We start from the raw sequence: 72,089 nt of genomic DNA, 5'->3' as shown, positions 1-72,089 counted from the left end.
AGTCCTCTTGAAGAATACAAAACTGACGGAGACGGGCAGGTGTAGGGGATATACAGGGCAGTCTGATGAGTGTTGCATCGAACAAAAAATTTTAACTGTGAATATAATAAACACTGTGAGCACGACGAAACTGACAAGGCAGGTACAAGTACAGGCGACCCAAGTCCTCAGGACTAGACTGTCACACTCAGGCGAAAGTTCCGAAACTACAGGGAATACATCACTTGCAGATAAATGCAGGATATGTCCAGTGTGCTCACATGAGGCAAAGGTTAGCAAAGCGTAGATTGCCAGAATTACTGGCAGGAAAATGACAGCCTCCTATACTTGGTGGAGCTGCTCGATAACAGCTGTCAAACGTGGTCTTGGATTTGGGTTACAGATGGGTCCTAGGAGTTTGGCTGGCAGTCTCTTTTCCTCGAAATCGATTTCCACCTCCCCTAGGATATACATATCCTTTTCTAATTAATTAGTTCCTATCCATCCTCAAATTACTAGTCCGAAAATCCTATTTTGTGTCATCACCGTTCTGACTGGTTTGAAGCGATCCGCTACGAATTCCCCTCCTGTGCCACACTCTACATCTCAGACCAACCCTTGCAACCAATGTCCTCAGTTATTTGCTGGGTATATTCCCAACTCTGTCTTCTGCTACAGTTTTTACCTTGTACATCGCTGTCAAATACCGTTGTTTCCTCAAGTCTAAACAAATGCACAATCATCTTCTCCCTTCTTCATGTCAATGTTTTCCACATGATTCCCTCCTCGTCGATTCTTCGGAAAACTTCCTCACTTCGTATCCATCTAAGTTTCAACATCCTTCTATAGCACCACATCTCAAATCCTTAGTTTTTCTTTTTTTCCAGTTTTCCTGCATTCCACGACTCTACTTCATTCAGTGATGTGCTTCCTTCCTTAAGTTAAGGCTGGTGTTTTACCCAAGTAGACTTTTGCTATGCCATCTTTGGCTATGCTAAACTGCTTTCTTATGTCTTTCTTGCTTCGTTCTTCGTGTGTTATCTTGCTTCCAAGATAGGAGAATTATTTCACTTCATTTATTAGACTGTCCCGAATTTTGGTGTCAAGTTTATCGCAAATCTCATTTCTGCTACTGCTTATTACTTTCGTCTTTCTTCAGTTTACTCTCCGTCCATATTTCGTTCTCATTAGGCTCTTCATTACACTTAACAGTTCCTGTAACTTCTCGTCACTTGTACTGATGATACCAATATCATCAGCGTATTCTTTCGAACTGAATTTCAGTCCTACTCATGAACTTTCTTTTTATTTACATCATTGCTTCTTATGCGAATAGAATGTCAATAGGGGCGAAATATTACATCCTTCTCTTACGAGCTTTGTAATCCGAGGACTTCGTTCTTTGTCTTCCATTCTTATTTTTCCCTCTTGTTTCTTGTACTTTATCGTATATTACCCATCTTTCCCTGCAGTTTGCACCTGCTTTCCTAAGCATTTCCAAGATCTTGCACATTTTTTCAATGTAGAAATCTTTTTCTAGGTCTTTAAACCCCATGCTCTTTAAACCTCATGAATGTGTCTCGATTTTTCTTAAGTCGTGTTTCTGTTGTTAAATGCAATGTCTAAACTGTCTGATGGTTTTACCATTCTTAAAGTCGAACTGATCATCAATTAACAGCTTCTCAATTTTTTTCCATTCTTGTATTAGTCTTGTCAGAAACTTTGACGCATGAGATGTCAAGCTATTGTGCCGTATTCCTCGCGCTTTTCTGCCTTTGTCATATTCAGCATTGTGTGGATGATATATTTCTGAAAGTCTGATAGTACTGTATGTCTCCAGATTCAAAGATTCTGTGAATCAACTTGAATAGTTGTTTGGTTGCCACTTCTTTAATTATTTTAGAAAGTCCGAAGGGATGCTTTGTCTTCAGCATCATTTCATCGCAAGTTTTTTAAAGTTCTTTTAATTTTTAATTTTAATACTAGGTCTTCCATATCGCCTCCCATTTCTTGTCCCCTCATCTCATCAGAAGTTCCTTCTTTATACTTTTTACATCTATGCACTCTCTCCTCTGCATTTAGCAGTGGACTGTCTCTTGCGTTCTTCATGTTTTCATCCTTACTTTTATATTAGCGGAGATTATGATATTTTGACTTTTCTGTATACCGAATTGTCCTTCTGACCACCATTATTTTCTTTTTCGATTTCTTCCCGTTTCTCCTGCAGTCATTTCGTCTTGACTTCTTTGCAATTTCTGCCTATTTCATTGCTGTCTATTTCTGTTCGGGGATATCAGGCATCAGAAAATCTCATTGTGGCACCATTCATTACCCAACGTGGGACATTGTTGCACCTCCACCAACATGTATCTCCTTCACTTCAGCTCCACATACTCCACATCCTATCCTAAGACAACTGCAACCGACTGTGGCTTCCTAACCTTGAAATATACACAGAAATAAGCTCTTCTGACGACTAACAACAGTCATCCCTTTCCTCTGCAACTCACACTCGCAACTCTCATTCCATTCCCCAGCTTCCATCCCATACCAAACACCATTAAGACGATCATTTTGAATACTTCCATAAAGCTTTCAACTAGCTGCTGGTACCTGCAGTATTGAAGTTGTCACGTAGCCCCACTTACTTACATTTAACAGGAGCAGGTAATCGTTTACATATAGTTTTCAGTCATCATATCACGAAAATCACAGTGCTCTTGCACAATTTATATACCAATATATTTCTGACACCCTGTAGTCAACAGTGTTATATACTGTGAGTTAAAAAAGAAAATCATGCAGGTTGTTCAGCGCCATAGACGCAGCTCACGCGTCACATCGCGACATTCCCGCGATTCGTCTGGGTGTGCAGTGTGTTTCCTTAAGAGCACGCAAAAATTTAACAGGACATAGAGGATGATCCACTGAATAATTTGAGGCAGGGAACCTGTGGTCGGAGAAGCCAGCTTAAGGAGATAATAGGTATAAAATCACATTACTGTGTACTTTCTTGTTTACGTTACTTACAGTTGATTGCAAATACCATCACTGACACATGGAAGGTACCATTTGTAATGTATCTAACAATCACATTGCAGGCAGCTACAATTCTGACAACTAATTCCATTTCAGTTTCCATGGAGGCATCACAGATAAGTGCCTTTAGATATCCCCATAGGAACTAATCAAGGGGATTCAGTCCAGATGATCTCCCAGGCCATGGAACAGGACCTCTCCTTCCAATCCAGCGACCAGGAAATACGGCGTTGGGATGGTTGTGGACATCCACACTGAAGTGAAGGAGTGCACCGTCATGTTATATTCACATCCCCACGCAACAGCCAAGGGGACAACGTAAATACGATACAACAGAAGCACCTCATGAACAAGCAAAGTAAACAAAACCTGCATCATGACTTCCTAGTAACCAGGCTCGCCCTCCTTGTTTCCTTTCAGAACATGAAGAATGTTCATGTAAATAATCAGCACAGTACGTGTAAACTTCAACGCAAGTTAGTTGTAAATAAGCTGGAACACTGATGCTAGACAAAGCGGTAGACAAGTTTACTTCCATACCTCTTTAAGCTGTTTCTCCGACCCCAGGTTCCCTACCTCAAACTATTCAATGAAGCATTCTTTATGTCCTGTTACATTTTTGCACGCTTTTTCGGAAACACCATGCGCAAAGCTCACGCGGTCGGCCGTCCACAACATCGATTACTCGTGTTCGTAGAGTAGCGATGTCCACAGAATTTTATCCAAGTAAGGCAAGATTCTAAAAAATTGCCATTTCTGATATATCAGATTCGATTAGTTTGAAGACGTATCGTGCCCCAATAATTTTACCGTATCTCAAAGGACTGTTAGTTGTACAGTCAATATTTTTTTGGAGGTAGATTACATTGATACTGAAAAGGAAATTACATTTGTTATTTTATTGAAGTGATTGTAGATGTCACCTTTTTCAGTTAATGACCACAAATAACATACGTTAATGGTTAAATCACGCGTGTACAACGAGGTAAGACTCTCAAAATTTTGAAATACATATACTAATAATTTTAGTTTGACATAGAAAATTATAAACGTGAAGCTGGAAAATAAACAACTAATCCTGTTAAGCATCAACTGAAATAAGCAGCGAAAAAATAACACTGTTTTTAATACTCGTCAAAATGGATATACAGGAAATGATTTTTAAACCTTTATTCGACTTTGAAGCCATCTATAACAATTTATTTACAAAGTTGTAATCAAATAATGTTAATGCATTTTCGTACGTTATTTTTACGCCCTCTTTATTTTTAATTTCGATTGCCATAATAAAAACTTAAACAAATTGTTTTAGAGCTGTATTTTTTTACTAGTTTGTGTGGTGTTGTAACCAAAGCCCAACACTCGACAAGATAAATGGGGACACCTTCCAAGACTACCTACCATCACAGTGACATGTGGAAGCGATGTTTTACTGGTTAGGATTGAAACAGGACCGCCTTTGCCTTCCCAGCCTGGCACCTTTTTATGCAGCTCTATCGAATATTGCATGTAGCGCTGTGTTTCACTCGGTTGAAATTTATAAGGGCATCTTTTCGACCTAGAAATTTCAGTTGTTTCTTGATTCCTTGCACGGAAAATGGCATTTTATCTTTCCGAGTGTTGTATTTGGGTCAACCGATGACGCACAGAGAGTACACCTAGAGAATGAAAAAAAGCACTCCGTCTTCAGGTCACAAGTGGCCCATCGGGACATTCCGACCGCCGTGTCATCCTTAGCTGAGGATGTGGACAGGAGGGGCGTGTGGTCAGCACACCGCTCTCCCGGTCTTTATGATGGTTTTCTTTGACCGGAGCCGCCACTATTCGGTCGAGTAGCTCCTCAATTGGCATCACGAGGCTGAGTGCACCCCGGAATATGGCAACAGCGCGTGGCGGCCTGGATGGTCACCGATAGTGCCGGCCACGCCCGACAGCGCTTAACTTCGGTGATCTGACGGGAACCGGTGTATCTACTGCGACAAGGTCGTTGCCTTCCTAGAGAATGACGTGCCCTTTTATTTTTCAGAGTGTACTAAAAATTTTCTCGTATAATCCTTAATGTAGTGACAGAAAGCTATCACAGGCGTAGAATGCCCAAGGACAAATATAAAGTACTTTGGGGATCAAATTTCGATTTACGCTCAGGAATTCCAAATAAGCGGTTTTGTAGAATTTAGTCATTTACAGAATTGTGTCAGATTTCTGAAATGAATGAAAGGTCTGTAAACCAGTTTGCAAGAGGATGCAAGTAGAATACCGACGATTGTCTTGTGTTTGGTGCGCTCGCCTCCTAGGAATATCGTACACTGCTTCTGATGGCTCCCATGATTGCCGTTTTCTCTGTTGAAGAAAGTTTATGTTTCAGTTTTTCAAATTTCTATAGCTAAGTTTTAAAAAATGTCAGCGGTTAGATGTATGTCTACTTAGACTTTGACATTAAGAATAATACACAGTCAAAGAGTATTAGTTTATTATGCACTGCCCGTTGTTTAGTTGCCGACTTTCTCTTTATGAAGAGAAAGGATATTTTTTCAGTTTGGTTTGTCAGGTTGTACCGAACACCTTGAAGTCCTGATGCAATTGTTTCTTGTTCTTCTAATTATTTTAATGCTTCCTGTTCTTGTCTATCGGAGACTCTGGTTCTACATATGAGATATATGAGCACAAAAAGAAGAAGACACGGGAAAGCTGGGACTTCATTTACACTGACATGTTCTCCGTACATTTTGATTAATCCAGTAGCAAATTATGCTCGGAATGTACTTGCTATTCCATAATATCCGAAACACCTCAATTCCTTCTTGCTTCCATTGCGGTTGGCTGTGGATACAAAACAGTCATTTGCGGCAATCTCTACTCTTCTTTCCGATTTTACGTTGATGAAAATCATTCCCATCATTAGGATTGGAGCTTGCTACCCGCGGTTCAAGCAGCACGATAATAGCATGCGCGAGCTTGAACGCGTAACAGCTGAATAGCTTTTAATTTCCGAAACGGCAGTAGACAACACAACAACTCTCGCTTGCTGTATCGATTTCCGAACAGAGTGATGAGTGCAGCGGGAGATTTTTGCCATGTTCTACGATGAGGGGTGCGACGAGCGGTGGACGAAATCGTGGATCAGAAGCCAGTGGAGTGCGGTGCACGGGCTGCATGACCAATCGGCGAGCTTTACGTGAGAGGACGCACCAGGCAACACCTGCAGTTCAACAATGATTGAAATGATTCATAGTGAAGCATTACGGGCCAGATCTTATTCGATAGTCTCAGCTGACACGGCCTAGAGCAGTGTCTAATTTTCGTTGTTCAGTGTTTTTGTATATGGGCAGCGTCATAACAGTTTCTGGGCTCTCATTCCACATGTCTATGTAGTGGCATAGCATCACTATCTGTTCTTTCCATGCAGATTAACAGCGTCTGTTTTACAATACAACAGCAGTGGTATGGTAGGATCCTTCTCAACTACCACAAAGATGTTATCATAAGCGCCTATCTTCGACGACCAAAGCCAACTGCCTTGCCGCAGAGGTAACACCGGTTTCAGATCGGTCACCAAAGTTGCTACACTCAGCCCTTGCAAGACTTACTTAGGAGCTACTTGACTGAGAAGTAGCGGCTGGGATCTCCGATACCGGCCGGGAGAGCGGTGTGCTGACCACATGATCCTCCATATCTGCATCCAGTGATGCCTATGGGCTGACGATGACACGGCGATCGGTCGGTACCATCAGCCATTCAAGGCCTATTCTGACGGAGTTTATTTTTGTTTGAGGACGAAAAACAAGCGACTGTCATGATTGGTACTTTGTGCCGTTTTTGTACCGGCAGACGAACATTACAACTACCATCTAGCCCAAGGGGCATTACCCTGAGGTGACAGAGGTCATGTGATAGCGATACGTACACATATAGACGACGGCAGTATCGCGTACACAAGGTATAAAAGGGCAGTGCATTGGCAGAGCTGTCATTGGTACTCAGGTGATTCATGTGAACAGGTTTCCGACGAGATTATGGCCGCACAAAGGGAATTAACACACTTTGAACGCGGCGTGATAGTTGGAGCAAAACGCACAGGATATTCCATTTCGGAAACGTTATGGAATTCAATATCCCGAGTTCCACTGCGTCAAGAGTGTGCCGAGAATACCAAATTTCAGGCACTACCTCACACCACGGATAAGGCAGGGGCTTACGGCCTTCACTTAACGACCGAGAGCAGCGACGTTTGCGTAGAGCTTCAGTGCTAACAGACAACCAACATTGAGTGAAATAACAGCAGAAATCAATGTGGGACGTACGACGAACGTATCCGTTAGAACGGTGCGGCGAAATCTGGCTTTAAGGGTGCCTTTACTAACAGCACGACATAGCCTGCAGAGCCTCTTTTGGACTCGTGACCATATCGGTTGGACCCTACACTACAGGAAAACGGCGGCCTGGTCAGATGAGTTCCGATTTCAGCTGGTAAGAGCCTATGGTAGGGTTCGAGTGAGGCGCAGATCCCACGAAGCCTTGCACTCAAGTTGTCAACAAGGCACTGTGCAAGCTGGTGGAGGCTCCATAATGGTGTGAGCTGTGTTTACATGGAATGGACTTCAACAAGGCACTGTGCAAGCTGGTGGAGGCTCCATAATGGTGTGAGCTGTGTTTACATGGAATGGACTAAGTCCTCTGGTCCAACAAGCGATCCTTTAGTGGGAATGGTTATGTTCGGCTAGTTGGAGACCATTTGCAGCCATTCAACGATGGAATATTTATGGATGACAATCCGTCATGTAACCGGAGTACAACTGTTAGCGTTTCGTTTGAACAACATTGTGGACAATTAGAGCGAATGATTTGGCCAACCAGATCACTCGTCATGGGTCCCATCCAACATTCATCGAACATAATCGAGAAGTCAGTTCGTTCACAAAATCCTCTACCGGCAACATTTTCAAGTTATGGATGGCTAGACGCAGCATGGCTGAATTTTTCTGCAGGAGGCTTTCAACGACTTGTTGAGTCCATACCACGTCGAGTTGCTGCAGTAGTCCGGGCAAAAGGAGGTCCAAAGGGAGAAAGAAAGGAAGGAAGACTGGGTTTAACGTCCCGTCGACATCGATGTCATTAGAGATGGAGCACAAGCTCGAAGTGCGTGAAGAATAGGGAACTAAATTGGCTGTGCCCTTTCAAAGGAACCATCTCGGAATTTGCCTGGATCGATTTGGAGAAATCACGGAAAACCTAAATCTCTATGGTCAGAAACGGGTTTGAACTGCCGTTTTCCCGAATGCGAGTCCAGTGTGCTAGCCACTGCGCCACCTAGCTCAGTAGGAGGTTGGACACGATATTAGACAGAATCCCATGACTTTCGTCACCCCACTGTATTAAAGTTCGATATTATGAATAATATTCTCCTCAGAGCTTAAAGTAAACCAATAACCAGAATTGTGCGGGTCTTGATGTTCACATGAAAGCAAAATCGACAAAATATAAAATACATATTTGAAACTACGCAAATAGTGAAATGTATCAAGGAAGTTTAAAATTTGTTAATTGAAAAAATGCATTACAGAACGTATAACTGAGCAAAATCGGCAAAGATAGAAGCATGTTAAAAGAGGCCAAAGATTTAAAAAACCCATGTAAGAGTGCCATGTGGGTCCAGAAGCAGATTCATATGCTGACTGTAACGTAAAGATGATAAAATTTCCTCTGAAATTGAAGATAAGGAATTGCATTAAAACATGGACAGTGCCAAAGTAAGAAAAGACGTCATAACTGGGATTCTTATAACATCAACCACTACGCCAGGCGAAATACTGAGGTTATTTTCTAAATTGGAAAGGGATTTTTGTGCATGGTATTTAAGTAGATTACTCGATTATTGAGTTCTGTTAAAATGTAAAGGTTTTGTTCTAGATAGTTACACGGTGTGTGGCTTCCTTTATAATTCGTTAAAATATGATGTCAGTAATATATTACCTGCTGGAGGAAATAAACAAAATAAAGCATTTAGAATTCATTAATATTAACGTTAGTGGGCCCATCATATCTGTACCCGTAGCAGAAAGTGATGAAATGCTGTTTAGATACGATGTCAATGGGAGAAGTTTTAGGCCTGAGATGACTTTGGTATAAAAATTTTTTTTTGATAGTTTTGCGTATGCTGTGTATCAAATGGGTTTATTTATAAGGATTTTTAAAATAATTATGCCGCGTGAATTTTTATCAAATGTGTTGACTGTATCACCATATCAACAAATATTCGTGCTCTTGAACAATTTTCGTCCAAAAAAATTCATCTGAGGTTACTGAATGTGTCTAAGAAGCTTTTTTTAAGACATCAGTCTTCTGCCTCATTTGATGCGGCCCTCCGCGAATTCTTCTCCTGTGCCGAGCTTATATGAGAGTAGCAATTCCAAACTACATCCTAAATTCTTTGCTCGATATATTCCTGTCTCTGCCTTCGTCTTCAGTTTTTTTTCCTCTACAGATCCCTCTAGTGCCATGGAAGTCATTCCCTGATGTCTTAACAGATGTCCAATAGTCCTGTTCCTTCTCCTTGTCAGTGTCTTCCATATATTCCCTTCCTCTCCAATTCTGCGCAGATCCTCCTCATTCATTACCTTGTCAGTCCACCTAATTTTCAACATTCGTTTATAGCACCACGTCTCAAATGCTTCGATCCTCTTCTGTTCAGGTTTTATCACAGTCCATGTTTGACTACCATACAGTGTTGTGCTCCAAACGTACATTCTCCGAAATTTCTTCGTCAAATTAAGGTCTATGTTTGATACGAGTAGACTTATCTTGGTCTGGGATGCCATTTTTGCCAGTGCTAGTCTGCCTTTGACGTCCTCCTTGTTCCGTCCGTCATTGGTTGTTTTGCTGCCTAGGTAGCAGACTTTCTTAACTTCGTCTGCTTCATGACTCTCGATCCTAATGTTAATTTACTAGTTGTTCTCATTTCTGCTACTCCTCATTACTTTCGTATTTCTTCGGTTTACTCTCAGTCCATATTCTGTACTCATTAGATTGTTCATTCCATTCAGCACCTCATGTAATTCATCTTCACTATCACTCTGGATAGCAATGTCATCAGCGAAGCGTATTACTGATATTCTTTCTGTGGTGTCACCGCCAGACACCACACTTGCTAGGTGGTAGATTAAATCGGCCACGGTCCATTTAGTACATGTCGGACCCGCGTGTCGCCACTGTGTAATCGCAGACCTAGCGCCACCACAAGGCAGGTCTCGTGATACGAACAAGCACTCGTCCCAGTTGTACGGACGACCTAGCTAGCGACTAGATGTACGAAGCCTTTCTCTCTCATTAGCCGAGAGACAGAGTAGCCTTCAGCTAAGTTAATGGCTACGAACTAGCAAGGCGCCATTAGCCTTACAGTGATTGTAATTAAAGTCTCCTGTGTATAGTCAAGAGCGATGTACCACAATGATTGATTAAAGATAAGTATTAATCCAGCTACGTACTTTTCTTCATAGCATTAATTACGTAGCCTGTTCCAGTACTTGACGCCCGTCGGCGTGTGTGTGTACGCGTGCCTTTCTTTCGGCTACCCGTCACTGTGGACTGGCTGCCTTGTCAGTCCACTTCACTTTCTCCTTAAATTTTAAGTCTATTTCTGAAACTTTCTTTTATTTCCATCATTGCTTCTTCTATGTACAGATTGAGCAGTAGGGGGGAAGGACGACAGTCCTGTCTTACATCCTTTTTAATCTGAGCGTTTCGTTCTTTGTCGTCCATTTTTATTATTCCCTCTTGGCTCTTGTGTATGTTGTATATTATCCGTCTCTCCCTATGGCTTACCTCTATTTTTCTGAGCATATCGAACATCCGTCAGAATTGCGTCTCCGATGCCTTTACCTCTTCTAAAGACAAATTGATCGTCATCTAACAGATCCACGATTTTCTTTTCCATTATTCGGTGTATTATTATTGTCACCAACTTGGATGTATGAACTGTTAAGCTAATTGTGCAATATTTCTCGCTCTTGTCGGCTCTTGCTACCTTCTGAATTTTGTGGACGATGGTTTTCCGAGAGTCCGATGCTGCTATATCGTCTGTCTCAATACATTCTGCACACCAACGTAAACAGGCGTTTTCTTGCCACATCCCACGGTGATGTTAGAAATTCCAAGGGAATGTTATCTATCCATTGAACCTTATCTGATCTTAAGTTGTGCTGAATTATTTTAAATTCTGATTCTAATGTTGGAACCCCTATCTCTCCCCTGTCAACTCCTGTTTCATCTTCAGTTACATCATCAGAAAAAATCTCCCCCTCACGGAGATCTTCAATGTACGCTTTTCACCGATCCGCTCCCTCCTCTGCATTTAACAATGGAATTTTTACAGCACTCTTAAGTTACTGCCCTTCCTTTTACGAGGCCTGTTCAGAAAGTAAGCTCCGATTGATTGCCAAATTGAAACCACAGTGAACATCAGAAATGTTTTACTTGTAACAATTAGCTACACCTTTCAGCTACTTCTCTACGTAGTCGCCGTTCTGACTTAGACTTTTGTCATAGCGTTGTACCAACTTTTCAATAGCCTCATCATAGAAGGCAGCCGCCAGTGCTTTCCGCCAATTCTCCACGCTGGCCTACACCTCGTTGTCTGTGTCAAAATGTTGTCTTCAAAGACAGCGGTTCATGTGACCAGAGATGAAACTCAGGGGGAGACAATTGCGGACTGTATTGTGGGTAATCTAACATTTCCATTTGAAAACGATGCAGGAGCATCTTCATTGCCCCTGCAGAATGCGGCTGAGAATTGTCGTGAAGACGAAACAGCACGACAGTTATGTAATGTTAGCTGCATAGCTTCAGGCGAAATTTCTCACCAGGCCCTCGTACTTGGCGGCAGACACTATTTTCTATACATCTTTACGCACTCACTGCGAGCTCAGAAATGAGAAGAGCGACGTGATGCTAACTGGGGTTATACTAGAGACACTACCCAACACATCTGTGCAAAGCTTTATCGGATTTTCATAGTCGTTTCCATTTCGCGACCGATCGGAGCTTACTTTCTGGACGCCCCTCGTAATTTCACCAAAGGTGTTCTGACTTTCCTGTATGCTGAGTCAGACCTTCCGACAATCATTTCTTTCTCGATTCCTTCACATTTTTCCTGCAGCCATTTCGTCTTAGCTTTCCTGCACTTCCTTTTTATTTCATTCCTCAGCGACTTGTATTTCTGTGTTCCTGAAATTCCTTGAACATTTTTGTACTTCCTTCTTTCATCGATCAACTAAAGTATTTCTTCTGTTACTCGTGGTTTCTCCGCCGTTACCTTCTTTGTACCTGTGTTTTTCTTTCCAATTTCTGTGATTTCCCTTTTTACTGCCTACTGTGCTATTCATTTTCGCAGTATCTACAGCCTCAGAGAATCTCAAGCATATCTCTTCATTCCTTAGTGCTTCCGTATTCCATTACTTAGCATGTTGATTCTTCCTGATTAGTCTCTTAAACTTCAGCCGACTCTTAATCATTATTTAATTGTGATCAGAGTCTACGAGTATATCTGCTCATGGATATACCTTACAATCCAATATCAGGTTTCGTAATCTCTACCTGACCATGATGGAATTTAACTGAAATATTCCCGTATTTCCCAGCCTCCTCCTTCTTTCTCTTGTGATTCTTGAACAGAATATTCGCCATTAGTAGCTGAAATTTATTGCAGAACTCAGTCTTTCTCCCCTCTCATTCTTATTACCAAGCCCAAATTCATCTGCAGCCCTCTCTTTTTCTCCTTCCCCTAATCCGCATTCCAGTGCCCCATGGCTACTAGATTTTCATCTCCCTTTACATTCTGAATTACCCGGTCAGTATCCTCATATACTTTATCCCTTCATGTTCTGCTTGCGATGTCGGCATGTATACCTGAACTGTTATTGTCGATGCTGGTCTGCTGTCGGTTCTGATGAGAACAAACCTATCACTAAAATGTTCACAGTAGCTCACCTTCTGCCCTACCTTCCTATTCATAACAAAACTTACTACCCTTATAGCATTTCAGGCTGCTGTTGATATTACACTGCACTCTTGTGACCAGAAATATTTGTCTTCTTTCCATTGAACTTACTTCACTGACTCCCACTATATCTAGACTAAGCATCTTCTTTTCCCTTTTCTGATTTTTTTTAGCTTGCCTGCAACACTCAGGCGTCAGACATTGCACGTCCCAATTCGTAGAACCTTGCCCTTTCATTGTTTACTCAATATTTTTCTCGTGGTCACCTCCCCTTTGGCAGTCCCCTCCCAGGGATCCAAATGGGGAGTAGTCAGGAATATTTTGCGGTGGAAAGATCATCATGACACTTTTTCAGTTACAGGCCACATGCCCTGTGGAAACACATTACATGTCTTTCATGCAGTGATTTCCATTGATTTCTGCACCCTCACGCCGCTGATCATCGCTGATTCTTCCGACTTTTCAGTTTCCTACCCCAAGAGCAAGAGAATGTGCTAAACTGCTGCCCGCTCTCACGTTCTCTTTGCCAAGGCCGTTGCCAAAACGAGGGTGACTTCTTATGCGAGAAGCCTTCGATCGCCATTGCTGACGATTTTTATTCGAAATTTAAGCAATGGCAAGGACTGAACCCGGGATCCAGGACTTTTTCATTATTAGTCAAAGATGCTACTTCTAGACCACGGGTATAATGGTGAAAACTCTCACCTTTATTTTAAACAGCTGAGAAAAGGGAGTTTAGACATACTTCTCTTGAAGTTGGACATGTAGAATGCTCCAAAACTGCTATTAAAGTATAAACATTATTAAATGCAAAAAAGGTAGTAACCGATCGGTGATTAATCGTGTATGAAGCAACTGACGCCTTAGCAACATCGTAGAAAGAGTATACTATTTACATATAGCATTAACTAAAAGGTAACTTTGCGCAAGATGGGAGTCGTATTTGTTGATTGCTAACCAAAAGCAATCACGAAAAGTAATTAATCAGCAATATTTTGACCGTAGTAAAGAATATATATGATTTTGTGCGTTGATTTGTTTACGTGGTTGGAATATGAGTCCAGAAATTTACATTAGAACCGAAACATCAGTCAGTGTGGTTGCAAACACGTGGCTACGCAAAGAGAAAAGCGAAGCTCATTTATTTTATCTGCAGGAGAAATTACAGGCGTCGTGATTTCCTTGGATGTAGACAGGATTCTTCTACTTGAATATCTAGCAAAGAGTAAAACAATAACAAGTGAAGGAAAATGAGGAAAATTAGGATTTAACGTGCTGTTTATACCAAGGTCATCACATACGGAATAACAAGAGAGTATTTCTTAAGCCTTACTGCCTTAATGAACGGAGAAGGGTATGGCTAACAAAGAGAAATGGTCAGCATTTTACCCACAAGGCTTTGTCAATGGGATAAATAAAGGATTTAAAGAGAGAGTTGTTGGATGTTCCACCGTATTCCCGAGATTTGGTGCCACCTAGCATACCTATTACTTCAGAAATATGCGCCATGAAAACATTTTGAGTTTTTTGTAAGACGCAAATGACGCTTCAGAGGCAGCAAACGTCGAATGAAGTACGTTGTCTTCAAACGGGACTACGTTTAAACAAGTGTTTCTGCCTCAAAACACCATTTTAATAATTGTGTTTTGAAGTACCTGCGGCATTCGCATGAAACTATCGATGCTATTATAAGAAAGAGATATCTAATGGTACACTGAGACGCTTCTACTGATGCAGTACATTGTAGCAATCACTTACAACCTCCAAAGCAACAGTTGGCGTGGAGATTGTGGTATGTGATTGTAGGAGATTGTGACGTGAGTGTTTTTTTGTGATCATGCTGAGGAGGTAAATGACAGCGAATGTAAGTGTATCTAATGTTACTGTAACGTAACTTGTAGTTGGTACTACTGCTTTTATGAATGGTTTCCAAATAAAACCACTAGGGTAGTACGTAATTCTAATACAAATTTTAGACCCATTTCCCTTGTTAATTAAGATTATAATTTGTTTTACACATTATGAGTATATAAGAGTTTCTAAATGTGGAATTGTATCTAAGAAAAATGTGAAATTCCTTTCAGACATATCACATGAAATGATGAGTGGTTAAAACTGTATGTTCCGGTGGTTCCAAAGTGAAACCACGTCTTTATAACAATTGATTGTTTACTTTTTGCCAATTTCTTCTTGCTTACATTAATAATGAAATTTAATTTTATGAAATATTTTAAAATTATAGGTTTTCGTATTGCTGGGACACAAATGGTTAAAAATGTGAATTTTTATTTAAAATTCAGTATTTAACAGTGAAACAGAATTTTTTTTTTCTCCGTTCCTTTTATTCGAAACAACAGCTGCAACACTATCACTGAAGCGCACCACGTTGATGTAGAGAATTCTTTTCACAGGGCGAGGTTTCAGTTTATTTATTTTTTTTATGAACAGAGGAAGACGTGTTCCTTTTCATATTATGGAAAATATGTTCTTCCGCGCTCGAGCTCTGTGTGTTTTATTCGCTCAGCAAAAGCGCGTAATTTGATTTGCATTTCGACAAAGAGCCCACATGGTCGCGAATTTGCTTTCTACCTGCACGGAAGTAAATTGAAGCGCCCGCAATTAATTCAAATCACGCAGGGCGCTGTATCCTAGAAATTCTGACTAGGACACTTAGGACACGTTCACGTTACCGACGCGAGGAGCTCAGTTTATCGTGTCCCGCAATTACTGCATTACAACCGGAGAAGATTACCCGCGTAGTATATCTATGTATGTGAATAGCTCTTCACAAGTCACTGTAGAATACATGAGTGAGGACCCTTTGTCCCAGCGTGAGATGCTCCTTGTCTTGTTCATTCAAGATTTTTATCGGGGGTGGGAGGTGGGAGAGTGGGAAGGTGGAAGGCCGGGCGAATTGTTAGGCGGGGGTGAAATCGGGCAGGTGCAACGATCATGATACTGAAGAAGCAGAAAATTTTGTCCACGCTCGCTCATAGAAAGATACGTACTCAAAGACTGGAAAGTTGCACAGGTCACACCAATACCCAAGGAAGGAAGTAGGAGTAATCCGCTGAATTACAGACACATGTCACTATCGTCGATTTGAAGTAGGATTTTGGAACACATACTGTGATCGGGCATTATGAATTACCTCGAAGATAGCGATTTATTGACAAAGAACCAACATGGATTCGGAAAATATCGGTCTTGTGAAACGCAACCAGCTGTTTTCTTCTTATGAAGCAATGAGTTGTATCGAAATGGGACGACAAATTAGTGCCACAATTTTAGATTGCTAAAAGGCTTTTTACAGCGTCCCTCACCAGCGACTTCTAATCAAATTGCGTGCCTGTGCAGTATCGTCTCAGTTGTCTGACTGGACTCGTGATTTCCTGTCTGAAAGGTCATAGTTCGTAATAACTGACGGATAGTCATCGAGTAAAACAGAAGTAATATCTGGTGTTCCTCAAGGAAGTGTTAAAGGCGCTCTGCTGTTCCAGGTCCGCATAAACGATATAGGAGACCATCTGAGCAGCCATCTCAGACTGTTTGCAGATGTTGGTATTATTTACGGCCTAGGAAAGTCATCAAAATGAATTATAAAATGATTTAGACAAGGTACTCGTAACTGTATCATCTAAAAAGTGATAACTGGCTCTAAATAATAAAAGTGTGAAGCCATCCACACTAGTACTAAAAGGAATCCGCTAAATTTTGGTTACACGATAAATCACACAAATCTAAAGGCTGTAAACTCAATTAAATACTTAGGAATTACAATCACAAATAACTTAAATTGGAATGATCACATAGATAATGTTGTGGGGAAAGCAAACCAGAGACTGCGATTTATTGGTAGAACACTTAGAAAATGTAACAGACGTGCTAGAGAGATTGCCTACACTACGCTTGTCCGCCCTCTTCTGGAGTAATGCTGTGCTGTGTGGGATCCGCATCAAATAGAATTGACGGAGGACATCGAAAAAGTACAAAGAGTTGCAGCCCGTTTCTTATTATCGCGAAATGGGGGAAGAGTGCTACGGATATGATACGCAAGTTGGGATGGCAGTAATTAGAACAAAGGCGTTTTTCGCTGCGGTAGGCTCTTTTCATGAATTTAAATCACCAACTTTCTTTTCACAATTTGAAAATACTTTTTGGCGCCCATCTACATAGGGAGAAATGATCACAATAAAATAGGAAAAATCAGAGTTCGCACGGAAAGATTTAAGTGTTCTTTTCTCCTGCGCACTATTCGAGAATGGGATGTCCAAAGCTGTGGAATTACACCTCCTCCAACCATCAATAGTACTGTACTAAACTTAATTTGCTACTTTATTTCAACGTATGTTACTTAGAAAGCTTCACATTTTGCAGAACAAAGGCCCAAATATGTGAAAGCAGGTGTAATGATATTTCAGGAAACTCAAATAGTCCAGCTTTCAGTCTACGGATCAAATCTATAGAAAACTTTAGGCGACCTTCCGCATAAATGCTGAAACACATATGGACAATTTAGAGTTTCTTACTTCGGAACTGTCTACCTCTGAACTTCTCCACATATCGCTATTAACATAATTTCATCTATCCCCTCTATCACATTTGTAAGGGGCAGTCAAATAAAAACAAGACAAATTGGAAAAAGTAAATAAACGTTTATTATTTCAATAGTAATCGTCATAACTGTTACTAAATTTATCCCACTGTGAGGCAAGATGGTCAGTGCCTTCATGAAAATATGTTTGCGGTTGCGTTCGGAACCATAATTGCACCAAGGGGTGCACCTCTTCGTCCGAAGGAAATTGATAGCCACAAATGTCTTTCTTCAACGCTCTAAAAATATGGAAATCGTATGAGGAGAGTTAGGGAATGTATGAAGGATGAGGGGTTCCAAACGGAACTTATGCAGCTAGTTGAAGCAACTTTGGTATCGTACAACAGAATGATACCGTCCGTCAACATTTCTGCGCGTTTGGACTTGATGGCACGCTTCAATTAACGCACAGCGGTACGTGAACACTTTGCAGAAGCACTCCATCACGTCCAAACGCCCAGGATTGTTGACGGACAACTTCATTCTCTTGCATGACAATGTCCGCCTACAGGTTGCCAAGGTTGTTTCGACTAGACTGCAGAAGTTTCGTTGGAAAGCGCTTACACTTCCTCCACAGAATCCCTATTTCTCTACATGCGATTTCCATATTATTTGAGTCCTATTGATACCAAGAGAAGCACACCTTGATACAATCATGTTTTCGTAAGCAACCGCAGACGTTTTTCCATAAGACATTGACAGTCTTGTCTGACAGTGGAGTAATGTATTAATATTTACGGCAATTACTTTTAAAATAATAAACAGTTTACTGACTTTTTTCCCAAACGTCTCTTTTTCGTTTGACCTCCCCTTATTAATGTAAACAACATCGACTTAGCTTTGAAAGATAACATTATTAAGATGTTGGCATAGAAGGGTTAATTATGTCTTAGTGAAGATAAGGGGTTGGCCAGGAAAGATCCCACTGCCCAGACCAGGCGATTTGGAGCTTCTCATGAAAATGCCGGCCGGAGTGGCCGTGCGGTTCTAGGCGCTGCAGTCTGGAGCCGAGCGACCGCTACGGTCGCAGGTTCGAATCCTGCCTCGGGCATGGATGTGTGTGATGTCCTTAGGTTAGTTAGGTTTAATTAGTTCTAAGTTCTAGGCGACTGATGACCTCAGAAGTTAAGTCGCATAGTGCTCAGAGCCATTTTTTCACATGATAATATAAACTTCTTCCGAAAATCTGGGATCATCAACAATAACTCGACATCAGTTCATTTTTTAATTCGATGAAAGCTCTCTGACTCTTCAGATCATACAAAGTTGATATCTTTCTTTAATAATCACGTAAGTGGCCTTACTATATCCGTAGACCTCTCACCAGCTTTCTACAATAATTTGCGAGACCTATAAAAGATTGTAAGTCCTTGCTTGTTTCTGGTACTGGAAAATCTCTCACGTCTTGTATCTATCTCAGATCAGTCCTCTCTCCACCCTTACTAGTTATATATCGCAAAAAATTTACTTCTTGTAACACAAAGTGACATTTTTCCACATTAATGGTACATGTGCAGCTCGTAACCTCTCTAACATCTCCCTCGGTGTTGGTCTATGTTCCTGCATATCCCTTGAAAAAACAATTATGTCATCTAGATAAACTAGACATTGACAAGTCTTCAGTCATTTCAGCACCCGGTCCAACAAACGCTGGAACGTTTCTCGTGCATTCTTTAAACCAAACAGCCTTCTTCTATACTGATACTGTCCCAAAGGTGCTGAAAACGCAGACCTCGCTATATTCTCCTTAGCCACTTAACAATTGATGGTACCTAATCTTCAGATCCATTGTTGAGAAGTATCAGCACTGTCCAAGATTATCAACCGTCTCTGTTACGTTTGGAATTAGGTAGGCTTGTGTCATAGCCTTACTATTCAAATGGCAACTGCGTCGATTTTTCCTCGAGCCATCCATAGACTTCTTTGGTACAATTATAAATCCTGCCCTACAGGCGCTACTACTCTCTTCTATTATGCCGTCAGACAACTGTTGATTAATACAATTTTGGTAAACATTTTTGGAATACAGTGATCAATAGATCACTTCGTAGCAGCTGAGGAGAGCTCCGCCTACCATCCTAAGGGAGCCATGGGTCTGATGATGGTTATGTAAAAATAACCGAAACCGGTTACCTATGTCATTGAAACATAAATGGTGTGATCAAGACTGAACTTTAGTCAAAATAATGTTGATTAATAAATTCTCTAAAATCGGCCTCAGATGCTGTAGCATTCTGCATTGCTCCCAGTACGCAGGCATTTCATTCCCTCTTGAATTCTGTATTGCAACAAGTGTTGTAGGTAGCAGCCCGTGTGTAGGAAAGAATTTCTGAATTTCTAATAACAGCTCTTCTGTCTGTGCCCTGTCTTTTCCTTCCACAAGCTTCACCTTTTCACTAACTGCAGTCTTAGCAGCATCCTATACCCTCCCATAATCTATACCGTCTGTGCAGAAACCTTCTTCCTCCAGAATTTCGAACGTTGCTATCAATGTTTCTCTTAATAACTTAACCTCCTCGGCACCAAAATTATCCACAATGATGAGTACTATCTTATCTCTGACTCTCTTTTGTATGTGTACAATACTTCACTTCACAAAACAACAAGCTACATCTAATATATCACTATCTTCCAGTGGTTCCACCACACACAACATACCTATTTGTAAGTTAGGCTCCACCTTGACCCCGTAATGGCTTCTTGGTACCACTAGACACACAACCATGCGAATTAAGCCTTAATGTCATTTTTCGCACTTTACCTAGATTGCCTTATACAGCAGATGCTCCTTGCGACAATTCGACATTGACGATAGCTTCTCCTAGTCGGAATGTTTTCCCACTAAGATCAACCATATGTCGTCGAAGGTCACTTATGGCATGATGCAGACACAGAAATTCTAATCCTAGGATCATGCTGTAGGTCCCACTTACACGAAATATCACTTTCATCCATTTGCTTGACTTGCTTGCCTCTAACAAAAAATTCATCTCTATCGACTCCAGTAGTTGTATATCAATACAACCTATCACATGAAACTTGTAACATGGAGGGTTCCATGACCTCTTACCAACTAATACTCTTTAAACTACTGACACGTGTCCATGTGTCTAACAAAACCTTTTACTCTTTACCACCGATTATACCCACTATTCATTTGTTTTCACTGCATTTACTTTCATTGACAATGCCTTTCGGCGGATCGGGGGGTTCTCTCTTAAGTTTAACCGGTAATTATTACCACACACACCACCTCTCCCCGTGCTTCTATACCACTGCTGCTGATCTATACTACTCCTATCGTTATTTCCATTAAACCACTGGTAGTTCATACCATCCATATTACTCCATGACTGGTGGCACTGCGTCTACACAGGCCCCATGTGTTCGTATTTAAAACATCTCATACACTACTGGCCATTAAAACTGCTACACCAAGAATAAATGCAGATGATAAACGGGTATTCATTGTACAAATATATTATACTAGAACTGACAAGTGATTACATTTTCACGCATTTTGGGTGCATAGAGAAATCAGTACTCAGAACAACCACCTCTGACAGTAATAACGGCCTTGATACGCCTGGGCATTGAGTCAAACAGAGCTTGGATGGCGTGTACAGGTACAGCTGCCCATGGAGCTTCAACACGGTACCACAGCTCATCAAGAGAAGTGACTGGCGTATTGTGACGAGCCAGTTGCTCGACCACCATTGACCAGACGTTTTCAGTTGGTGAGAGATCTGGAGAATGTGCTGGCCAGGGCAGCAGTCGAACATTTTCTGTATCCAGAAAGGCCCGTACAGGACCTGCAACATGCGGTCGTGCATTATCCTGGCGAAATGCAGTGTTTCGCAGGGATCGAATGAAGGGTAGAGCCACGGGTCGTAACACATCTGAAATGTAACGTCCACTGTTCAAAGGCCCGTCAATGCGAACAAGAGGTGACCGAGATGTGCAACCAATGGCACCCCACACCATCCCGCCGGGTGATACACCAGTATGGCGATGACGAATACACGCTTCCAATGTGCGTTCACCGCGATGTCGCCAAACACGGATGCGACCATCATGATGCTGTAAACAGAACCTGGATTCATCCGAAAAAATGACGTTTTGCCATTCGTGCACCCAGGTTCGTCGTTGAGTACACCATCGCAAGCGCTCCTGTCTGTGATGCAGCGTCAAGGGTAACCGAAGCCATGGTCTCTGAGCTGATAGTCCATGCTGCTACAAACGTCGTCGAACTGTTCGCGCAGATGGTTGTTGTCTTGCAAACGTCCCCATCTGTTGACTCAGGGATCGAGACGTGGCTGCACGATCTGTTACAGCCATGCGGATAAGATGCCTGTCATCTCGACTGCTAGTGACACGAGGCCGTTGGGATCCAGCACGGCGTTCCATATTACCCTCCTGAGCCCACCGATTCTATATTCTGCTAACAGTCATTGGATCTCGACCAACACGAGCAGCAATGTTGCGATACGATAAACCGCAATCGCGATAGGCTAAAATTCGACATTTATCAAAGTCGGAAACGTGTTGGTACGCATTTCTCCTCCTTACACGAGGCATCACAACAACGTTTCACCAGGCAACGCCGGTCAATTGCTGTTTGTGTATGAGAAATCGGTTTGAAACTTTCGTCATGTCAGCTCGTTGTAGGTGTCACGACCGGCGCCAACCTTGTCTGAATGCTCTGAAAAGCTAATCATTTGCATATCACAGCATCTTCTTCATGTCTGTTAAATTTCACGTCTGTAGCACGTCATCTTCGTGGTGTAGCAATTTTAATGGCCAGTAGTGTATTTGCTGTGAATACATTTCTCCGATCTCTTACCCCTGTCGTAGCACCAATCTCCTTAGATTACAAGGTCAAACTAAATGTTGCATGGAGATTACTAGTGCACACCCTCCTACATATCTCTGGCGCCAAACCCCTTGGGAAAGGATCGAGTGCATTGAGTGCCCTTTGCTCGTCTTCCTGTAGTAACACATTATTTCGCTCCTCATCATGTGCTAACTCTTACTTATGTTTGTTAAGCTGTATAATTCTATCCAAAAAGTGCTCCACAGCTTCGTTGGATCTGTATCTCCGTATCGTTGAAAAGTTTCTTCTTTGTCCAACGTCTCTGTGCAATGACCGAATGATTTCGCTTTTTCTGACAGGTGCTGTATTTCTATCTGTAACACTGTTTGTCTGAGCAAACTGTTGTGTTAGCCAATGACACCAGATCCTCTACAAATGATGATATATCCTGAGACGACCTACCGGAAAAGGGAAGAATAAGGTTTGCCACAGCTGTATCCACTCCTAGGCTCTGAGATTTCAGCAACCCCAACTCTTCCTGTCTCTCCGCCAGTTTATTAATCATGAGCATTTTCTTCACTCTCAACTGCACCAGCTGATTAATTAATAATTGTATAGCTTCCTCACCAGTGACACCTTGTGTGTATGATTTCACCATTGGATCACCATTATTCATTTTCATGGACTCAGCCATAACAGCAACAACAACACTCCTTAGTTATTCACATTACTAAATTTATTTTTCCTATTCACGAGCTACTTGGAACTCCTACATTGTCTAGAATTCCGTTACTGTTAAGCCATATAAGTAGACAAATACAACAAACCACATTCACCACAAAGGACAAAATGCCCAAGTAATTACGTTGTGTGCATCGCACAGACTCTAGCCATTCATCCCTAGTTATCTCCAAACTGAGAGGCATTCAGCGGTTCTTCCAGCCTCACAAAAGTAACTTAACTGTGATCACTACCCTTAGGACCACTAACTCTTGACCCCATGATTGGCGGTACATAAAAAAGGTCTCACTCATCTCACAATGAAGATACCGTAGGCAGCGGTTCGGACGACACACTGTGAGGTCTTGTACACCCTCCGCTGTTCACTGTGGCGACGTCAGCTCTGCTGACACCTGGCACCACTGACGACTGCCGGCGGCACTCGATAAAGTGATTGGTGTGGTAGGGGACCCGTGGGGCTCAGTAGTTACACTGATAACCGAGAAATAATACAGTGGACCACAGACGTCAGCAGCGCTCCATGTTGTACTGTGACTGCATCCTGCAGTGATGGACGCCCGCAGTCAGGCAGCTTCACGCTTGGCAACATCCATTGCGTAAGCGAAGGAAGACATTTTACGTGGGACATGACTCACTGCCCTGTGGCAGGAATCAGGTGGCGGCAGGCGTTAGTGGCAGTACAGTGGCGCCATCGCACAAAGTCTCACAAGGTCGCTCAGTAATGGTGGTGGCTCGCCAAACCCAGTCTAGAACTCACGTCTGCAGCTGTCGGTGCCCAGTCTTCTGGTTGCCTGGCGTGGACCTGGCGTTGTAATGGTTCTTCAGGACTCTGAATGCCTCTGTCTCAAAATCCGCTGCTGTTTATATGGCTGTGAGGCTAATTTGTTACACCCCCGGTCACATAGCTGATAGCACGAGCCATGCCCTGGTGCGCTGATATCGTCCTGCCTGCTACGGCTATTACCGCTGCTCATTGCACTATTCCGCTGGGTACGACTAGCCTGCCTTGCAGTCCTTTTGCGGACATGTTATTCTGACACTCATATCGACACACTGCGCTTACTGACCAGCGATAGCTTGATGCAATGCTACACCACAGCTCCTTCCATATTATTCGAAATTCTACCAAAACTAAGTAGTGACACTACACAACCAATATAGATTTCGAAAACATTTTTATGCGAGACTCAAGTCGAGCGTTTACTCACATGGCTTACTGAAACCCATGGATCAAGGCAATCAGGCAAATATAGTATTTCTTCACTTGCAGAAAGCATTTGAATCACTATCACTAGTAATGAAAGTACGATCATGTGAATTATCAAACAAAATTTATGACTGGATTGTGGATTTCTTCGTAGCCAGAATGTAACACGTTATCTTGAATGAAGGGTCATCGACAAAGTAAAAAAGTAACTTCGATAATTAGAGTACTTAGGGAAGTGTGCTAGGACCATTCCTAATCATGTTGTAGATGAATGACCTTCCAATTAATATTAACTCTAAACTCAGAATATTTCCAGATGATGTAGTTATCTATGACACAGTAATGTCTGAACAAAACTGCAAAAACTTCGAAGCAGGTATTCGTAACATTTCAAAGAGGTGCAATGACTGGAAACTTGATTTAAATGTTCAAAAATGTATAGTTATACACATCAGAAAATGCACAAGCCTAGTGTCCTAAGACTTCGAAACATGTGAGTCTTAATTGGAATAGGTGAACTCAAACAAACACCTGTGCAGGTGTGAAATGGGATGATTGCATAAGCTCAGTCATTGCTAAAGTAAGTGACAGAATTTGATCCAGAACTCTGTCTTTGATCACCAACACGCCTCTGAGGCTCAGCATCTTCGTACACGGACCCAGATAGCTGACTTGGTTAATACACGCTCTTGTAAAAAAGTGGTTTCTGGAAACCCAGTCATGGAAGGTTTGCGGTTGGGCTTCCAAAGGTTGCCGACAAACCATTACATTTCAGAGATATTCATTCCTGCAGTGACGACCTAGACAGTGGTTGGGGGTTCATCTTAAAAATGGAGATAGACTCCATAACTGCATCACAACCCCAAGATTAACGCAAAATGAACTGCAAAGTTGTGTTGGCCACTGTAATATATTCACCCTTACAGCATGTAATGACGTTTTGTGTTTCCGATGGCTGTCATTAATACTGTAACCTTCGCCTCGTTCCCCTCGGGCGCAGTGGTTCTCAGCCAGCAGTTACTGGTTGGTGACTTAAGGTATTTCTTTTTAAAGGGATTATTGTGAGGGGGATGACAATTTCCACCTTTCGAGTTCCTGGGACATCGTGGGTGATTAATACTCCTGTATTACACAATTTATCGTTTTTGTGGGGTAGCACACTTTAATAAACTGATTATGGGGTATCAAAAGTTGCATTAAAACAGATCCAGTACTTGCTACTAATTGCAAAGAGCATTTCATTTTCCTCAGATAACTAATAACCGCAACTGTAACGGTTTACCTATACTACTTCAGTATGTAGTGAGCCTACTGATTGTGTATTCAGCCCAGCAGTGAGGTTTTTATCAAGTACTATCATCTATTCAAGCATCTTGTGCATCACCGAAGATACGCCTGTTACTCTAAGTCCCTCACATAAAGTATCGTGTGCATCTCTTTATCTTACTTTGTTGGAAACTGTGAAATAAGACACAGGTGAACTTCATCGTCCACGTGCAACTTCTGCATCCACATCCGTACTCCGTAATCCGCCGGACGGTGTGTGGTGGAGGGTAGACGGCGAAGCAAAAGCATTTTCTCGTGTTCGTGTTTTAATCTGGAAACCACACTGTATATGCCACAATATCTGCAATTTGGACAGACACATGTTGGTACAAGGAAAGAAACTGTGAAGAAACCTTCAGCAATGTTGATACTTTAATTAATCGGTGAAAGAAGTACAAAAATGTTGAGAAAAAGGCAGAATACAGCAGTATACGTCACTTACGAGGGAAACAAATAAGATGTTTAGGCAAGCCAAGGCGAAATGCCTGCACGAAAAATGCGAAGAAATCATGAATTCAGTTTATTGAGGGCCTTGTATCCGTTTGTGCCAATGTTACTTATATTACTAGCTGTTAGGCTTGTAGCGATCCTCCTCCGTTTAAAATCACTAAATATAGTTAGATGTGCGGAGCATTAATTCGTTTTATCTCCATGGTGATGACGAGTGACTTTTCTTACTTCTCACTATGGTATGTAATGACACGTCATATTCCACCAGTGTTATGTACTTAGCAGTCATTTTAGCTGGAGAGATCTCGGATCCTCGAAGCAAGGTGTTCCATTATTTGGCATCAAACGAATCGATCTAGACTATCTGTAAAAGTTGTAAATAGCCTTACGCTCCCTGTGTTTTTGCCGTGCTGTCTTCAGAATTTCAATGAGAGTGTTCCAGTCAACATTGTCAAAAGCTTTCTCTAAGTCTACAAATGCTACAAACATAGGTTTGTCTTTCATTAACCTATTTTCTATTATAACTCGAAGGGTCAGTATAGCATCCCATGTTTCTACATTTCTCCGTAATCCAAACAGGTCTTCCCCATGTCACAGTTTTTCCCTTTGCATTTCACTGTCGATCTGATAACTCAACGCTAGTGCATGATAATGAAACCATTCTTAAGTAGACCACGCTCTCTGTGTACCAAGAGGTATTCCAATGTTGATCGTCGTACAAATTGACTTTATGGTTGAGAAGTGCTGATAGTGTTCTGTTCAGTGTTAAACTTTGTCAGTAAACAACTAGACTATTGAACACTAAATCCTTTATCCATTAATATTATTCAGAATTACAATCCTTTATAGAGCAAACGTATTTAGGAACTGGCTTGCCAAAAATGCATACTGAATTAAATTCGTCATCACAACGTGATTTTAACGTTTCCTTTGTGTTTATTTAGTATGTAGTTAAGTATGTGTTAATATCGTAGGGCTTAAATGTTTCGCAACCATTTCAGAATCCGGTAAGACGCTGCGCGTTTAGTGAACGAATAATTGTAGAAGTGATGTGGATAAAATTGAGCGCACATTACATTTCAGCTACAACTGCAAAAGTAAATTCATTAAAAAGCAATTTATGATGTATCTCCTCCCCCTCTCCTCCCCCCGTTTCAACCAACTTATTGACGTCTATGGAGACGGGACTTCCTATTCTAACCATATTTCATTCCATACAACAGTAATGTAGAGAACCCAGTACAGAGATTGTTAATGTCCCAACAGAGGACAGCATTCCACCTGCACTGATTACAACAATCGTTGTGGTTCAGAGTAGCTGAAATATTTCACTTGATCATTTGTGTGAAGCTGATTACTGTTTACACTGTGTATACTGTAGGCGACCATGTTGCCACTGACAGCGGTCTCTTGGCTCTTGGCCTGCCTTAGCTGTGGATGAAGGAAACTGGACGATAACGGAAGGCTCGTGCGGAGTGCGACAAGCACAGTATGTGGTGCTTGAAAGTTTGTGGGACCCCGGCTGCAAAACATCTGTTCTAGGGGGGAAACACACACTGGAGCCGCACTGTGCTGTATGTTCAGGTCCGAAACACACACGAGGCGGAGACTGAGGCTTCTGAGCAGGTACACAGAAATACAGTCCAGGGGGAGATACAGAAAGTGAGACACCGAAACCACGCTGTTGTGGAGTCGTAAAGGTTAGACCATGTGGGTATGGTGAAACGTTTACGTTCCGTTTTAACGGTTGTTTGTACTGTACGTTGTGCTGGGTTTTCGTAATCTTGATGTGAAATGCCTTGTGGAAGCACTTGAAAGTGTGTTGGTAATAGCGGGAAGTCTATTGTGCATAATAAGCACCACTGCCAATGGAAAAAATTTAGCGGAGACGAAACGAACGACGAACACAGTCCGGTGTCAGCAATGTAGATATTACACATGGTAGTAATGTAGACTACACTAGTAACAGAGAACCAAGTAATGACTTGAGTAGATTTATTCAACATGAGAACACAATACAAAGGGACACATTGCAAAGCATGGCGCGAAAACATAAGAGAGACTGACAAGTCAAAAAAGTCAGAGCAGAGGAGAATAGAAAACCCTCGATTTTGCTTTGCCTTGGTAGATACTCGCCACAGACTGCTTTTATGGATGGAACCACACATGTAGATTACCTTTGGCAGTGTGATATCCAGCGGCACTCCAGCGCTGTTGATTTCATAATTATTTCTATCAGAGACATTTTCATATACAGTTTACGTTTTTTCATGTAATTCGTGGACCTTAAAATAACTTAGTAAGTTAGTTATTGAACAGAATAAGGTACCTGCTCATAGAGAAAGTGATGTCTAAGGTTGGCATGATGAATGGTCTAGAAAATTTTAAACAATAGTTCGGCGGCTATACTCGCTGTTGTGAACTAAATAGAGAACTCATGAGACTGGACAGCTATTCGTTGGCAATATCCCCTTTATAGAAAGAACAAGGTGCAGAGGATAGCTGTTGAAGTAACACAGACATAATATTGTTTCAACATCTTTTGTGTACTTATTGAACAGATGACATCATCAGCCTTATGAGGAAGAATGGCTGATGGGCCACGAAATGTGGAAGCTATGGGTACTTTATGAACTAGTCTTCCCGGCATGTATTAAGTACAGGAAAGAGTGATCTGCGTGATTGAAACTGGTATTACCTCAGTACTGTCACCGCCAGAGATGTTGCAAATAGGTAGTTTCCGGCGAACGATGACTTTTCTAGTAAAGTATTATTAATTTAGACTGTGTTGGTGAAACATAAAGGAAAGGAAGCTTAAAGACATATGTGCTTTACAAAGTCCTCCTATGTTCGACTGAATTCTTTCAAAAAATGGTTCAAATGGTTCTGAGCACTATGGGACTTAACATCTGTGGTCATCAGTCCCCTAGAACTTAGAACTACTTAAACCTACCTAACCTAAGGACATCACACACATCCATGCCCGAGGCAGGATTCGAACCTGCGACCGTAGCAGTCGCGCGGTTCCGGACTGCGCGCCTAGAACCGCTAGACCACCGCGGCCGGCCTGAATTCTTTCTCTGGATGTTATTTTCAGCCGATGAATTACTCGCAACGGCGTAAAACATATGGTGCAATTGTAGCAGACTCTCTGTGTTATATTAACAAATTAATCACAGAATGCAAAATGGATTTCAACGCAAGGTTAGTCAGTTGCAAAATTGATCTGAAAAAGAGAGACCTGATGAATATAATTATATCTTTGAAATAAGAAGTTTCAAAATCACGCACGTTGGTTCACCAGATGACGTTTTGCAAAACGGCTTAAAAGGTTGCTAACTGATGTGGTTGTCACATACGTTAGTTTAATTAATATACAGTAGAATCTGTTATCAATTTAGTGAAATGTGATAAGCAATTATTACAGTAACTGTAAAAGTATAAGGAACAGATTAGTTTTAACATGGTACCTGTAGTGGTGTGCCGGCCGTTTGGTCAAGCGGTTCTAGGCGCGAAGTCCGGAACCGCGCGACTGCTACGGTCGCAGGTTCGAATCCTGCCTCGGTCATAGATGTTGTGACGTTCTTAGGTTAGTTAGGTTTAAGTAGTTCTAAGTTTAGGGGACTGATGACCTCAGATGTTAAGTCCCATAGTGCTCAGAACCATTTGAACCATTTTTTGTAGTAGTGTGAATACATCAGGAATTTCACCGCTTGTGAAGGATTTAGTGGTGGTTTAGCTGCATACAGTTCTTAGTGTTGAGAATAACTGTAGCAAACATGCAGATGCCTAAGGTAAGTGTGGAGTGTCATACATAAATTCTTGTTCTTTGGTGTAGCTATAATAGATTTGTCGTTGATTAATGAAGACCTAATTGAATGGTTGAAAGAATGTGAGGAACTCATGAGGTAAAGAGTTTAAGTACTGAAGTTGCTACACAGACTTTTAACAGATTGGTATCCATCATATGGATTGCTTCTCACTGAAGGTATTTTTCCTGAGTAGAGAGTAATTCTGTTCGTAAGTAATGCCTAGTAGCCATTCAACAACGTTCAGTTTATTTCTCTAATGAAAATGACGTCCCATTCGATAATTTGTTTCTTGTGCTTTATGATAATATGTAAGAGAGTCATATCATACTTTGTTACATTAACTACTGCCAATCACAATGAATGAAGTGAATGCGATTGAACTATTGCCTTAATGAGAGAAAGCTACAGAGGGTGTAACAAGCTCCTCCAGTTTGCCACCTTTCTCGGAGAGCCACTTTGCTGTGTGCAGAGGAGGGCATTTTGTGTACCTCGACCACTTCCCCCTTTCCTGTTCCACACGAGAATAGTTCGGGGGAGAACGGTTGCCGGTAAGCCTCCGTGTGGGCTCGAATCTCACAGATTTTATCTTCGTAATCTTTTCGCGAGATATACGTAGGATGAAGCAATATATTTGTTCATTCTTCTAGGAACGTACACTCTCGGAAATTTAACAGCAAACCACACCGTGATGCAGGACTCCACTCATGCAGCGTCTACCACTGGAGTCGGTTGATCATCTCTGTGACTTTCGTGTTTACTAAATGAACATGTAACGAAACGTGCGTTTCTTCTTTGGATTTTCTTTGTTTCCTCTATAGTCCTCCATGGTACGGACCCAATATATATCGTAAGGTATTTAAAAATGGTCTAAGACTCCTGAATATTTGATTTTGTTTTTGTATTTGGTCAGCGCTCAATGAATGCGGCAACATTTTGCATAAAATTCATCATAGTTAGTTTTTCGTATAAATTGTTCAGTAATTCATCTTCCAATATACCAACTGTTCACGCTATTTTACATAATCGCTCATCGTCCACTATCACTTTCTCGATACTTTCATCCGTGTGTACTGTTTTGGGATTTGTTTAAGTGGATAGTGTTCAAGAGAAGTATGACTAAATTTCAGTTTAGCTGTTCTATTAGCAACTATTGAAAATAAAGAAGCACATTATTTACAACCCTATTGGAAAATATTCTTTGGAGATAACCCATCTAAAACACAGAGTTTTGTGACACCACACTCAACATGACTACTTTTAAAAGCGGTGAAACCAAACTGCTCTGCAGATGAAATATGCCAGAGACTTGGATACTTGGATAAAATGTATGAACTGATCGTAAACCACAACGCGTGGCGAGCTAGCTTCCGAGACAATGTGAGGAGCAACAGAGGGTCTGAGTACTTTTTAGGCGATTTTTCCACTCTCACTTAGGCAGATCCTCAGCTTGTCCTAATCTCCACCTCAGAAAATACGATACAAAACCAACCAGTGAAAATAAGATAACACTTAAAACAAACTTTACACAATTGACAGACAGGTAGCATGTGGCTTCGCTCTCTTAGGTCTGAAACATAAAAGTGTCGTATAAACATAAAAGTGTGTACATTCAGCGTGTTTCAAAGTCATTGTTACAAATGTCGAGGAGTGATCCATCATGTAACGGGAAACAGCTTCCGTTAGTGATAAAATGTTCGCTCCTTCAGTATTCGCCACCCTTGTGACGATAAGATTTCACCGGACTACCAGTGTGTGCAGCATACTACCTATCCCAGAGAATGGAAATGGAAATGAGCTTTGGCGCCATTGACCTGGAGGCCCCTTGCGGAGCAGGTCCGGCCGCCTTGGTGCAGGTCTTATTACATTCGACGCCACACTGGGCGAACTGCGCGCCGGATGGGGATGAAATGATGATGAAGGCAACGCAACACCACTCATTGATCGAAGAATATCCCGACCCAGTCGGGAATCGAGCCCGGGCCCGTAGGACGGCAATCCGTCACGCTGACCACTCAGCTATCGGGGCGGACATCACAAGAATGAGTTTCCTTAAACGAAGAAAAATAATGTTTTACAGGCGAATCATTAACTTCAGTTTTGCTCGGTCTACCGCCTTTCACGCGGAGCGGATGACTGGATGATAGGCAACATGCACTGCACACGAGCTCCGCAGACGGCCTGTACCCTGCCGCCTCACAGGGGCAGCACCAGCCTTGGGCCACGCCTAGCATCGCCACGGAGCGCCAACAAACATTTTTCTCTTACAGAAGTCGTTCCCCATGAGCTGATCTATCATCTGTAGACGTTTGTCAAAAAGGTTTTGAGACGCCCAACACTGCCAACCAAAAAAGGAATGCATCCAGAAGACATGGTCAGATATCAGTGTAAATTCATACACGTGCACGCCATTGGCAGGTATGTAAATAATCAATTATCTGTTATATGTAGCAAGGTCACCTGAGTGCATTAGTGTTACTCATTTGTTATGAGGTCTGCCGTGGTACATAAGGGGTGTGAACATACAGCTGTTAAGTGATCAGTGAGAAGGACACAGAGGTGTCGCCTACTCGTCTGAGACGGCGTTATCAATGCCTGACAAGAGTTTGAAAAGGTCCACATGGTGGGACTCCTTTTGGCCAGCTGGGCGAATAATCCAATTTGCAGATTTGTGGGCCATTTGGATTTAAAAGTCACCTGGTATGGGACTTGCACAGGCATATTAAGGTAGGCATACTCATTGTCAAGGGTTTGGTCGACCACGTCTGACCACCACAAGGTCCGATCACGGTGTTGTTCAGCAAGCACCTTATAATCCCTTGGCATCTGCGCCTGCCATCCGAGAACAAGTGTCATTTTGTACCATTGGTCGGACACTAGCAGCAGTCAGATTAGAGAATTACCGTACCATACATAGACTGTCCTTAGCACCAGAATACAAACGGCTGTATTTGGTGTGGTGCCGTCATCGGGAAGCAAGAATAGCTGATAAATGGTGGCGCACTGCGTTTAGCGACGAATTGCGGTTCTGCGCTACCCCAGATGATGATCGTCAGCACGTTAGGCAACGATCTAGGGACGGGTTTTTGAGAGGCACATCGTCTTACCCCTGGCGTCATGGAATAGGGGGCCATCGGGTATGACTTTGGGTGGTAGTGGTTGAAGGAACTCTGACGACATAACGGTACGTTAAGGACATTGTGTGTCCTCATTTGTTCTCTCTCACGTGACAGCATTGCGGTGCCATTGTTTCAACAGGGCAATGCTCGTCCACGCACAGCTCGTGTCTGCGTGATACTGAGGTACTCCCATTGTCACCAATAGACGGTGCTGTAACTGTCAGGATATGCACACCAACAGACGCGGCCGCGAGGGGTAGCTGCGCGGTCTGCACTGCCTTGCCATTGATCGCGCGGCCCCCCGCGTCGGAGGTTCGAGTCCTCCCTCGGGCATGGGTGTGTGTGTTGTCCTTAGCGTAAGTTAGTTTAAGTCAGATTAAGTAGTGTGTAAGACTAGGGACCGATTACCTCAGCGGTTTGGTCCCATAGGAACCTACCACAAATTTCCAACAGACGTTCGGTACACAGCTGTTCCTCAGTTTGTGTCCGAGTCGCCCAACACGACTGTCTCCGTGAAGGATCGCGCGCTGCTGGTAAAGCCCTTTCACAGAAACGGCGACTGTCTGCCAGTGGTCCTGCGTAAGTACCGGATACTCAAGATTATGAGAAAAGGCATTGGTTCGATGTCTGCTAGGCGTGTGGAGAAAATGAGTACATAATTCGAAAAGCAGCTTCTTCCGGAGTGCAGTGTGGCAGATGGAGGAAAGTAGTTAAACAGATAGCATTGCAGGAGGGTTCGAGCGGTGGTGTGCAAACACGCAGTGCACAGCGAACTGCCCGAACTTTGGAGCACGGTGCATAACATCTTACGAAACATCCTGTACTGCTATCCATGCAAAATCTCCAATGTTCAGGAGCTGCTTCCTGCTGACATGCCAGCAGGACAAACGTTCGCTCTGGAATTTCTTGCTCGCATGGAAGTGGACAATGAGTGCTGTGGAACATCCTGTGCACAGGCACAAGGCCCATCACCATCTCCAAGGATATGTCAGTACGCATAATTGCCGAATATGGGCAACAGAAAATCGGCACGCACATCCAACGGTACCACTTAATTTCTGCAAAGGTGACTGTGGTGCCGCCTGACGGCATCGTTAATCGTAGGGCCGTATTTTTTCGAGGAGATGAGTCTTGGGCGGATCCTGTTACCTGTTCCATTACTGATAAACGCTGAGAGTCTTTTGCGCACCAACGTCATTCGAACCCTTCAACAGCCTGAAGGATCATTTTTATGAAAGAGACGCTCTTCCGCACAGCGCACGGCCAATGAAGTGGCCGCTGCAAAGGCATTTCGGAAATGCTAGAAGCATCGTCGATAATTTCCCTACAGCCTGGCCGTCCAGATCAATTGGTCTTAATCCGTGTGACTTCTGGCTATGGGGTTATCTGAAAGATGTTCTTGGCTGTGGGTTATATGAAAGATGTTGTTGGCTGTGGGGTTATCTAAAAGATGTTGCGTTCAGTGCTCCAATTACAAACGTAGCTGAACTGAAGGCACGCATTGCGCAACGTATTGTGAACGTGACCCATGAGATACTCCGATCTATTGTGGAACATGCTGTTTCTCGATTTCAACTTGTGGCAGAAGTCGGTGGACAACATGTTGAACATGTCTTGCGCCAGTCTCATGTCTGTATCATTCAGCTTTGTGTGCGGTTTTGGGTCTCAGGATGATTAAAACCCGATGTAATTTTGCGGTTTTTAGCTCCATGACAGTTAAAAATGATTTATTCCCATTCGATGAGGTACAACGTTGCCGTGGTGGATGGGCTTATTTAACTAACAGTGCCACAATTGTTGACTGCCAAACTTGCGCAATCATGCACATTGAACAGTACGAATGGTATAATGTGCAACTCAAACCATAGGCAACATATTGCAATTCATATGTCGTTCGTACCCGATTATATTTACGTTAAGACGCTGACAGCGCCATCTACGAGTGGTAAAATTTTCGTTGACATTTGTGTTCTGTGAGGTTTCACCATGCGTCAGTATCATGGAGTTCAAATTTAACATTATTTTGAGCAGTGGTTCTGTTTCTACAGCGGTTTGAAAGTGGAACTTTAATTTTAAACACCCAGTATATATGAAACAATAACGAAAGTAAAACTAACAACTAACTGCTGTCAAACAAAATCCGGCGATGCTGAGAATATTAGATTAGGCGATGAGGCACTACAAGTAATAAATGATTTTACTATTTGGGAAATAAATTAACTGATGATGGTCGAAGTAGAGAGGATATGAAATGCAGACTGCCAATAGCAAGAAAAACGAACTGTGACAGAGAAATTTCCTTATTAATAAGCTTATTAATACATTAAAATTTTAGTAAGATTCTTCGGAAGATATCTGTGTGGAAGTGAAACGTGGGTGATTAACAGTTCACAAGTTGTATACGTTAATTACTGTCGTTTGCAATTGTAATGAAAGTCTTATTAAGACCAGACCGGCTTCGCTTTATTCTAAAGCATCTTCAGTGGTCACTATATAGTTTTTTTCTCTCTTACAATTTTGTTAGACAGGATCCTGAGCAGTTCGTATACTTTGCTTAGTATTACAAACAGTTTTAGCTGTTATCGTTACTCACGGTTTTTTGTTGTTTGTTTCATTCTTTTTGATCTTCGACGTGTATGTTTTGGGTATTCAGCACACAGAACTTACACTGCACTAATTATTTACGTTTCTCTGTTGAGAAGAACTGCTGCTGTCCTTTGACCATTTAGTGTGTTTTGTTTTGTTACTGCGGGATGCATTCGTCTTTCGCTTGTTTTGGTAGGGGTCGAAGGGTCTGCTATCGCTCTGTGAATGTTTATATTTTCCGACTAGAAGGTGTGTGTGTGTGTGTGTGTGTGTGTGTGTGTGTGTGTGTGTGTGTGTGTGTGTGTGTGTAGAATAGAGAACAGAAGGATTGGAATGTGGCTTTACAAGAGGATGCTGACCATTACATGGGTAGCCGATAACTAATGGCCGGCCGCGGTGGCCAAGCGGTTCTAGGCGCTTCAGTGCGGAACCGCGCGACTGCTACGGTCGCAGGTTCGAATCCTGCCTTGGGCATAGATGTGTGTTGTGTGATGTCCTTAGGTTAGTTAGGTTTTAGTAGTTCTAAGTCCAGGGGACTGATGACCTAAGATGTTAAGTCCCATAGTGCTTAGAGCAATATGAACCAATATGAATATGATAACTAATGAAGAGATAGCGGCCCGGCTCTGGCTGAGTGATCCGGTTCAGTTTCTGGCACTGCCAGACATTATTCCTTTGAGAAGGCAGGAACGCGATTCACGCAGCCCCGTGCTGCCAGCTTAGCAGCTACTTGAAGGAGAAATAGAGGCTGCGCGGTCTGGGAAACCGACAACGGCTTGACGACTGGTGAGCCGGCCCCAGGACCCCTCCGAAACGCACCGAATGATTTGATCAGCGGTTAGCATCGCGCGGTCCACTCAGCCTAATAATGCTGTTTAGTTTTTAGTATTTTTAATGAAGAGATACTGGAACGTGGTAGGGGAAAAATGCAAGTTATAGCACAACTGAAAAATGATGGATCGTTTAATAATAGATATTCGAGGCATCAGAGAATCGTCACTCTGATAACGGAAGTAAGTGTGGAGCATGAAAATTGTACAGGAAGGTCAAGGCTTATGTATGGTACACAGGTTCAAATGGTTAAAATGGCTCTAAGCACTATGGGACTTAACATCTGAGGTCGTCAGTCAGCTGGACGTAGAACTACTTAAACCTAACTAACCTAAGGACATGACACACATCCATGCCCGAGGTAGGATTCCAACCTGCGACCGTAGCAGCAGCGCGGTTCCGGACTGAAGCGCCTGGAACCGCTCGGCCACAGCGGCCGGCTGATACGCAGATTCAGGTAAGTGTTGGTTGGAGGCGAACGAGGAGGAGCAGGAGGACAAGGATATTAAACGTCCTCTTGACAATGAGATCATTAGCGACGGCGCACAAGCTCGGATTAGGGAAAGATGGAGGAGGAACGAACCATCCTGGCTTTTGCCTTAAGCGATTTAGGGAAATCATGCACAATCTGAATCAGGATGGTCAGATACAGGTCTTCCGGAATGCGAGTCAGTGTGTTAACCAATGTCCTACCGCACGCCGTGGGTGTCGGCCGATGTAGTTATGCAGACATAAAGCTTTTTGCACAAGACAGACTAGCATGGAGAGCCGCATGAACTGAAAACGGTGACAAAAACAAATTACTTTTAACATTCCTCTGGATAACAATACGGTGAAAAAACTAAAAAAATGGGGTAAACATTAAGAAACAGAGATTGAGTAACACGTACCAATGTGCCAAAACAAAATTTTGAATGACACCAATGATATCTCGGAACTAGGGAGATAAATGTTCTCCTTGCCGTAATACATTAGCATTGCAGACCTCATTAGAAAAGGCAGTCCACAGCGCCGCTTTCACTGACGCGTACAAGATTAAAACAACTGGGTAACATATATTAAGCAAAATAAAGCTCACGTTCGTCTCTCTCGTAAAACTGTCATATACTGTGTGATCAAAAGCATCCGGACAACTGCTGAGAATGACGTACATGTTCGTGGCGCCCTCCATTGGTAACGCTGGAATTCAGAATGGTGTTGACCCACCCTTAGCCTTGATGAGAGATCCCTTTCTCGCAGGCATACGTTCAATCAGGTACTGGAAGGTTTCATGGGGAATGGTAGCCCATTATTCACGGAGTGCTGCACTGAGGAGAGATATCAATGTCGATCGGTGAGGCTTGGCACGAAGTCTGTGTTCCAAAACATCCCAAAGGTGTTCTACAAGGTTCAGGTTCAGGTCAGGACTCTGTGCAGGCCAGTCCATTACAGCGATGTTACTGTTGTGTAACCACTCTGCCATAGGCCGTGCATCATGAACAGGTGCTCGATGGTGTTGAAAGATGCAGTCACCATCGCCGAATTCCTCTTCTTCAACAGTGGGAAGCAAGAAGGTGCTTAAAACATCAACGTAGGCCTGTGCTGCGGTAGTTCCACGCAAAAAAACAGGGGGTGCAAGCCCACTCCATGAAAAACACGACCACACCATAACACTACCGCCTCGTAATTTTACTGTTGGCTCTAGACACGCTGGCAGATGACGTTCACCGGGCATTCGCCATACCCACACCCTGCCATAGGATCGCCACATTGTGTCCCGTGATTCGTCACTCCACACAACGTTTTTCCACTGTTCAATCGTCCAATGTTTACGCTCCCTACACCAAGCGAGGCGTCGTTTGGCATTTACTGGCGTGATGTGTGGTTTATGACCAGCCTCTCGACCATGAAATTCAGGTTTCTCACCTCCCGCCTAACTGTCATAGTACTTGCAATGGATCCAGTTGCAGTTTGGAATTCCTGTGTGATGGTCTGGATAGATGTCTGCCTATTACACATTACGACTCTCTTCAAATGTCGGCGGTCTCTGTCCGTCAACAGACGAGGTCGGCCTGTACACTTTTGTGCTGTACGTGTCCCTTCACGTTTCCACTTCACTATCACATCGGAAACAGTGGACCTAGGGATGTGTCGCATATAAACGTTGACACAAGTGACACAAAATCGCCTGACCACGCACCTAATATGAAAAACGTATGTTTTTTGGGCGTCCGGATACTTTTGATCGCACAGTGTATTTACTTTCTCCAGCCCACAGAGTTCGAAAGCAGCACCACCTGCAGATTTTAGTACACACATTCAATGCAAATGTAATGAATTACATAGACGATCGAAACTTCAAAGCAATTAGCGGAATTTTATAGGAACTGCGTACGGCTCCAGAGAGGGGTTGGCGCCAGGAAGGCACTGACGGATAAAGATCTTCTTTTATTAAAAAAAAAAAACTGAATCTGACGAATGAAGAGGCAGTAGCTTTTGAATCTGATGAACTACAGCAAGCGAATAACCGGGGAGGAGGCAGTGCACTTGCTTTCTATTTCGCGCGAGCATTTGCCAGTGTCAGCAGCGGCAGTTCAGAGGGACTCGGCGGCGCTTTCCCCTCCTCGGTCTCCCAGAAAGATGCGTAACCGCCATCGACACGGGAGTGACAGAGGGGCGGCCGTGTGGAGAGCCGCTAAGAGAGATTCGGCGCTCAAGGCGGGCGACACGGCGGCAGCGGGCCGTGTAGGTCTGTCTGTGTGGCGGCGCCGGGGGCGGAAGCAGCCGTAATCCCTGCAGGCAGAGCGGACGCCGCGACAAGCATCCGCACTCCTTTCTGTCTGCGCGGCTGCAGCGAATTTCTTCCTCCTCCGCCGCCGCCGCCGCCGCCGCGGCACGTACCGGAGGCCGGCAGCCCCCCAGCAGGCAGCGGCTTTTCCCTACTTTGGCTGCGATCGATTGGCATCTCCGGAACGCTCGAGTGTAGTTCCGGTACGCGCGTCGTTCCTCGCCGGATGCTTAATGATCCGCGAATACCACTGCCGATGCACGTGCCGGCACGAGACGGGCAGATACTTGTCCACGTCAATTACAGTCAGTTCACCAAGAAATTGTACGTCACAACGTTAAATGTAACGTCCGCAGTGACATCTCTCGTAGTGGTCTCGAATCTACCCAATGCGCTTTACCGCAGTGTATATATGAACAGAGTGAGAGCTGAATGTTTTGTTACGTCGGTTGCAGAGTGTGTGTGTGTGTGTGTGTGTGTGTGTGTGTGTGTGTGTGTGTGTGTGAATTACTATGGGACCAAACTGCTGAGCTCATCAGTCCCTAGGCTTACACTCTACTTAAACTAACTTACGCTAAGAACAACACACACACCCATGCGCGAGGGAGGACTCGAAACTCCGGCGGGAGGGGCCGCGCAATCCGTGACATGGCGCCTGAAACCTCGCGGCCACTACACACGGCTCGGTTGCAGGGTTGGCAACTTGCCAATTTAAACACCGGAAAAATGTGCATTATTTATCAAAAATGCCTTTTGAGGTCCGTTAAGAAGCTGTTTGGTTGGAACGAGGCAAATTGGGTGCTTCAAGAGGACGATGATGCGCCTGCAATATCTCCGGATGCAGATTCGATCGAATTAATGTTTGGTCGTATATTAAATGAAGCTTAGAGGAAAGCGAATATATACTTCGAAGTAGCTGTCATATAAAATCAAGACGACAGGGAGATCGTTACTGAGAGAATATGCACAAAATCTCGTGAAAAGCATGCCAAAAAGTTTTAAAGCTATAATCGATAATGGCGACGATCGGATTAACTTTTAGGTAATTCTGCAATTAGTAATAACATGTATTTTCATATAAACACACACACACACACACACACACACACACACACACACATATATATATATATATATATATATATATATATATATATATAAAAGCCTAGTGTCTTCTGATTCATATAGATAACGGCGTACACTTTCTTGTGGAATTGACTATATATCGCTCCAGGGTAGCTTGACTGGAAGTACGTATTCTATTTGATCAAAAGTATCCGGACACCCTTGTGTAACGCGGAATTACCACTAGATGTAACGAGAGGCTGTCCCGCAACCGAAGTAGTTATGTGAATGGGCCAGAAATCAGTAGATGTTATGTACATGTGGAAACAAACAAATGATTACACTTTCAGAACAATTGGACAATTTATTCAAGAGAAACAGCTTGGCAAGTCGTGTAAATCAATAACGTGTTGGTCCACATTTGACCCTTATGGAAGCAGTTATTTAGGTTGCTATTGATTGAAACAGTTGTTCGATGTCCACCAAGGGGATATAGAGCCAAATTCTGTCCATTTGGAACGTTAGTTCGTCGAAGTCTCGAGATAATTGGAGTGCGCAGCCGTAACGCTCCAAACATACTCAGTTTGGGAGGGATCCAGCGACCTTGCAGGCCAAGGTAGGATTTGTCAAGAACGAAGACAAATAGTAGAAACTGTGATCATGTGTGGGCGGGCATTATTTTTTTTTAGATGTAAGCCCAGGATGGTTTAGCACGAAGGACGTGCAACATTGTCGATCGTCGGCGTACCACTGCGCTATGACTCTTGCTTCGAACTGAGCCCCGATGAACAGCGCCCCAGACAGTAGTGCGACATCAACCCAAATGTCGCCAGTCACACGGGCAGACAACCAAGAGTGATAGTCTGGTGTTCCACTCATTTCATACCAGGATACCTTTGATTTTCATCCGCGGCACCCTTATAGCACAGTGGTGCGTCGACGATATTCCACTCCTTTCATGGCAAGCCATCCTGGGGTTACATTTTGGCAAGAAAATGCCCCTCCGAACATGGCGAGAATTTCTTCTGTTTGCCTTCGTTCTTGCCAAAGCCTACCGTGGCCATCAAGGTCGCCATATCCCTTTCAAACTGAGAACTTTTGGATTATTATGGTAGCACCATCCAACCAGCTTGAGATTTTGATTATGCAATGCGCCAATTGGGCAGAATTTGGCACTTTATCCCTCAGGAGGCTCTTCAATCATCTATCAATTAATGTCAAGCTGAATAACTGCTTGCGTAAGGGCCAGCGATGGACTAACGTGTTATTGACTTGCTCAGTTTGTGAAGCTGTCTCTCTTATAAAAACTCATCCAATTTTTCTGAAACTGTAATAGCTTGTTTGTATCTACATGTGCATCACATCGGCCCATTTCCGTCAATTTCGGATAACACCTTCGAGGTGCGTGATTTCTTTTTCCTTAGACAGTGTAAAAAGGGGCTGGGAGTGTTCTGTTTCAGTAGGGAAGCAATAACAGTAGAATAGGTTGGTCATGGGATCTTAGTAACTTTGAACGTCAGCTAGTCATTTGATGTCACCACCGTATCAAATTCCCAGTGGGCACTTCAATCCTTCTAAAGCTTCCCAAGTCGACTGTTGGGAAGGTGACTCTTGTGACTCTGAAGTGGAAACGCGAAGGAACGACCACAGATAATTTTGCATATCTAGTCATTTTATAGTGCATGAACGCACTCATATTTTTATATTAAATTGTGCGTGACATTCCTGGCTTCAGTTATTGCGCATTAGAAGAGGGCAAATAGATTCTGGACGAAATGAGGAGGGGGGGGGGGGGGATTGAGGGTGGCGGGAGGGGGGGGGGGGGACAGGGCGCAGTCGCCTCGATAACTTCAAGCAGCTTGCTGGAAAAATCTCATAGAAATGAACGAACCGTAAAATGTAGTGTCATTACATACCCCTTCCGCTTTCCACAAACCCCTCCCCATCGTTCCGTATCGGAAAAGGTTCTCATAACTGAGTTGCGTCCTGGTGTCCAGTGGAGATATTTTGCCATTTGGGCTATTGATGATAGAATTTTGAGCATTTTTTAAAGAAATGCAAGCATCGACATTTGGGCGATGTTTTTGTTGATCAACGCTGCTTCTGGACGACGCAGGAAAGTCCAAGTTAATATTTTTGCACTGTTTTCAATAAAATGTTACTTTCAATGATAATTACCACTCAGTGGTCTTACGCAGTACTGAAATATTGCAATCTCAGAGTTGTACTAGTCTCCATATCACGAAAACAGTTCTGACATTAAACAGTTGTTGATAGGTAATTACGCTTTTAAATAATTTTAACTCATCACAACGCTAATGGACGAATCAAAATCGATTTTCCTCTTCTTTCTTGTTACAAACGTATCCAAAATTAGAAACTACCATACCAACACGCAGCTTTTACATTAATGGTTCAAATGGCTCTGACCACTATGGGACTTAACTTCTGAGGTCATCAGTCCCCTAGAACTTAGAACTACATAAACCTAACCGCCCTAAGGACATCACTCACGTGCATGCCCGAGGCAGGATTCGAACCTGCGACCGTAGCGGTCGTGCGGTTCCAGACTGAAGCGCCTAGAACCGCTTGGCCACAATGGCCGCCTCTTACATTAAATTTAACTGCAAGTAAGAACTGAATTGATTAACCAAACAACATCTAAACTCAAGAAAAGCTAACAATGTACAGTAGTTGATCTCGAATAAAGGTAGGATGGGCGATAGCCAATAGAGCTACCGATATTTCTATAGTTGAAATATATCATGACCTTGTTGACTACCGATAGTGCGTATCCCTTTTTCATCTATGATTGAAAATCAAAATATCTTTCAGTTTCACTGCACGGCAGCTGTCGTGTGTAATTTCAATCAGGTGTTGGGGTCTGGATCCCACGGACCCCTAGTTTGGCTGTTTACACTACGCTTGCCCGCCCTCTCCTGGAGTATTGCTGTGCGGCGTGGGATCCGCAACAGACAAGATAGAGGGCGGACATCGAAAAAATTCAAAGAAGGGCAGCTCGATTTGTATTATCGCGAAATAGGGGAGGAGTGCCATGGAAATGATGCACGAATTAGGGTGGCAGTCATTAAAACAAAGGCATTTTTCGCTATGGCAGGACCTTCTCATGAAATCTCCGTCACGAACTTTCTCCTCAGAGTGTGAAAATATTTTGTTGGCGCCCACTTACATAGGGGAAATAGTCTTCGTAGTAAAATAAGAGAAATTAGAGCCCACACGGAAAAAGCTGAGTGTTCTTTTTTCCCGCGCGCTGTTCGAGAGCAGAAGGCCATAGCTGTAGCTTAAAGGTGGTACGATGAACTCAATTGTGAGTTGCTGAGTAATCATGTAGATGTACATGTAAAATTGTGGTGCGCAGTGTTGTTTAACATCGAAATTACTTTCATATGCGTGACGGCGACTCTAACCCCACAAGGAAGTTGGGCCCTAACCTCGCACAATTCGAGTTGCGTATCCAACATTGTTAGTATACAAATAGCTCGAATTGTTAGCAGAGGACACTGATTACGCCAATCTGATGCTATTCTGTTACATTCTACGAACGCAACGTTAAGAGCCGATTAGCAGTAATTATATTAAAAATAAACAAAACATTAAATATATACTATTTCGATCATTGGAAGGTCATAGGCTGTACAAATGTTTAAGATACTCGTGACGAGCGACTTTTTTGATAAAATTATTCAAGATGCGATTCACGATTTATGTGAAAGACATCTTTAGTTGGTGTCGTCGAATGGTACACACTTCGTGTTTTTACACATCGTATTAATTATAGATTTAAGACCAGTTCGCACTGTGATTTGAATGGTTTTAAATCTATGATTCTCATGTGTATAAACTAGGGTGTAATATAAAAAGTACTCAAGCAGCAGTTTTCCGCGCTATTTACTTTTGATTTGCATCCGCTACACGTTTCGAAGATCGTCACGTCAGTGTCGTCGGTGGATATCACGTTGTTTTGACAAGTTTTTGGTTGTCTGCGATGAGATACAAGTGTCGTCTTTCAAGCAACTCTGATAATTTAAATGCGTGTCGTAGTAAGACGAGAAGTTTTGCATGCGGGTGGTTCATACCACAGATTTAAATTCTGAGCACATTTCGTGCAGTTCTGAGCGTTCGAGGTCACGCACTTCCATTCCGAGTCCAGTGACCGACCGCTGATCGCTTACTCAAACAACATCGTATCTTTTTGCCTATCTACACGCATCGCAACGCATTTGTTTTTGTTTCGACTTAGTTGCGAAACTTTGCGAAGGACGCTGACCATATATAGGTCCTCTCCCACTTCGTAACAAGTTTCCGAAGATGTCACGTCCATCTACGTAACTGCATCACCTGCGAACAGCCTCTCAGGGCTATACGCATTACCTGCCAGCTGACGTGTCGCGAACTGCGTCGACCCTATCACACTACTTCGAGATACCTCCAATTCTTACGAAGCTTTTCCATTAACTGAATCCTAATTGTTAGGAAGCATTAACGCCATTCTCATAGCTGTTCGGATATGCCGTATCCACGTACTGTATATAGTAGCGGACACAGTGTCCCAGAATTTCTGGAAGACAGGTATCTGAGTTCAACTAACCACCGTGCTTGCCGAAACCATGTTCGTTGCTAGACAGGAGTTGTTAGGTCTCTAGATAACGACGATGATTTATGATGTTCGTGATTATACTGATTTCAGAGCGCTCAACTTCACCATCATCAGCGCCCTTGCAAAATAAGAACTAAATGCGCAGTGAGAGCAAAGTCTTTTCGTATGCACTCTTATTGTAACACTGGTCCATAGGTACATGTCAGAGACTACCTGAAAGTGACAACACATACTGCGGCAGTTATCAATATATGAAAATTAATATGCAAAAGTCTCACTTGAGAGCGTATACCTCTACATGCATATTCGTGACTTCCCTTACGGCTTAATAAAAACTGTGGTATAATTATAATGTAAAGTGGTAAATATAGTGAGATTAGCTGAAAAAGATGCTGGTGGGTAGATACAGGCATGCATGTTGAAAGTGCTTAAGGAAAAACCATAGTCCCAGTTTAAAAATACAAGATGAATATAATTAAACTTACGTTACTTGTGAGGGCTCCCATGAACGGGCGATCATAGAACGATTTACCTGTATGGAAAAATTTGTAAGGACCTACCGTACAGAAATATAGAATGAACCATTGAAAGAAAGACATTTCAATCTCAACATGAGAGGGTAACACTTGTTAAATGCACACCACGTTTACGTTCCACGTTACAAATGTTGCTCAATGCGACGACCATCCGCAACCACGACAGCCTTGAACTGCACTAGGGGTAACATTTCACTGTCGTTCGTAGCACTTTTCGGAGGGTGGACCATGGAACGTTCAGCTGTCGTGACACTGCTCGTACACTGTCTGATGATAGCACACTGCGTCCAGCATTCTCAGCCATGGCAGCAGTAACTTCACCAACTTTTGGCCAACTGGTCGTCTGTCTCTCCCAGGAGGAATTCCCAAATCGCCAGTTTCTTGAGCCCGGGTCCAGAAATAGCGCCTCACCGTATTCCTTTAATGCGCCGATAATCGCGTAGAGCTGCAGCACTACTGCTGTTACTTTGACAGCTTTACGAGTAACGCCCTGCTCACCTTGTCCAGCCCCACGTTGACTGTCTGCAGCCGTAATGCACACTGATGCTTCTTTCAGCCGTGGGTCACCGTATTACTATCGGTGCCTAATGGTTAGTCGTGACGCTGTCACTACTGTTGTTGTTGTTGTGGTCTTCAGTCCTGAGACTGGTTTGATGCAACTCTCCATGCTACTCTATCCTGTGCAAGCTTCTTCATCTCCCAGTACCTACTGCAACCTACATCCTTCTGAATCTGCTTAGTGTATTCATCTCTTGGTCTCCCCCTATGATTTTTACCCTCCACGCTGCCCTCCAATACTAAATTGGTGATCCCTTGATGCCTCAGAACATGTCCTACCAACCGATCCCTTCTTCTGGTCAAGTTGTGCCACAAACTTCTCTTCTCCCCAATCCTATTCAATACTTCCTCATTAGTTATGTGATCTACCCATCTAATCTTCAGCATTCTTCTGTAGCACCACATTTCAAAAGCTTCTATTCTCTTCTTGTCCAAACTATTTACTGTCCATGTTTCACTTCCATACATGGCTACACTCCATACAAATACTTTCAGAAATAACTTCCTGACACTTAAATCTATACTCGATGTTAACAAATTTCTCTTCTTCAGAAACGCTTTCCTTGCCATTGCCAGTCTACATTTTATATCCTCTCTACTTCGTCCATCATCAGTTATTTTGCTCCCCAAATAGCAAAACTCCTTTACTACTTTAAGTGTCTCATTTCCTAATCTAATACCCTCAGCATCACCCGACTTAACTCGACTACATTCCATTATCCTCGTTTTGCTTTTGTTGATGTTCATCTTATATCCTCCCTTCAAGACACCATCCATTCCGTTCAACTGCTCTTCCAAGTCCTTTGCTGTCTCTGACAGAATTACAATGTCATCGGCGAACCTCAAAGTTTTTATTTCTTCTCCATGGATTTTAATACCTACTCCAAATTTTTCTTTTGTTTCCTTTACTGCTTGCTCAATATAGAGATTGAATAACATCGGGGAGAGGCTATAACCCTGTCTTACTCCCTTCCCAACCACTGCTTCCCTTTCATGTCCCCCAACTCTTATAACTGCCATCTGGTTTCTGTACAAGTTGTAAATAGCCTTTCGCTCCCTGTATTTTACCCCTGCCACCTTTAGAATTTGAAAGAGAGTATTCCAGTCAACATTGTCAAAAGCTTTCTCTAAGTCTACAAATGCTAGAAACGTAGGTTTGCCTTTCCTTAATCTTTCTTCTAAGATAAGTGGTAAGGTCAGTATTGCCTCACGTGTTCCAGTATTTCTACGGAATCCAAACTGATCTTCCCCGAGGTCAGCTTCTACTAGTTTTTCCATTCGTCTGTAAATGATTCGTGTTAGTACTTTGTAGCTGTGGCTTATTAAACTGATTGTTCGGTAATTTTCACATCTGTCAACACCTGCTTTCTTTGGGATTGGAATTATTATATTCTTCTTGAAGTCTGAGGGTATTTCGCCTGTTTCATACATCTTACTCACCAGATGGTAGAGTTTTGTCAGGACTGGCTCTCCCAAGGCCGTCAGTAGTTCCAATGGAATGTTGTCTACTCCGGGGGCCTTGTTTCGACTCAGGTCCTTCAGTGCTCTGTCAAACTCTTCACGCAGTATCGTATCTCCCATTTCATCTTCATCTACATCCTCTTCCATTTCCATAATATTGTCCTCAAGTGCATCGCCCTTGTATAGACCCTCTATATACTCCTTCCACCTTTCTGCTTTCCCTTCTTTGCTTAGAACTGGGTTTCTATCTGAGCTCTTGATGTTCATACATGTGGTTCTCTTATCTCCAAAGGTCTCTTTAATTTTCCTGTAGGCAGTATCTATCTTACCCCTAGTGAGAGAAGCCTCTACATCCTTACATTTGTCCTCTAGCCATCCCTGCTTAGCCATTTTACACTTCCTGTCGATCTCATTTTTGAGACGTTTGTATTCCTTTCACTACTAAGAACGCAAATTCTTTAACGGAAAGTCTGAACATCATTCCTGTAAAGTTAGGTTCCCGTACGATAGGCTTTCTTCTACACAGGCTCAAGTAGCGAAAGTTTAATTATTACCACACTGTGTAAATTAAAAAATAAAGAGACAGGCAATCAGTATCGTAAATGTAGGATACAGATGATTACTATTTTGATCGTCGATTTAAAAAGCTTGCAGTATCCACTCTAACACACATTCAAATAATCTACACAGTAATTGAGCCAGAAATCTTGACACCAGACAGAATATTAAAACGTTTTCCACATTGTCCTATTGCTATTTAAAACAGAGGACAAATCGTGAAATATTGCTGAACTCTTGTCAGAATTCACGCCCTCAAGTAAGATGTGGGGCAGCGACGCTGGTTACCACACAAGAACTGCACGCTGCTGGCTGCTGCGGCCACAGCAGGTGGCCACTGCTTTACTCTGCATCGTGCTGAGGCTGCTTCTTTTCGGGTCCCTAGCAAAGTCATCACAGGTAAGTAATGTGCACTACATGTTGCTTCGAGAAATCGACGTCATAATTTTGCTCCCCAGTCTTCAACTATAGTCACAGATTCGCGCAACGATGTACTGTAAATGGATGCTAGAGCAGGAACCGGCTCCTCCCATGTCCTTACCGAATCTGAAGGGCGCCTTAGCAGCTGCTGTGACACTTCCTCTATCGAGCGATAGTGTCTCAGTTACTACAACAGTCCTACAAGTGATTTAGAGAGGGAAAAGTCTTAATCCAAGTGGCCAAACACCGACTTTTACCGCACTACTTTTTTTTTATACATACCCCACGAACCATTCTGATCTGTTACAGCTAACAAGCATGCGGACGGACATCGGCCTCTTAACTTGTCACGCTGGTGATGAAGTAACAGTACAACTGAGAAAATGATTCTGAAGAACAGCAATGCCGAAAAATAATCCGCTTCTCGAGGTAGCGACGTTCATAGCATTCTCTTCCCCTCCGTGCTTGAACAGTTGTACCAAGTGCTGTTCCTGTAACAATCCGCCGAGATGGATGACGATACTGTCTCGTATTCGCCAATAACCAGTTTCAAACCACTTCCGGCGATTCTGATTTATGTATATGATATCTCCTTAAATCACTTCAGGCAAATCTTCGAGTAGTTCCTTGAAAATCATGCCCCATCTTTATCTAATCATTAGTTGGTGCTTCAGCTCTAACGACGTCTTCATTAACGGAACGTTCAACTGTAGCATCTTGTGAAGAACATAAGCCCTTCTTTGCCTGGGGCTGTACCGGCAATCATTAGTTACACACTCGTTTAAATATCTAGACTCGTCAATGCTGTTGCTGCGCTAGACAACCAAGACACATTCATTAGCTCAATATGCCGACGAAGCCTACGCGTGAGAAATATATATATTTCACTGGGGCTGCTCATGCAGGTTGGCAGTCATTTCAGCTGCTCGTCACCCAACATCATGTCCACTTGTGTGAACGCAGACAGACCATGTATATTAACCCACCATTTTGCATATAGTTGAGAAATGAAAGGTCAAAAACTGTCTTCCTTTTTGATAAATGAATATGCTTCCACTACAAAAACATTTTAAATTCACCGATTAAAAAAATAATAATTTTACAATGATTTTATCAGGATGGAAATTATGGAAAAAGTGTAGCAAGTAGGTACCAAAACATATTTATTCTCTTGACAATGAAAAACGGGAAATATCGCAGACAGGTTTTCAACATAGCTTTTGAAGGTGGCTTTGATGTACCACACAACTATGTTTTGTACATTCTATGAAATTTTTTGGGACATATACACCCCACTACATACAACTTATACATAACCAGCTACATTACTAACGTGTGTAGTAGGCCGAATGTTTCAAAACGACATCTATGATGTATAAGAAAATACTATTAGCTTCTTCACACATTCTTGGAATGGACAAGATGGCGATTAGATCTGATTTTCGTGAAACAAATTGAGCCTGCCACCAGTAAACACACACTGTCCCATTTGATTGCTCACACCCTTCTGTATATCCACCCTCTCTAGTCCGTGGTACATTTCTCCAAGTTCCGAAAGCATCTAGCACTACACAGATATGAGATAGTGCCGTCCCAACGTTCAAACTGTACATTACTTTAGTGAGACATACATGCACGTTTCCCACCAAGCACGAAACGGATAGTACGAGGGCGTGCTGAAAAATGGCTCCGATTTTTTAAATGTACAAATTGTTAAATCTCTTTAAATAAAAAAAAACTTTGTTAACAATCTAAATCTTTATTCTTGACGTCTGCATATTTCTCAACATAGTCACCTTGGTGACGAACACATTTCTCCCAGCGAGAGACCAGTTTGTTGATACCGCCACTGTCAGATGTTTGACTTTGTTGATGGTGCCACTACCTCATCTCTACTTGCACCGCTTCAAACGGTTCAAATGGCTCTGAGCACTATGGGACTTAACATCTTAGGTCCAGAACTTAGAACTACTTAAACCTACCTAACCTGAGGACATCACACACATCCACGCCCGAGGCAGGACTCGAAGCTGCGACCGTAGCGGTCGCGGGGTTCCAGACTGAAGCGCCTAGAACCGCTCGGCCACGACGGCTGGCTTGCACCGCTTCATCACTATCGAAGTGAAAACCTCGAAAGCGTTCTTTAAGTTTTGGAAGCAGATGCAAATCTGACGGGGCCAAGTCGGAACTGTAAGGAGGATAATCGATGACGGTGAACCCAAGGCAAGGGATTGTTGCAGATGTCTCGCAGCACTCGTGTGTGGACTAGCGTTGCTAGGCTGGAAGACAGTGTGCTGCGTGTGTAGACGAACACTTCGAATTCGAAACTCGATTACAGCACGCTATTTATCATACACCGACATAGTTATGTTCGACGCCGCCATGTTACGCGCTATAGTTTGGAGCACCCTAGTAGCAGAAGTTTGCAAATATATAAACATTACGAACATAGATGTAGAATGTTAATAGCGTTTGTTTTATTTAAGAAGCTTAAAGAGATTTTCCATAAACAATTTGGGGGCGTTACGCTGAAGCACGCACTTGTAAATGGCTAAAACCATCACCTAGTCCTTGTTGCAAGCTGCATATCGAACGTTTTCCAGAGGAAACAAAAATTAAATTTTCGTTATTTCATATAATAATTGACAGAATTAAAAAATTTGTAATGCTGCCATAATAAACACATTAAGAAGCAGAATTTTACGTTTCATTGGACTGTGGGTGAATAATCCAAAAGTAATAAAACCAACGCACTTAGGGATTTGCGTAACGTCATATATATAACGAATTAAGTCACTTGTAAAGTAGTTAGACACATGAAACTGATCTGTGTGTGAGGGTTCGATTCTTTAAAGAATGTGAGTTGAGGCAGTGCTAATGGTTTCGTGTTTGTAGCTGCGGAATCCCTGTTACTAAATTGCACGGTGAAGACAGTATTCAAACATACACACACACACACACACACACACACACACACAGAGAGAGAGAGAGAGGGAGGGATGGCAGGACGGCGGGGAGGGGAGAGGGAGAGAGAGAGAGAGAGAGAGAGAGAGAGAGAGAGGCGCATCATTTAGGAGTACCTATGAGTTAATAACGAACAGACGTGTGGAGCAGATCGCTGTTGTTTCTGGTGTGACACGGCGGTGTGCGGCGTGATGCACTGACGGCTGAATGAGGCCTGTCATGTCATCGCCGCCGCCGCCGCCGGCTTTTGTTACGAGGTGCTCGGCACGGCAGATGCAGCGGCAGAAAGGCGGCTCCGCGCATTCATCTGTGAGCGCTGCTGCAAGCAGGCGCAGGGGGACCCGCTGCACGCCGCCCGTCCTTTTGTACGGCGAGTCCCGCAACAGGAGGATTACACACTTTCCAGAAGCCGCAGATCGCCAAGCAAGATCAATATCCTCCCTGCCGGCTAGGATTCAACCTTCGCCCCAAATTTTATGAGACAATTTTGGCTAGTAATATTAAATATAAGAAGAACTATAAGATGATAGACTTAGCGAGAACGTTGGTAGTTATTCTGTTCAGTATTTCTAACTATAATAAGCTTGTCGTTCATTCCTTTCCCTAGGAATGAGCGAAAACGTCCGAATAGGTACCGTTTTCAAAACAGTTTTTTCGCAGAGACCTGGAATAGAGCCTTTGGCACATTGCGGCACAGGTGAAATGCTGACATCGAGCGTCGAATATGAACCAAGCATGGACTCGCACGTCAGTTTTAATGAATTGTGGAGCTCATTTGCCGTGTAATCGTCAAAGTGCTTCATTTCGCGTGGATTATTTCTAGACGACAATGTTACTTTTTCATTTAATATGCGGCACAGTCTATTTACGATCAAATGACAACTTGAAGTGTGGACTAAATCGTAGTCGCAATTATGCTGCTTGACCACACATTTTAGTAATACGACAGCTTTTAAGGCAGATGCAGACAGTAACATTGCATTTTCACTGCATTTTCTTCGATGTTTCACTGTCCGTAAGTTCGACGCTGAAGGCGAGGGTGTCGTATATTAAGGCAACGGTACGCGAAGAAACCGTCACGTCCACTATTGGACCCTGTACCTGTTTTCCGCTGACGTATCGTTATGTCACTAGAAGTTCGTTTAATATGCTCTGTGATGTATAAAACTTTACTCTGAAAATTTTCTCCTATTTTTGTTCTTTTTGAAATAACAGTTTTTCATTTGAAATAGGCATTTATTCATCTGCGATATTTGATGTAGTTAGCTACAAGTGATTCCGTGATCTCATATAAATGTCTGAATTACGAATAATTAAACTTTATACAGTGGGGTTACTCCGCTCCCTTATAAACAGCTATGTGATGCTGTGATATTTATGTTAATATTTTGCGTACCTATGTGCCAGAAAGATCAGTTTTCCTTGTTTACTGATTTATCTTCCACAAAGAAACTGCACAAGCTAAAGCTTCAAATAGTTACAGAAACAGATAATACATTAGCACGTTATGTAAAAACACCAAATGATAATGGCGTGTCCTCTAAATACAAAATTTAAAAAAATGGACGCTGACTGACACATGGAAATATTTCTTCTACCAAACAAAGGACGACTTGTGGCAACAGAAAATGCCTGGAGTAAGTGGAAGTTGATAGTGCATATGCCGTACAGAACCATTCGAATTATGCATTGGTTTGTACGATCCACTTCTAAATGACTCGATGGTACAGCGAGCCTGTCAGTATAAGAAACAAACGGAAGCTCTGCTGATACAAGGAAATCCGTGCAATACTTGCCGTAAGAACATTATAAACAACAACATTAACATCAAGGATGGTGACCATAATAAGAAAGCGAATGACAGATACAAACACACTTCATGCATTGCTAGCAAGCAGGCGCTGCATCCCACTTACAACAACAAAGGCAGTGCGCAGACGGCGGCTAGGGACGAACACGTGTGGCGCATGGCTTCTCCGTCTGCAGTCGGCTCCTCAGTGTGTCGTCGGTACTTGTTGCCCCTTCGCCCAGCACCAAGTCCACCGCGGACTCGAGATGTGTACAAAGTGAGCGCACGCCGGTGGTAGCTCCGCGTCGATGGAAATTGGTAAAAGGAACCACGACCAGAGCCTGAGGCCTGTATTGCGTTTTGAGTAGGGGCGCTGCGTGATATTCAGCTGTTCGGCGACTGGGGCATTGTTGCGGGCGGCACCGCGCGGCGCGCACGGCGCGGGTCCTGGTGCGCATGCGCGCCGCCCGGCAGCGCCGCTCCGCCCCTCGCCGCCGACACCCCCTCCCGCCACGCCCCTTTCCGATACTACGAGGGCCGAATAGCGCCACCCGCTACAGTGGCCAGCGCTCCCTTTCGCTCGCCAGTTAATCAAGCCGCCAGTCGCCAAGAAAACATCACAAATCTGGTCCACTAACGCGCTCGAAAAAACTGTACCGCGCATCCCACATGCTGTTTGTGGGCTTCGAATCTCACCAGTGGTCGGAGATCATTTACGTTAACACATACGTTGTTGCTACCTGCATCGTATTAATGAAACATATGGTCTGGTGGCATTATTTACGTATCAAGTTGCTAACTGTTCATACAGTGTGCTGCACAGCCGGCCTGTGTGGCCGTGCGGTTCTAGGCGCTTCAGTCTGGAACCGCGTGACCGCTACGGTCGCAAGTTCGAATCCTGCCTCGGGCATGGACGTGTGTGTTGTCCTTAACTTCGTTAGGTTTAAGTACGAGGCGCATTCAATTTCTAAGGCCTCCGATTTTTTTTTCTAATTAACTACTCATCCGAAATCGATGAAACTGGCGTTACTTCTCGACGTAATCGCCCTGCAGACGTACACATTTTTCACAACGCTGACGCCATGATTCCATGGCAGCGGCGAAGGCTTCTTTGGGAGTCTGTTTTGACCACTGGAAAATCGCTGAGGCAATAGCAGCACGGCTGGTGAATGTGCGGCCACGGAGAGTGTCTTTCATTGTTGGAAAAAGCCAAGTCACTAGGAGCCAGGTCAGGTGAGTAGGGAGCATGGGAAATCACTTCAAAGTTGTTATCACGAAGAAATTGTTGCGTAACGTTAGCCCGATGTGCGGGTGCGTTGTCTTGGTGAAACAGCACACGCGCAGCCCTTCCCGGACGTTTTTGTTGCAGTGCAGGAAGGAATTTGTTCTTCAAAACATTTTCATAGGATGCACCTGTTACTGTAGTGCCCTTTGGAACGCAATGGGTAAGGATTACGCCCTCGCTGTCCCAGAACATGGACACCATCATTTTTTCAGCACTGGCGGTTACCCGAAATTTTTTTGGTGGCGGTGAATTGTGTGCTTCCATTGAGCCGACTGGCGCTTTGTTTCTGGATTAAAAAATGGCATCCACGTCTCATCCATTGTCACAACCGACGAAAAGAAAGTCCCATTCATGCTGTCGCGCGTCAACATTGCTTGGCAACATGCCACACGGGCAGCCATGTGGTCGTCCGTCAGCATTCGTGGCACCCACCTGGATGACACTTTTCGCATTTTCAGGTCGTCATGCAGGATTGTGTGCACAGAACCCACAGAAATGCCAACTCTGGAGGCGATCTGTTCAACAGTCATTCGGCGATCCCCCAAAACAATTCACTCCACTTTCTCGATCATGTCGTCAGACCGGCTGGTGCAAGCCCGAGGTTGTTTCGGTTTGTTGTCACACGATGTTCTGCCTTCATTAAACTGTCGCACCCACGAACGCACTTTCGACACATCCATAACTCCATAACCACATGTCTCCTTCAACTGTTGATGAATTTCAATGGGTTTCACACCACGCAAATTCAGAAAACGAATGATTGCACGCTGTTCAAGTAAGGAAAACGTCGCCATTGTAAGTATTTAAAACCGTTCTCATTCTCGCCGCTGGCGGTAAAATTCCATCTGCCATACGGTGCTGCCATCTCTGGGACGTATTGACAATGAACGCGGCCTCATTTTAAAACAATGCGCATGTTTCTATCTCTTTCCAGCCCGGAGAAAAAAATCGGAAGCCTTAGAACTTGAATGCACCTCGTAGTTCTAAGTTCTAGGGGTCTGATGACCACAGATGTTAAGTCCCATAGAGCTCAGAGCCATTTGAACCATTTTTTGTGCTGCACATTTGCTCCAGTATAATCACTGGGAATGGTTTATATTCGAAGCTCGATATTATCATTTCATCTGTTTCGCAAAGTCCCGATACTTCTGTGGAAAAATGAGCTACAAACATTATTCTCGAAAGTATAGTATATTTTTTCCCCACGGTAAGGAATTTCCGAGAAATTTATGTTCGTTAATTTATGTTCGTTAATTATAATGAACAAAACAACCATCAATATCCGCTCTTGCAATTAGTAATCGTAAGTTTTATATTGGCTGGGAGAAAGGTATATGCATCGATTATCGGGAAGTCGCACCATAAATTGTCTGCCCAGAAACGCACGCTGGCATACATGCGTTCTAAAACATTAAATAAGTGTTAATCTCGTAGTTTTAGTGTGCGAGTTGGTAATTTACCTTTTCTCCCCAACGACGTACAAGAATGTCAGCGTGGCTGCGGCGGCTGTTCTTTCTTCGAGTTGACTTCCTCTCCGAAGAGCTGAATTTTAAAATGCAATCACTCGTCGAATCGGGAGAAGAAAATTAGGATGTAGCTAAGTAGCAGAATGAATATCTTGTGACTCCCGTGCATTAGAGCTTTTACTTAACGCACTACTGACTGTGAGACAACTCGATTACATACTTTTTCTCGCACCAGCTCAGAGTACCACATCGGTGGAAAAAGACAAATGAGGTAGATAAAATAATTGTAAGTTTTGTTCTTGAATTTTTTGTAGTGGAGATACAGTCGTACATCCCTACGATATTTGTGCCGTACGGAGACGGCGTGAATATTTATTTGTAGGTATAGGCCATTTGAAGAACCTGCACACTGTGAACTCGAATATAGCTACTGAAATATCGTTCTGATATTCGCCTGAACACCACAGTATCAAACTTTTAACATCGGTGACAAATTAAAACTATATGCCAGGGTGGGAAAAGTGTCCGATGAATTACTTTTAGCTGGCAGTACGTTGACGATCGAGCTATCCGGGTTCGCCTCACAAATCGGCTTAAGATTTCAACTTGTCACAAGTTTCTCTTCTTTCCTTCCAAATAACATTTTCATGGCAGCGGATACTCCGATAAAGAGTAACATCCATGATACTGCGGTTTAGCTGAGTTCTCCACCTTTTTCCCTGGCTGCTAGTCTTACAACATTGTGTGATGATCTCTGTATAATTCGGAAGGTAAGGTGAACAAGTAACTAGTTCCTCCAACTTGCTATCATTCAAACGATGGACTCTGCAGCACAGCAACGCTTATAAACGAAAGTGAAATCAGATGGCGTCTCAAACGAAATTTGTAACTGGACTGACGATTTCCTGACAAGGAGAACGCAGCCTGAGAGTCTTCGACAGGCATTCAAGTAACTTCATGTGTTTCCCGGGCAAGTGTGTTAGTAACATTGCTGTTCATGTTGTATACTAGTATCCTGGCAGAGACTGTTAGTACCAAACTCACTCAGACATTCTGAAAGTAATCCAGTTACCCATAATGAATTACTATCAGGAAAAATGATGCTCAAATATCCGGTAAGATGTTGATAGGATTTCAAAATTATGCAGTGGTTGGCAACTTGCTTTAAATCTTCAGATACGTAAAATTTTTGAGATTCACAAAATGAAACGTGACATCACACAGATAAAGCACCAATGGGTCACATCTATTCAGTCAGGAAATATACATGTACTTTTTATTATTACAATGCCTCAATTTGATGACTAAATTTCAAAATTTTGTAGCGACTGCGAATAATTTTGAGAGACGATAATAGTAACGTTAAACATGTTTGTCTCATTAACCCTGTTGCTGAGGCAAGCTGCGAGCAATGGAGAGAGTAGACACTGTGGCATACAGAGATTTGGATCGGTCATGGAAGCGTGCACATGTAGCCGAGATGGTCAAGTTGGCGATAAGGAGGAAATACGGGTTCGGGTCCCGTTCAAGCATAGGTTCATTTTTGGAACACAACCTACGACCAGCTTAGAGACAAGTGATGACACTTTCTGCAGGACCTGACCGTCATTTTGCAGGACAATGCTCAAGCACGTACAGTGCAAGCTGTTCTGATTTGTTTGACTGATGGGACTGCTAAGTGCTATACCACCTACTGCACTCCCATGACTTATACCCTCGTGAGTTCAACTGGATTTCTAAACTGAAGGAAACACTTCACGGCATTCGCTTCTGAACTGATACAAATTCGTCGGGCAATAGACCGCGCCGCTCGAACTCTCAACCAACTGGCACAGCTATGACTTCCACATCGCTGGCAACGGGTTATACACAATGCTGACGACTAATTTGAAGGTCAGTAAAACTTTGAAACACGTATCTGTTTTGCACGAGTTGTAAATAAATAGTTGCCACTATTAAAAGTTCCATCCCTCGTGTATCGGAACCACTCAAATCAAGACAGAAGTGAGACAGGAAAAAGGCCTGTCACCCATTTTAGGTACATAGGTTTTAGGGAAAATACTCAGGACATGGGACAAAGAGGGCAATGGACTAAGGATGGGGAGACACATGGATAGAACCGTCTACATGAAGTGTCTGTCCTTCGCTGATGAAATAGCCATCATAACAAATAACAGAAGAGAAAGAAGCTCTAGAGACACTACACGAAATGTCAACCAATACAGGACTACAAATCTCACATGAGAGAACGCAGTACATGGACAAACACATGAGAGAACGCAGTACATGGACAAAAAATCGACTGACAGACACATACTGGTAACCAAGTATGGAAATGTGGCATAAGTATGAAGTTTCAAATACGTGGGAGAAATTATACAGAAACCGGACAGAACTCGACATCCAATGAAGAAAGGATCACAAAAGTACAAAAAGTTTACAGACCTACATGGAACCACTACAACAAAAGAAGTATTTCCATAAACGCCAAATTAAGACACTATAGTACAGCAGTCTTACTAGAGGCCTTGTATGCCTCGGAACCAACAGTAATGGAAGCAAGAACGAAAATGAACGAGATGCAAAAACAAGAGGGGGAAGTACTGGAGAAGATCTATGGACCAGTTCAGAAAGAGAGCATATGGATAAAGAGACCGACAAAAGGACTGTACGAACAGACAGAGACTATAAGAAACAACATCAAGAAAAGAAGGGCGAAGTTCTTCGGACACATAAACAGGATGAAAGGAAACAGACTGACGAAGAAGATTTTTAACATGTTGACAACTAATACAGTGAAAACCATCTGGGTAAAGGAAATCGTGGAAGAACTTAAGAAACTGAATATCTCCACAGAAGACTTGGCAGAGAGGGAAAAGTACGGAAAAAAATCAGAAACCGAAATTTCAGGAAACGTCCACAGAGAAGAAAACGGGAAGGAAGTGGACAGAAGGGAGGAAGAATAAACACAGTGAGTATATGAGGGTTTTGTGGGAAACAAATGGTTCAAATGGCTCTCAGCACTATGGGACTTAACATCTGAGGTCATCAGTCCCCTAGAACTTAGAACTACTTAAACCTAACTAACCTAAGGACATCACACACATCCATGCCCGAGGCAGGATTCGAAACTGCGGCCGTAGCGGTCGCACGGTTCCGGACTGAAGCGCCTAGAACCGCTCGGCTACCACGGCCTGACAGGCAGATGGGATGCACAAATTCTGTCTGGGGAGGGGTTGGAGGTGGAATCATCCTATGGTCTCAATTGTAGATGAAGTACACTCCTGGAAATTGAAATAAGAACACCGTGAATTCATTGTCCCAGGAAGGGGAAACTTTATTGACACATTCCTGGGGTCAGATACATCACATGATCACACTGACAGAACCACAGGCACATAGAAACAGGCAACAGAGCATGCACAATGTCGGCACTAGTACAGCGTATATCCACCTTTCGCAGCAATGCAGGCTGCTATTCTCCCATGGAGACGATCGTAGAGATGCTGGATGTAGTCCTGTGGAACGGCTTGCCATGCCATTTCCACCTGGCGCCTCATTTGGACCAGCGTTCGTGCTGGACGTGCAGACCGCGTGAGACGACGCTTCATCCAGTCCCAAACATGCTCAATGGGGGACAGATCCGGAGATTTTGCTGGCCAGGGTAGTTGACTTACACCTTCTAGAGCACGTTGGGTGGCACGGGATACATGCGGACGTGCATTGTCCTGTTGGAACAGCAATTTACCTTGCCGGTCTAGGAATGGTAGAACGATGGGTTCGATGACGGTTTGGATGTACGGTGCACTATTCAGTGTCCCCTCGACGATCACCAGTGGTGTACGGCCAGTGTAGGAGATCGCTCCCCACACCATGATGCCGGGTGTTGGCCCTGTGTGCCTCGGTCGTATGCAGTCCTGATTGTGGCGCTCACCTGCACGGCGCCAAACACGCATACGACCATCATTGGCACCAAGGCAGAAGCGACTCTCATCGCTGAAGACGACACGTCTCCATTCGTCCCTCCATTCACGCCTGTCGCGACACCACTGTAGGCGGGCTGCACGATGTTGGGGCGTGAGCGGAAGACGGCCTAACGGTGTGCGGGACCGTAGCCAAGCTTCATGGAGACGGTTGCGAATGGTCCTCGCCGATGCCCCAGGAGTAACAGTGTCCCTAATTTGCTGGGAAGTGGCGGTGCGGTCCCCTACGGCACTGCGTAGGATCCTACGGTCTTGGCGTGCATCCGTGCGTCGCTGCGGTCCGGTCCCAGGTCGACGGGCACGTGCACCTTCCGCCGACCACTGGCGACAACATCGATGTACTGTGGAGACCTCACGCCCCACGTGTTGAGCAATTCGGCGGTACGTCCACCCGGCCTCCCGCATGCCCACTATACGCCCTCGCTCAAAGTCCGTCAACTGCACATACGGTTCACGTCCACGCTGTCGCGGCATGCTACCAGTGTTAAAGACTGCGATGGAGCTCCGTATGCCACGGCAAACTGGCTGACACTGACGGCGGCGGTGCACAAATGCTGCGCAGCCAGCGCCATTCGACGGCCAACACCGCAGTTCCTGGTGTGTCCGCTGTGCCGTGCGTGTGATCATTGCTTGTACAGCCCTCTCGCAGTGTCCGGAGCAAGTATGGTGGGTCTGACACACCGGTGTCAATGTGTTCTTTTTTCCATTTCCAGGAGTGTAGATGCCAGATTTTGCTTCGTTGGTAGGATAATGAGGAAATGCAATCAGTCTACAAGGGAGATTGCATACAAAACGCTCGTGCGTGGGACCTACACCAAATAGAATTAACAGAAGATAATGAATATGTACAGAGAAGGGTAGTACAAATCGTCACAGGTTTGCTTGCCTCAAGGAAGAGGGTCAAGGAAATGTGGAAAAGCTTATGCTTGCAGGTACCGGAGTCAAATCTGAAGGCAAAATGTTCAAGAGCTAGTATTGTGGGACATAGGGATGTGAATACATTACAGATCCCTGTGTAACGTTGCAGGATTGATCGCGATGATCAGACTAGCGACAGCGCCCACAGAGGCACTGGCCAGTTATTAGTCGCACGCGGTCCATACGTGAATGGAACGGGAGCAAATCACGACACTAGAAGGACCCTCTGCCATGCACTTTACAACTAGTTTGTACACTATGGACGTAGAGCAGTGGTCGCCAAAGCGTGGCCCGCGGGCCGCATGCAGCCCAGATCTTGTTTTCTTGCGGCCCGCGACTCTTCTCGGCTTCGCACGGGTAAGTATTAGTTATCTACTTGTCTGGTGTAGACGTGTTTTGTTTACGGAAAATGCGTAGAATTGTTATTAAAGTCGGGGAAGCAATTAGGTAACTGAAGACCACCGACCACTTTCATTTAACGCTCCACTTGCCGGTGTTCCGCAGCCCTAAAGGCGTGAGCGGCCTGCTAGCCAACAATGTGAGCCGTGCATCAAACGCGCCGCGTGCCCACCGCCGCTCGTTTGTCGGCGGCGGGCTTGTCCGGCAGTGGTGGAGATACTGCTGCCTGTATCCCTTGAAACTCTGAAATATTTCTCACTACTGTTAATAACTGCGCTAACCTGCACTCAGCTAATTACATGCTTCTATTCTCCACAATTTGCAAGTCACAAGTCCACAAAATGAGAAAATTTGAAACAAAACCCTGTATCACACATCTGGTGTGGGTGACTCACTTTCCTCCATTGTACTTGTTGTACTTTAAGAGCTCAAAGTCAGGGAGAATTCATAAAGAGAAACTTACTTCACAGAGAGTTATATGTACTTGAAGCACAGTAAATGGGTGAAAATCCCACTAGTGACTACATAGTATCTGCATGTATAATGAACCAGACATTGTTAGATAATTAAGATTAAAAGGCTGAGATGGACAGGACATCTACTGAGAACTAATGACAGAATCTTTAAGAAGATATTCAGCACAGTGGCTGAGGAACCAGGAAAACAGGAAGACCAAAGCTAAGGTGGGAGGAAGATGTCACAGAGGTCGTAAAGAAAATTGAAAAATTAGAATTAGAGGAATTCAGCAATAAATAAGAAGAAAATGGAATAGGCCAAGACTCAGAAAGGTCTGATGATGATGATGCTGATGATGAACTGTGAAAGACCATTTATTGCGTGGCCAAAACAGAAAATGTTGACACATCGTAAAGACACATGGCAGTGACAAAATCTAGCAAAAGAAAAAAAGCAGAAAATTGTATGGTAGTTATCAGATGCAGCATTGAAATATGATGTAGGATTTAGGTTAGAGTGGTATTTGGCTATGGTTGTTCAAGAGTGAGCCTGCTTTATTAATAATAAATTCGCAGTAGCAGAGCACTTACATAAATAAAGAAGGCATACACTTGGACTCGATCTTCGAATCAGTTAACTTCAAATGAAACAATAATTTATAAAAATTCTCTAAACAGTAATTAAATAATAAAAGCTTGAAATGGATCACTAAGAACATACAATAGCACTTAATCTAAGATACATACATACTTATCATTCATAAGAGCTACACCTTTGGAACTAACTTTACAAGTGGCGCAGAAAATACTATTGTACAACTATAATAAAATGTAACACCCAGCTGCAGCCAACACCTTAAGTATACACCGGACAGGCCACACATGTTTTCACGTCGAAACACAATCAGATCCAAATCCAAAGACAGAGTCATTGCTGAAGGTACTATATAAACAGAACTGACATCGTGGATGGAGAGCGCAGCTGTTTATACAGCATCGAATATTCCAAAATATATAATCATTATAACATAAGAAAAATGATATCCTACTTAACAAACAATTGCGGATGGTCGGGCTTGAACCAGCAAGCTGCAGCACGCCAGTCAGCAGTGGTAACCACCTAATCACAATGCACGCACCACAGCTGGCAGCATTGCTCCTTCTCCAGGAGAAACAGGACTCACTGTTTCAGAAGTTCTCACTGGATCCGACTACTCTAAATCTAATCTAGATCTCGTCAATGGACTTGTGTACGATGACGCTGGCAGATCCACGCATAGGAGACCTTTTGGTACGTCCTCTTCACTATGAAGAGAAGCGAAAGTAGCCACTCCTACCGAAACTTCCCGACCGTCGAGTGGGTCTTCAGTTTCCTTGAACCTCCTGTCGTTGATCCGCACCTTTGGACTGTAGTAGTGCTTCATGCAGAGGACATGGACGATGTCTCTGCGCTTTTGTTTCTTGATGGAGGGTAGTAATCCTCGACTCTTTATGTGAGTACAGGAGTAAAAACTCATATCAAGTCTCCCAGAATGTATCTCCCTGACAGTACTCAGTCTTTCTACTGTGTATCCATGGCCCATATGTGAGACAGCTACCTTGCTTCTTCAGTCTTAGTGATGTGTTTCACGTAGATATCCTCAGTATCGCCAGGTTAAAACAGGCGCAGTGTATCCGTTGTCGTTTCGGTCTCGTGACTGCAGCAGAAAGAACTGTGTGAGCCAGTAGCGTCTTACTTTGCTGTGTTGTATACAAATGTCCGATGGGCAGTATTGTTTCGCAATGTCTCTGTCCCTACCAGCTTACATCTGCAGCAATTCTGGCAACGTCTTATCAGTCCTTATAGCGTCCCCAGTGCTATATTACGAAAAGACTTAAAAATTGAATAATATATTTTTATCATGTAGCCGTAAAACAATAATTTCTCTGTCGAGAAATGCAAGGAAATGCAATGCAAAGAAATAATTTATGACAAAATGATCTAAAGAGACAACAAGATACGGTCTTTTGTTAATTTTTTTAGTCGACTTCACTTCTCTTGTCTTTATTGTGTATCGACGGACATCTTTCGAGTGCTGGCAAATGTAAGCATATTTGTATGAGTTTAGCATATAATATAATGATTTAATATTATTGTGCACTTTTAATTTGTAAGAGATGATCCCGATTTCATGTCCGCCTTCCTTGAATTAACCTGCATTCAAGTAATTTACAGCTCAACAATCGCAGCGGCCGATGCAGCCAACGACGCCATTACGTGGCGATATTAACTTATGAAAAATTAGCGGAAGCGGAAAACTCGCCCGCTATTAACATAATATTAATTTTTCTCCACAGCCGCCCGACGTTGCAGAAAATACTTAGCTTTAAGATTCTTATTTTCAGTACCATAGCCGAGACCCAGAGCCAGGACTCCGACTACAATACAATGGTTAACGGAGGTAAGAAAAAATACTCTCGCGCGTGTGTGGGCCGTAATTGTAATTAATAACTAAAGATCTTTTGCTTTAAAGTGAATTGACTAGCCGAGGAAATTAATATGAAAAGTTTATTACATTGTTCAGCTTGTATGCTCATGTTTTAAGATGCAGCAAGTCTAACATTCATTAACGTAACAAATAATTTGAGATTAATATTGTTAAAAAGGAGAATTTCAGGAAAGCATTTAACCGTAAAATCAAAATTAAATGGAATATCATTTTTATTAAGGCCCACCACGTAAGTCGGCAACAATCAAATAATAATAATAACAATAATAATATGTTAAATTACGACGGCCGACGGACGCGAAATTGGCGCCGCAACGTTGGGGCCCGATTAAAGAAAATACGAAATTTACTAAATCTGACTCTACTGTAATGAGTGTAATTATGTATGTGTCTAATTGTTGTAAAATATTAATGCTTGTATGAATTCTTTTACATGTACAACAACAAAACCGCACCCTGAGGAGATCTGGAGAGGAAAAAGTGTAGAAAAGAAAAAGGATCGCGAGAAAGAAATATAAGTAAGGTAAGGCCTATTGTGCAAGCATCCTGTGTAGCTGTGTGCGGAATATCGAACCCATGTGCACATGAGATACCTGCGGTGTTTTGTGTATTTATGTATTTATTTTTGGAGGGGATAATTATTCGTTTTGTGTATTTATGTGTTTATTTTTGGAGGGGATAATTATTCGTTTTGTTTATTTATATATTTTTATTTTTGGAGCGGATAATTATTCGTGTGTGTATCAGTGTTAAAGATTCGTCAGTGTCTTAAAGTGTATTTAGTATGGGTAAGATAGGACAACCTAAAGCATCCGCACCAGAAGTACAACATTCTGTTAATATGGAAAGTGAGGATCATTTGCAATACGTAAACGAATCCCAAGCCACTGCCTCGGATAACATAATTTCCGGAGCGAGGGGCGAGGATCTGTGGACGGTGAATGACGCTCCACAGCAGATTGGGAATGGAGTAACAACTCCAATGCCTGGGCAGGGGGGCCAATCGAGTGCTAGATTAAGCGGGGCACCAGTATGCTCACCGATTGCAGACCCATTTGCAGAATTTCTGCGCAGGTTAGAAGAAAGAGATAGGGAAAGAGATCAGAAACTGGCTCAGATGCTCTATGAGCAAGAGCAACAAAGAGAACAGAAAGAAAGGGAAAAAGAAAGAATCTCGGAACAGAGGGAAAAACAAAGAGTACAAAATTTTAATTATGAAAGACCCTACTTGTCGAAAAAAGTTCCTGCAGACGTGCAAGCAACTGCCTAGTTTACAGGACGAAGATCCCGCCTTGGGAAAAGTCAAACAAGGGAAATCAGATAGGTAGCCATTATTCTGTGCAAAATGGGGTATTATATTACCGGAAGGATGTTAACAAGGACTTGTGATGTATCTGTGTACCGGAAGTATGTATCAGTGATTTAATCTGGCACGTGCACCTTTCGTGGGGACACGTGGGTATTGAAAAATGTAGAGCACTTCTCGCAAGACAATGTCATTTTAAGAATATGAAAAGAATAATTCAGAATGTTGTAAGGACATGTGTAGTTTGTCAAAGGACGAAACCTACAAATCTGCCCACTATAAGTGAATTGCACCCTGTTGTTCCTAACAAACCATTACGACTAGTTTCTGTTGACATTCTAGGGCCACTACCCACTGGCAGAGGTGGTGTGAAATATGTATTTGCTGTATATGATGCCTTTTCCAAATTTCTAAAATTGTATCCTGAAAAAGCTTCAATGGCCACACCCCTCATTCAGAAATTACGAACAGATTATTTTGTTAATGTTGGCAAACCACAGATCATATTATCCAATAATGCCACCTATTTTACTGGTCTCAAATGGAAAACGTTTCTACAAGAGCAAGGTATTAACACTCTCTGTACCAGGCCTATTTTATGCACCCGTCCCTAGAAACCGGGCAATTTTACCAATATTAAAAAAATTACTGCATCAAATCTACTGTTTGGATTGTGGCAAATTTGGTACCATCTTGAAGCTGCACATTTCTACTTTAATTCTGAGTGAAAGAAACTACTTTACAATGCACAGCTTTAAGGTACAGTTATAGAAATCACTTAGATGTTTTAAGAATTTAGAAAAAGTCATACGAATAAGGGAATACAATTGTGATTTATTTTTAACCAAAATTGTGGCACTACATTACATGTTTCTGATAGTATACAGTATTACATATAAATTTCACACAGAATCATATTGTTTTTTAGTGTGGAAAATTTTAAAGCAAGGTTCCAGGCAGAGTGCAACGCCACACTGTTCACATTCGTATCGTGTCTCTTTGCGAGAAGCCTTGCCACTCTGTTTCTTGCTCCTGGAACTGCACACGTGACACACACGAGCAGCATACTTCTTAGTAGTTGCAGGTATGTGCTGCAAAAAATGTCTCTTTGTTAGCCGACCTACAGTTCCTTCATTTCTTGGAATGAATTCAAGTGTGTCGTCTTCAACAAGCTGAACTGCAAGCACTGTTATAAAGTCTGTTATTGTAATTTTCTTCCTGTGCACTGCATTGTACAGCCAAAATGCATTTGATACTCCCATAAGCAGCAAATGGAAATATAATTTTCGCCACCATTTCACAGTTCTGTGCTGGAACGGATTGTACTGCAGGCGTTGGTCTCCAATATCCACTCCAATTTTATTGAGGTTGTAATCAAGTACCTGAAGTGGTTTCAATACTACAGACCCATTTCTCTTAGTATGCGTACCAAATGTTGCTTGATGCCTTGTAGACAATGTATACACATCTCTCTTATCTTTCCACTTCATTGCCAATACATTATCTTTACGCCGAAAAGACATTTCGCCCTTTTTCAGCTTAGCAGATACTAAATCTTTAGGCAATCCTTTCCTGGATTTGTTCACAGTACCAACAGCTCCAGTGCCTTTCTCTGCCAGTTGCTGAAATAGCTCTGGACTGGAATAAAATCGATCTAAATACACAGTGTGGCCTTTGTTCAGCAAGCTGCTGTCAGACAACAATCGCAAAATAACCGCAGACGAAGAATTGTCAACAATATGCTTACCAGCATAAACTTCAAAATTTACAACATAGCCACTACTGGCTTCAGCAACAGCATATACTTTCAGTCCATACTTATGAGGCTTATTTTGCATGTAAACACGGAAACTCACACGACCTCGAAATGGGCAAATTCCTTCATCAATTGTCACTTTTTCTGAGGGACGATATGCCTGGATACATCGCTCCTTCAAATTATTATAATATGGCAAAACTTTGTAAAGTGGATGAAATCCATCTTCGCCTGGTTTTTTCTGATTTGAATTGTCAACAAGATGCAAGCATGACAGTATCTGAGTGAAACGCAAACGGCTCATGACATGGGGACAAAAGTTACAACTAAGAACAGGATTAGTGCTCCAATGGTCCGCAATTTTTGGCTTTTTCGAAACACACATGTGGAAAATAATACCCAAGAAACGCCTCATCTCACTTATAGTCACTGGCTTCCACGAACTCAAAACTGAATGGGGCTTCAGATTATTTCCTCTTCTTTTCTTCTGTATTGTCTGTGATGCATACAAATTTGTCTGTCTCTTGAGTTCATTTACGTCACTGTCAGTAAGGAACACTTTACTGCAATCCAGTACAGAACTCGACTCATCAATATCCACTAGTATCTGCCTGGGTGTCGTGTTGACAGGCAGAGGTCGGTAGGTGTCAACTGCAGTCCACTCACTGTCTTTCGGATACGGCACAGCTGCTGGATTTGAAGCAACACCTTCAACATCATTCTCGTCTTCATCTGAAGACAAACTGTCATCAATCTCGTCTTCTAAAAAGAATATCACATTATGTGTAACTACATACATCGTTTACACATGTTCAACAGATATGTGCGTACTGCACAATTACGTGGAAAATTCGGAAATACGTACCTTCAAACACACCATTGCATTCAGAATCGTCTGAATCACTCTCTACATTATCCAGAGTGTCGCTATGATTGATCAAATCCGCAATTTCTGCGTCTGATAAACCGCGCCGAAACATGATGACAAACAACTGAATGATATACAGACTGAGAACGCAAAGATAAGTTTTAACATGAATTACAGCGCTGCCGTGACATCTATGGACGCATTTTGTTAATAAACATCTGAAAAACGTATAGCGCTGGCCAAACCCGTAGAAATAACGTTGCAGTGTTTTGAATGAAATTAAATGTAGCGGCCCGTAAATTGTACGGGCTTGGTGATTTTCGCGCGATCCCAGGCCCGTAAATTTTACGGGCTTGGCGCTTAGAGTGTTAAACACATTTTTGTAGCCCGATTTCACCCGGAAAGCAGTCTTGTAGAGCGCACCTTTAAAGAGTTGAACAGGTTCATGAGAACTTACATTCCGAATCGCCACACCAAGTGGGCAGAATACGTTTCGACTTTTGAGGAACTCCACAATAGATTGCCACATTCAGCCACCGGTTATACTCCACTAGAAGTCATGTTTGGAAAGAATGAAACCGACAGCTGGCTGTCATCATTACCAACTGTACCACGACAAGTTGTACCTCACGAACAAATTATAGCTGAGACTTTAAATAACTTAACGAGGTGCGCGGAGCGCCGAAAGGAGAAGCATGACAAGAAACTAAAGAAGGTAACAGTGTATCAACCAGGTGACTTGGTGCTAATAAGGACTCATCCCAAGTCATCTCTGTTAGCGAAAAAGAATAAAAAATGGCAACCGGTGTATGCCGGGCCCTACAAAATCATAGACATACCACATGGATGTAGCTATTTGTTGGGTGACGTAGAATCGGAAGAGATTAAAGGACTCTATCCATACAAAGACTTAAAGAAGTTCGCTCAGTAGAGCAACGTTTACATTTGTGCGTAGTAGGTTAAGTTTATAGTGTATTTTTTTGTGAGTAAATGTTCAGATTTTAGTGTAACATTTAAAGACAATGAGGCGCACAAGATTAGTGCGATTCAATTTTGTAGATGTTAAGGATTAATAGTATTTTTAAGCAATTGCATTTGGAAAAAAAATGAACGTAGGTTTAAGAATATTTTACAAATTTCATGTTTAAAAATGCTTTAAAAATATTTTTAAAAAAATTCAACAGCATGTAATGATGAAAGAATTTTTCATTAGTGTGTCATGAACATTTTTGAACTGTAGTAGTAATGAAACTTATGAAATTCAATATTGTAGTGTATATGTTATTCCATGTATTTATGTCTATACCGATCTTGAAATATGCTCAATCATAATTTATTGAACAACATGAGTGCAGGGTGTACATCACCCAAGGTACCTCATGTGTTGTGGTCAAGGTACAAAGCAAATCAGTTAACGCGACTACCGCTAAGCACTGTTAAAATATATTGCCATCTGCTAAGGCAGAGATTTGCACGAATTTGTAGTGTAAATAAAAGTCACAAATCTAACATTAATCTAGGAACTTGCACGCTAGGCCTAGATTATAAAATGTGTACAATAATGCGAGAGGCAAAGTTTTGTAAAGTCGAGCCTGGCTCTGGAGGGCAAGTACGCAATGAGTGGGCAGACATGACGTAGGGACTTACCTCAGATGAGACGGAAATACAATTGTATAGTCAAAAAATCTGAAGGCAAGTACGACTCTGAAAATGAAAAGAGATAATTAGTGCGAGAGACTGGTAAAATCCAGCACGAGCCAAAATCCAGTTCAGACTGAATGAAATACATTAGTGTTTGTGAACTAATCGAAACAAGTTACTTCAAGCAGTGTGAAAAACTGTGAAGGTGAAACTGTGATACGGACAGTGAAGTGCTAGTATTGAACGTTCAACAGCAGTAAGGACGCCAAACGCCAATATTACGCACGAAAAACTGTGAATTTGCTTATAAATGTAAACTGTTAACGTGAAGTGAACCCACAGTCAATATTTTTGGGACAGACTGTAATTTCAGTGAGTACAATAATGCGAGATTGGAATGCGATGCGTGGACTGTTGCAAAACAGCGACCGCAGAAACGGCGAAGGTTTGTGCTAAGCTCGTATTGGGACACTCACCAGTGTCTGCGAGTGGGGCGAAAACAAATAATTTTGTCAACACAAAAACTGACGTGTAATGGAAAGAGTGGCGCATCAAAACTGCATTCACGGGAGAAGATCCATATCGTGTATTCTGCAGGACAGTGCTAGCTTGACACTCGGAAACTGGCGAAAACTTAACAACAACTGCCGCACTAATAAATGCTTCTTTCCCACTAGCGTAACCATCTGCAGCGGGAAACAAATATTACGTTGGTTGTGTGTATGTTTCATTTACTACGTCGGAGATGCGTAGCAGAGCTGACTCCTGGCAACAAGCGCGGGGGGCGAATATCATCCCACTCCGCCACGCCCGGGCGAGACAGAAGCGCATCGCCAACCGGGCAGCCGATCAGCTGATTCTGACGTTCCGCGACGGCGAGAGACACGCTGGCGTCGAGCGGGCGTTGACCACTCCGCAGCCGCCGCGACCGCCGAGCACCGAACACACCAACCGACGCCGTCGCGAGCTAAACACCGCGGCGTAGATCATCAACGACACCGCAATCAATTCTTATAATGACCTCATTCCTTTGCATAGTGCAACAAAACATTATTTGTAATGTGTGCACATCCTGTACTCCAATGACATCCCAGAAACATTTAAGTGAAAGTGACCCAAGCAGTTAGTCTGTCGCTCCGCCGAGGTTTTCCCCAGGTTTCCCTACGGCCGCGCCAAATGGGGAGCGAACAGTTGACACCCCTGGGACTTCAAATATTCCGGACTAACTCGTGCTTGTATACCTTTGAACACTGCAAAAGTTGCAAACCGTAAAAGCAGCAGCCAAAATGAAATTAATTGTATTCTATGTCCTTTTATACGTGACTGTATACGTAACCAATTGTATATTATGTTGTTATGTAAATAACTTCATCTGTATTACACTTTGTGTGCAACGCACCTCAGTAATTACAACATACGATGTGACACGTAAACTGTGAAAGAAAAATCTGCGTGTGGACACTGTGGACATGAAAGAGGAAATATTTATGTCAAAAAACACGAATATTTTTATGACATAAACATTTCGGGGGGCAATATAGCGTCCCTAGTGCTATATTACGAAAAGACTTAAAAATTGAATAATATATTTTTATCATGTAGCCGTAAAACAATAATTTCTCTGTCGAGAAATGCAAGGAAATGCAATGCAAAGAAATAATTTACGACAAAATGATCTAAAGAGACAACAAGATACGGTCTTTTGTTAATTTTTTTAGTCGACTTCACTTCTTCTCTTGTCTTTATTGTGTATCGACGGACATCTTTCGAATGCTGGCAAATGTAAGCATATTTGTATGAGTTTAGCATATAATATAATGATTTAATATTATTGTGCACTTTTAATTTGTAAGAGGTGATCCCGATTTCATGTCCGCCTTCCTTGAATTAACCTGCATTCAAGTAATTCACAGTTCAACAATCGCAGCGGCCGATGCAGCCAACGACGCCATTACGTGGCGATATTAACTTATGAAAAATTAGCGGAAGCGGAAAACTCGCCCGCTATTAACATAATATTAATTTTTCTCCACAGCCGCCCGACGTTGCAGAAAATACTTAGCTTTAAGATTCTTATTTTCAGTACCATAGCCGAGACCCAGAGCCAGGACTCCGACTACAATACAATGGTTAACGGAGGTAAGAAAAAATACTCTCGCGCGTGTGTGGGCCGCAATTGTAATTAATAACTAAAGATCTTTTGCTTTAAAGTGAATTGACTAGCAGAGGAAATTAATATGAAAAGTTTATTACATTGTTCAGCTTGTATGCTCATGTTTTAAGATGCAGCAAGTCTAACATT

This window comes from Schistocerca serialis, chromosome 4 (assembly GCF_023864345.2).
Source record: "Schistocerca serialis cubense isolate TAMUIC-IGC-003099 chromosome 4, iqSchSeri2.2, whole genome shotgun sequence".
In the NCBI taxonomy this organism is placed as follows: Eukaryota; Metazoa; Arthropoda; class Insecta; order Orthoptera; family Acrididae; genus Schistocerca; species Schistocerca serialis.
This window is presented reverse-complemented; position numbering follows the sequence as displayed.